Source organism: Lactuca sativa, chromosome 3 (genome assembly GCF_002870075.4).
Source record: "Lactuca sativa cultivar Salinas chromosome 3, Lsat_Salinas_v11, whole genome shotgun sequence".
NCBI lineage: Eukaryota > Viridiplantae > Streptophyta > Magnoliopsida > Asterales > Asteraceae > Lactuca > Lactuca sativa.
The window spans coordinates 189,767,833-189,839,921 of NC_056625.2; the positions used below are offsets into that span (position 1 = coordinate 189,767,833).

Here is a 72,089-nt window from a genome sequence, read left to right on the forward strand (position 1 = left end):
GGTTTCAGTTTCTTGTTATATGACAAGCATCTTAAGTTCTTTATTTATTCTATAAATTTTTTTTGTCATCCAGGAGCGATATTTTTTTGGTCCTGGTCGTTATGAGAGGCCAATGGATTACATAAGGTTTTGCTCCATGCCTTATTAGCGCCATTTTCTCTTTACTTGTACATGTTTTAAACCTAAATTAAGTCCTTACTCTTTGTGCTTAATGTTTACAGATATGTGCTTTACTGGTTGGTGGTCTTTGCTTGCAAGTTTACTCTCACCTACTTCCTTCAGGAAAATTATGATGCATGAGATACAAGTTTTTTCGTGTGTTTATTTTAGCAATTTTTCTACAAGATTGTCATTATATTTTGTTAAGTTAGTAGCCCATTGTTATGTTGTCTATTCTTAACTTTCCAGATTCGACCATTGGTGGAGCCCACCAATATTATCAAGGACCATCCTAGGCTGCAATATTCCTGGCGTGATCTTGTCTCAAAGGGTAAGCCTTGAATCTTCTATACATTTCACTTGGTTTTTGTTTATTTTTAGATCACTTATTGTATCTGATAAGAACTTTGCCACTTCCATTTTGTAGATATGTCAAAGGAGTGCTAATTTTGTGTTTATCCTTTGTCCTTTGCAGATAATAATAATTCTCTTACCTTAGTGAGCATATGGGCCCCTGTAGTGGCTGTGAGTATTTTCATCTCTTTCCAATCATTCTTGCAAATGACTTGTAGAAAAAAAAACGTCATAGCTCGAAATAAAAAAACTTCTCTTTTCCCTCACCAACGATCTCATCTAAACCTTTTATATACAGCTGATCCAAGTGCCTCTTCTGAACCACCTGAAAGATCAAACTTATGGAGGTATTTATCCTCCATTATCAATAAGTTATCTGTTCTTTTGCATGGTTATTGAGTATTGATGATGATTTTTGTCTGATTACTTGTGCTGTAGAGATGTCGGATGAATTTAACATAACATGGCTTCATAGAGGGGATCCCATACTTAATGTTAGTGATTTATCAATTGAATCAAGTATGAACTTAGGTTTGTTGCTTGATCAACTAAGGTATCAAGCTGTGAAGTCACTCAGCAATATGGTGGTTATTATTCTAATCAAGAGGTAATTTTTGTCTTCATCAAGAATTTTTTTTCTGGTAAGTTGATTTGGTTTGTTAGTGGAATTTGATTGAGATTTTATGCATATCATGTGCTTGTTGGGGGTTATTACAGTTTAGAACAAATTTTGTATTATTCATTTCAATGTTATTACAATGATGATCAGGAGCTATTTCCATGTCTTTCTCTGGTACTTTTTAAAATTCACCAACCAATTAAAGTTTAGAACAAATTTTGTTGTATTTATTATAACTAGGCTGAAAATTTAATTGAAACTTTTAAATTTTGAATTAAATTCTAAGACTTTGATAAAGGAGATACAAAGCTAGATATTAAGAGTAGAGGTCTATGTTTGGTTCCTATTTCATGTACTTCTCAAGTTACAATGAAAATAATGGATTAGGTCATTAGACTATTGTTATGTTATTTTGATATAAATTAGTGATTCTTTGAGTATTACCCCATATGTTTTTCCATACAGGATAAGAGTTTACAAGACAAAATCCTTAGGGCAGGAAGTACAACTGATAATACTCTTGGTGTGAGATAATTTTGTGTTACTCTTTTAATATTCTCAATACATCAGTTATGCTATCTGTTAACATCTTGTTCTTTATTATCAAGAGAAATTTGAGGAAGACTGCAGCTTAGGAAGTGGTTGACAAAATGAGGCAGCACAATGGTCTGTTGGTTGAACAGGTGAAATAATAACTTATTTCATGCATATTTTTTTAATGCCATTAAAGTTAAATTGTAGGGATAAATGCAAATCACAGCAATGTAATGGTTTGGTTGGTTTTCTTTTCTGATTTGAACAACTAGACATTCTCCTGCAAATTCAAAAGGAGGATGGCACAGGCAAGGAGATTATTTTGATTCCACTCTCATACATACAATGTGTATGATAGGGCCTTCCTTGAGGCCACCAAAAATACTTTAATTCAAGACAATATAAAACTCTTATTAGTAGATTATTTTGATTCCACTCTCATACATACCATGTGTATTATTAATTAGTTGATATTGATATTATACAACTGACATGATTATTGTGTAGGATTTCCGTGTTGTTTTTGATGAAGAGTTGGGATTGATATTGAAGCTAAGAGACATGATGATTGGTTGGATACATGAAGGGTTTCAGAGCTTCTTTAGACAGCCTAATGATGAGTTACTGAAACAAGAAGGTGCCCCTTTATAGCAATGTAGGATTAGGTTATATAGTTAGGCGAAAACCTCTTAATAACAATGTACAATCAAATCCCTTTAATATCAATGTATTACAATTTTTTGACATGATGTTATTGGATGAAATTGATTGTTTTGGTATATATATATATATTTTTCTATATTTTTGTATTATGCGTAAAAGAGTATCGTAAAGGCACGTCGTATATGCATATTGTAAATGGTTGCTAAAGTTTTTGACACATAAATGCGTGTCATCTTCATTCATGACAGAGGCTATAATAATACACAATGCGTGTCCTAAACGCACGTCGTAAGGTTACGACACGCAAATGTGTGTCGTCTTCATTAATGACATGGCCTTCCTTGATACACATTGTGTGTCGTAAATGAGCGTCGTAAATGCGTGTTGTCTATAGATGACGCTCAAAAGCGTGTCGTCTCTCGTTATGATAGGGCCTTCCTTGACACGCATTTGCGCGTCGTCTGAGCATTTTACGACACACATTGCGCATCGTAAAAAGCTGTTTTTCTAGTAGTGCTACTAGATAGAACTCATACTTTTCATATAACACTTACGTACTTGGTACTTAATGTTTATCTAATATTTGTAAATGGCTTGCAGATATTTACTGAAGAGTAACCAGTTGAGCACAATCAAGTTAGAACTTCACTCTTGGAGTTTAGTTTATTATTTATGCTTAGAACATAAAGTACTTGTAACGTAAAACAATATTTGTTTTGGAAAAATGTATGTTTTAATTTAGCATGTTTAAATTTATGTCTCGGTTTTTTTATTTAAATGTTGGATTATTTACTTAATCATTTTTCATAACAATAATATTCATATTTTGAAATGTTTAACTTCTATTTGTGAGATTAGAAAGGGCGCAACCTTACCCATATAATGCATTCAATCCTCCAGGACCAGACATTCTATTGCGACACTCCAGACCATCGTGCGAGGACTTGGTCGATGCCATTTCTGACCCCCAACAATCCCCCCTCAGAAATTGCTCCCTAAGAGAATAGAACCCTCGCCACTGGCTCTGATACCACTTGTTGAGCATCAGCGCTACCGGTTGATCTAAAACCAATTAGTGTTAGAAAGGGCGCAACCTTACCCATAAAGCGCATTCAGCCCTCCAGGACCAGGCATTCTATTGCGGCACTCCAGGCCATCGTGTGAGGACTTGGTCGACGCCATTTCAGACCCCTAACAATAAGATTTATTAAAGTATATCATGGTTTATTGGATGCATGCTACAATCATAATATAATATGTTTTCTAAACTATAATTATAAAAACATCAAAGACCACTTACAAACCTCAAATCTATGCAATCATTCTTGAAGAATAATCACATATCTCTTGTATGCGCTAGTGGGATAAAGGATATCTAACCACTTAGTGTTATCTTTTGATGGACGAGGTGTTCCCGTGATTTCTATAACCAAGTTATAGGCCGATTACACAAGTTTTTAAAATTGGATAATTTGAACGGAAATCTCTTGTGATAAAGGATACCTAAGCAAGAGAGTTGCGAGGTATAGATATGATCAACCATTTCTAATTAAATTTGTTATTAGCGATCCCATAAATCAAGGAATTATATGGTAAGATATAATTAATAATCGATATCTACCGGGTTGGATTCAGATGAATGGAATAAAGGATACCTAACCACTTATTTGTTTTGTAACTTGGATTCTAGACTTTGATAATTAACGTTTTTTGGATACTAAAAGGGTATTAGTTATTAAAGATTGAATATTGAAAATACTAAATGATTTTTGTTAAAACATTTTGTAGATATAAATAATCCACTCTCATTACCATGAATTTTCATTTTATTTAAAGACTTAATAAAATAATAACATTCAAATAGATACGAATTCAATTAATGGGTTCATGTCTTGAGACGCAATCTCGTGAGAGATGTGAAGTTGTATACACTTAAAGGTCCTACTCCTAAAACAACTTGCTCTGAGCAATAGAACTGAACATGATACCTAGTAAAGGTATCATTGTGATGCTCAAGATGGTTCTAACAACATACTAGAAACAATTACCCATGACTTATAGGAAGTCTTTGATAATTTAGATATATATCTAATGATATAACAGATTAATCAATATTCCAATAAATACGTTGATACTTTGTTGTAATAGTGCAAGGCTAAACTTGTGTGATCTAAGAGGCCCATGTTTTATGGACTGGACACTTTTAAAAGTCAGAAATCCAATAAGGTCCACATAGATGGATCTTTTTTCTTTTGTGGAGAAACTGGGCACTAGACGATGCATTGCTCCTCTTATCTAGAAAGAAAGTCTGGAAGTGAATAGTATATTAGGTATCTACTGGATAGAACTCATACTTTTCATATAACACTCAAGTACTTGGTACTTAAATGTTAATCTAATATTTGTAACTTGATTGCAGATACTTACAGAAGAGTAACTTGCTAAGCACAAACAAGTTGGAACTACACTCTTGAAGTTTAGTTTATTATTTATGCTTAGAACATAAATTACTTATAATATAGAACAATTCTTGTTTTAGAAAAACGTATGTTTTAATTTTAGCATGTCTAAATATATAAGTCTCACTTGTTCTATTTAAATGCTTAATTAGTTACTTAATCATTTTCCTTAATGATAATATTCATATTTTGAAATGATTAACTTCTCTTTATGAGACTAGATCCTTAATAGAATTATAAAGTAAATATCAATATATTAATAAATAAAATTAAGTTCTATATAGAAGCACTTTTGACTAAAACTTGTTTTAAATCAAACTTATCTGTGATATTGTTATATTTATTATCTAAATGAAATACACATATTCCAACTTCAAGAAAGTGGTCTTTGAAGGAAGATAATGTAGTCTATTTAAGATTGTGAATCTTATATATATATATATATATATATATATATATATATATATATATATATATAAGAGATTCCTAATGATATTTTTACTAAAGTGTAGAGAAAATAATTATTAAGGAACTATACACTTTGGTGTATGACTTCCTTTCTAATGAATGTGTAAGACTAAGAACAAGATACAACCCAGTAATACCATCTAAATGCTTTGTGAAAGTAAAGGATGAATTATACTTTACCTAATATAGTTTAATTTCTAATTGGTAGAAATGTCATCCTTTAATATTTTTTGGATAGTACTTCAATCACTATTAATTGTATTTTGAATATAAACACCAACTAATTACATAATTATAGAATACTCTAAAAGGGCATTTAGATTATTTTGTTCAAACCCACCATGAATAAGTTTTCTCATTCCTATGAATGTTTAGTTAGCAGAAAGCATGTGGAAAGCACATGGAACTTGAAGCAGCTCAAGAACCATAGCCTGATGTAACAATTGTTGGCTCTAGTTTCAATAAGGAATTATTGAACTTGAATTACAGTTATTCATAAACACAAACTATTCACATTAATGGTAGAAATCATCTATGACTTGAGAAATGTCCAATCTCTCATTGATGAGTTCTTGTTGGTTTCTGGAAACTTTATCTACCACCAAAATGATATAAAAGACTTAGAGTCATGAACATTGAGATGTAATCCATGTATAGTAATCAAGTATGAGCTTGAATAATCATCCTCTCTATTGCAAGGATAGAAGGAGTAAGAGATTATTCTAGAAAGTATTTATACATGGAAATCTATACATATTTGGCAATACTTGTTATAAAAGGGTTTTCCCATACTCGTGTCATTAACTGTGGTCCTTATCATACTCATGAAATTGACTATGATCAAACTTTTTCACAAGTAGCTATGATTAGATCCACAAGGATTTTATTTATCATAACTACATATTCTTAATATGAGATATGACAAATAGATTTCAGGAAAAACTGCTTTTCTTAATAGACATCTACGAGAAGATATGTATATAGCTTAGCATGGAGGTTTTCTTAATCCATGTTATCCTAACAAAATGTGTGATGCTTGAGATCCACTTGTGGATATAAAGCAAACATCATAAGATTGGAATCATCATTTTAATATATAAATACAAGGTGTACTTTTAAATAAAAATGAAGATGACATTTGTGTTTACTAAGAACTAGCGGGATGATAGTGATATTCCTAATCATGTATGAATGAGATATAATTAATCATTCGAAATTACATTCCGAATATGCATGTTCGTTTCACCATGACTTGAAAAGTGTTTCTAAAATGAAAGACTTAGGAATGACAATATACATTCTTCAAATGTAAAATCTATAGAGATAGATAAAGATGAATGTTAAAAATTTTAAATTGTTTTGCAAGACTTAACAATATCTTGAAAGAGGTCAAGATACAAGATTCCTTTGGAGGATTATTGGCATTGTCACATGACATCATTTTGAGTCTGTCTTAAAAGGACCTAGCACATATGTTTGAGTTAGATGAAATGATTTATATTCTATTTGCTTGGCCAATGAATCCATCATTTACGTCATGTCATGAGACACAAATTGAATATATGGTTAAGTTACTGGATGACTATGAGAACATTCTAAGAGTACTTATGAAGAACTAAAAGAATGTATGAGATAATCAGTTTAGGATAAAATCTTCATGTAAAGAGCTACATAGGATTTTGACTTCTAAACAAACATAGATAATTATGAATTATAATTGGATTATGAATTCATTGTGGAATGAAGAGTAAGTTTAGTTTGAATGAGGTCCAAGCAAAACAAAATAGAACAATCTACTAAATAAGAATACACTACTTTTTAGTAGTTGAAATCAAATATGATTGTATGAACTAGATCATTGAAAAACTAGGTTGAATCCTTTCATTATGTGATAATCTAGAAATCATTTATGAGTAATAGACTGTACTTAATCAAGCTAAGAAACTCTATGTCGCATCAGAGAACCAATCATGTTCTCCAAGATATTTAATTATACTTAGAGTAAAGTCAAATATGGAGATGACAGTATTCGCAAAATTAAGACAAACTAAATTTAGTTAGATCCATTAATAAAGTCATATCTTTTAACTAAGTTTGAATGGTCACACTTCTGCTATAGGACTTCATTATTGTAGAAATGGTATTTGATTTGAATTTAGTATTTGGATATTATAACATTAAGACAACAACTATTAAATTGTTTTGATATATTGGGACATGATCATCACATTAATACTTGTTGTGTTCCATATTAAAATGTTTAATCCATGAATAATCTTATTATTCTAAAAGTTCATTGTCGATTATAACTATAGGATCAATTATAATGTAAGAATAATATGAATTGGATTGGTTGACTCTCACTAGATGAAAGTAGGAAAGTGGTTGTAACCAAGTTTCATAAATACTTGTCAGAGAACTAGTATTGAATGGACTCGCATCAAGATCAACACATAGATCACAGTTATGAGTGATACTCTATTAAAAGGTACTATCTTTGTATCTTTAACACCTGAGATACATAGCGGGACTTAAGTATAGGGAGTATTATGCTTTGATACTGTCGAATTTGGGTCCTTAACTGGGTAGTTATAAAAGCCATTTTGGTGTATGGTATGATCTATGCAAAAGGCTTATGTAGTCAAGATAGGATTTGTTCCTCTTATGTGTTGAGAGTTAGTCATCTAACGTACGTTATCTAAAGTTGAACTTTAAATGTTTGATTGTGATCCAATTCTCATGTTCAATAGGATGTCTGTAACAAAGGGATAACTAAAAAACTTACCTTAATACATCAACTAAAGCTTTGTGCTTTTAGGAATTTGATGCTGATTGATGGCATTATCCGTCATGTGTTATTGGGGGTAGTGACATGTTCCTAGACGTTCACCACTGCCTATATAAATCTATGATGAATCTTGTGCAAGTGGTAAATTGAAAGGCCTTGTATGCCAAAGACTTATTATTGAATGATATTGATAATAATATATGATCTTATTAGGTCACACCTTATAGCAAGTTAGTACCAGTAGATTATTTATTAATATAATTTGATTATTAATAAATATATCAACACTTGTATTTACTTGGAAAATTATTATTTTACAAAAATAATATTTTAGTAATTGGGAATTTATTATTTATGGATATAATGTTTATTGGAGAAATTACAACTTATGAAATATATCACAAACTATGATTATTTATAAGTTATATTTATATCTTACTAAACTAGTTAGAGTATATATATAGCTATATGTTATATATAGAATTAATTTATATATTTGAAAGCCTTTTATATAAAGTTGGTGTATATATATATATATATATATATATATATATATATATATATATATATATATATATATATATATAATGTAGTCATGAACTTATGTGTATGATACTCCATGTATTACTTTTGTCTCCCCATAGAAATAGGGACATGTATGGGCTAGAAATGCTTTTACATTTCTTTATTATATCCCCCATGCATGCTAGACATAGCCATACTCCTTTCACCTTTTGTGTCTCCTATTTATGCTTTCTAGTAAAGATAAAAGTATGGCATTCATGGGAATTGTAACATCCTGAGTCCCAGGTATAGTATTTAATTAAGTTATATTCATTTTTTCAAGGCGACTCAACGAGTTGGAGGCCCCAACTCGCTGAGTAGAGATGGAGATAGCCACATGATTTTTAGAGTCTACTCGATGAGTTGGAGGACCCCAACTCGATGAGTAGGTGCTGAGTGTGAAAACCCTAATTTTCAGGGTTTGTACCCTATTTAAAGGACCTTAAGCCTTCATTTCCACCTCCCTTATCATTTTGACACACTGAGAGAAATCCTAATCCAACTGTATTCATCTTTGTGAGAGAGAGAGAGAGAGGAAGGATAATATTGTATGGTCTAGGGCATTTTTGGAAGAAAATTGAAGAGAAAAAGGGTTGGAACGAGAAGAAGCCCCTGGATCCGGTGTTATCTTAGTGCTAGATACTATTTGGAGGTAAAAATTTATCGCCTTGATCATTTTTTGGTTAGATCTCTTCCCTAGGGAGTTTATGGTCATTTCCATCCTTTGTTTGGGTCCTTATGTTGTTTGGGCTTGCCATGGAGTTGAGACTTAATATCTGGACATGATTAGGTCCCTTGGGCCTAAAGATTCAAGCTTTATCAAGCTATTGGCCAGCTTCCATGTATTAAATCCTCTATAGAGCTTGTTATGGCATTTTGAGCCCTAGATGCCATGCATGGACGTAAAGCTTGCAACTTTACGTGATATTTCAGCCTTGGAAGGCTAGATCTTGAGTATGGGGCCTTAGTTCTGCTTATAAATGTCTGAATGAGAAAATGGACTAGAGGGACTCGACGAGCCAACTCGACGGTCGGTTAGGGTTTTCCCCTATAGTCTGAACACGTGCAAACTCGATGAGTTGATGAGACAACTCAACGAGTTGAGTTGGAGTTTTCCTGATTTTCTGAGAACAGGAGGGACTCGACGAGTCGCATAGGTGGACTCGACGAGTTGGGTCAACACGGACTGTTGACTCGAGTGTTGATTTTTGTTGACTTTTAGGGTTTGTTCATGTTATGGATTATGGAGACCATGGAAGGGTAAAATGGTATTTTCACCCTTTCCAAGAGTTAGTAAAGGGGTTAGCTTAAAATCTTTTGAGTTGTTGTTATAAAGTGTTAATTGGAGATGATTATGACATATGTAGGTGGAGTCGAGACTGATCGTTGAGTACGAGACATACTTTCTTGGCTTACGAGGTGAGTCTTCTCACTATACTTAACTGAGTGGTAATATTGTGTGACCGGATGATCTTATTTGAGTTATTGACCGGAGGGTCTTATTTGAGTTATTGACCGGAGGGTCTTATGTGCTTATACTGAGTTATGTGATATCATGCATTTTGTCTTTGTGATTTATGCTGTACATTATTTTTGTGCTTTATTGAGTTAGGATCGGAGGTTCCAAACCGAGTTGTGAGACCGGAGGGTCTTCATTGAGATACCATACAGGAGGGTCCGACTCGAGCTGTGAGACTGGAGGATCCTCACTGAGACACATGACCGGAGGGTCCTTATTGAGATATAGCCATGAGTGGCTAATTATTTGTGCATGGTATTTTGGGGAACTCACTAAGCTTCGTGCTTGTAGTGTTGTGTGATATATGTTTCAGGTACTTCTCAGGATCGCGGGAAGGCATCGGCTTGATTGTACACACTAGTTTGAGATTATGTTTTTGAGGATTCTGGGATATTACCAAACATTTTATGGTCTTGTGTTTTGAATAATTTATACATTTGGGATTTTGAGATATGAGATTCTATATTTTATGTGATTTAAAAAATGAAAATTTTGCTTGAAAATTTAGAGTGTTGCAGGAATTGGAACTATTTCTCTTGGATCATTTTCTTCTTCATTTTGAGGCTCAAAAACATGATTAAGAAGGCTCCCACTTCTTTCTCTTACAATTGGTGCTAGATAAAAGTCCCTTTGTTGGTTCAGCTTTAAACATATATTTGGTATATATTTCTAAGGCTTATGAAAAACAAATTAAAAGTGTTATACTAGCATATTATGGTGGTTTTATTCTTCCTTTGGTGGATACTTCTAGAGAGCTTAACTTAGAGCTTATTGACACAATTCATCAACGTCCAATATCCCATGAGAACCAAAGTCTTCAAAGGTTTTAACACTTTTCTTCCATGGTTGTTTTAATCTTTCTATGTCTTCCAAAAGATCCTTGGTGGGTAAAATAAGTTTAAGTTTTATTCAAAAATCATAAAGCTTCCGTTGCCGTTTTTACCGTTTTTGAAATAGAATTTTTTGAATAAACACCCAACATATATCTATATAACTTAGCCTGGAGGTTTTCTTAATCCATGCTATGCTGACAAAATGTGTAAATCTTGAAATCACTTTTGGATTTAAAGAAAACATCTCAAAGGTTGGAATCATAATTTTAATATGAATATAGAAGATGTATTTTTATATCAAAATGAAGGGAACATGTGTGTTTACTAAGAACTAGTGGGAGAATAGTGATATTCCTTATCTTGTATGAATGAGACATATTTAATCATGAGAAATTACATTCTAATTATGAAACGACTTTTATCTTGACTCAGAATGTGTTTCTAAGATGAAAGACTTAGGAAGGACAAGACACATTCTTGGAATGTAAAATCTATAGAGATAGACAAAGATGAATGTTAAAAGTTTTATGTCTTTATACATGTTTTTGCAATATCTTGAAAGGGATTAAGACACAATATTCTTTTGGAAGATTCTTGGCATTGTCACATGGCACTATTTTGAGCTAGCCGCAAAAGGACCTAAATCATAGGTTTAAATTAGCTGAACTGATTTAGATTATATTTGCTTGGCAAATGAATCCATCATTTATGTCATATTATGCACAAGACTAGGTATATGATTATCCGATGAGTACACCATAATATACCAAATGAATACATGGTTAAGTTAACGGATGACTATAGGAACATTCTAAGAGTAATTTAGAAGAACTAAGAGAATGTATGTGAGATAATCAATTTAGAAAGGGATCTTTGTGTAAAGAACTACACAAGATGCTGACTTCTAAACAATAAAGATAATTATGAATTATAATTGGATTAGGACTTAATTAAGGAATGATGAGTAAGTTTTCTGGGAATGAGGTCCAAGCAAAACATAAGTACACAATCTATACAAAAGAAGGATACACTACTTTAGAAGTAGAAATCAAATATGATTGGATGAATGAGTTCATTGAAAAACTATCTTGATTTCTTCCATTCAAGGATCACATAGAAATCTTTTTGATTTCGAGACTATACTTAACCAAGCTAAGAGACTCTATGTCATGAAAGAATACCAATCATATTCTCCAATATATTTAATTATACTTAGAGTAAAGTGAAATATAGAGATGGTAGTATTCACAAAACTCACACAACTCACACATAGAAATCTTTTTGACTTCGAGAGTATACATAACCAAGCTAAGAGACTCTATGTCATGAAAGAATATCAATCATATTCTCCAATACATTTAATTATACTTAGAGTAAAGTGAAATATAGAGATGGTAGTATTCACAAAACTCACACAAAATAAATTTAGTCGGGCCCATTAATAAAGCCCTTATTTTGAGCTAAGCATGAATGGTCAAACATTAGCTATAATAAGACTTTATTATTCTAGAAATGGGATTTTAATTTTGATTTAGTATTTGGATATTGGAACAATGTAATAACAAGTATTATATAATGTTTTGATATATTTAAATATGATCATCACATCAATACTTGTTGTGTTCTTTATTAACATGTTTAATCGATGAATAATCTTATTATTGTAAAGTTTCATACTTGATTATAATTTTGGGAGTAATTATAAAGTAGACTAATATGAATTGGATTGGTTGACTCTCACTGTGTTTCAATGACGGGTAAGGCGGTCAAGCTACCTGATGAAAGTAGGAAAGTAGTTATAACCAACTTTCATAGGTACTTGTCAGAGAACTAGTATTGAACTGGCCCGCATCAAGATCACCTCATGGATCATTGTGATGAGTGATACTTGATTAAAAGGTACTATATTTGTATCCTTAACACTTGATACACATAGTGGGTCTTAAATGTAGGGAGTTTTGTGCTTTAACATGGTCAAATGTTGATCCTTATCCAGGTAATTATAAAGGCCATATTCAAGTGGTGTAAACTATGCAAGACTCTTATGTAGTCAAGATGAGATTTGTTCCTCTTATGTGTTGAGAGTTAGACATCTAAGACGCCTTACCAAAAGTTGAACACCAGATGAGATTGATTGCGATCTGTATCTCATTTACCAGATGATGTTTGTGGAAAAGGCATAACTGATAACTTACCTTATACACCAATTGTAGCTTCAATTTATACACCAATTGTAGATTTAAGCTTCTAGGAATTGGATGTTGATAGAATGGCACAAAGTCGTATGTTGTTGGGGGTTGTGAAATGCTGGTAGACGTTCACCACTGTCTATATCAATCTAATATCAGTCTTGTTCAAGTGGGAGATTTAAAGATCTTGTATGCTTAAGAGTGATACTAAAATGATATTTCTAATTAACATATGATAGTAATGGGTCACACTAATAACAACTTGTTACTTATTAGAAATTGATTTTAATAAATATTAAATAAACTCTTATAATTAATTGGAAATTAGTTATTTCTTGGAAATTATAATTTTCATTAGCAAGTAACATAATATATCATATGATATGATTTATTAAGTCATGTACATCTTTTAAACTAGAAAGACTTTTTTTGTTTATCCCAAAAGTTAAGTTTTATATTTTATTAAAGAGTATATAAGATTCATCAAACTTTGACTTTCTTATATAATTTCTCTAACTAGTTAGACTAGTTATGGTCTTTTGCTTACTATAATAAAAAGAATACATGTCATAGAAGGTACGGGAGACAGTTAGGTGTAGGGGAAATAATTTGCTTAAACTGTTAAGGACTTATGGTTAAAGATTATGCTTTATATAAAGGCTTTCATTCTTTCTTTCCTAACACTCCAAAAATGTAAGTTGTATGTGTGTGTGGATTCTCTCTTTTTTTTTTTTTTTATCTTTTCAAGAACACTTTCTTATTTTTTTTCTCTCTTGAAGTTCATATTGGTTATGAACATTAAGCTTAAGAGTTAATAGTGAATGTACTAGCATCTATATCAAGTTGGTTTTATGTTGGTGTCTCAAAGTTTCCACATTCTTATACAACTTCCAAGCCTCCCCTTGAGGACTCAAATACAACAAATGTTGTTTTCTTCATCTTCTTCCTCTTTGATTGTTGTTTTTCTTTCCAAACTTTGCAAGGAGATCAATGGTGGGTATAAACTAGTTTTATGTTTATTCTAATTTTAAAGTCTTCCGTTGCTAAAATATTATGTTCTTGAAATTAATCTTTAAATAAAAACTCAACTATATATATATATATATATATATATATATATATATATATATATATATATATATATATATTAGGATCGGGCGAGGAGTCGAAAAATAGTGAGGACTGCGAGGATAAATCTTGGCGTATATTGGTTTAAATGGGTGGTTGAGATGAATCAAAATTAATAAATAAACAAAAATATCATCCAATGGCATTTTCTATAAATAAATAAAGCTAGGATCATTTTCCAATTAGAGTGCAAATGTTTGGGGGTCAAAATTGTATAAAGAAATGGCGGTTTGTTGCTGGAACGAAATGCATGCACAAAACACGCGTCGCCATCTCCCTGGAGCAGACTTGCGGTGTAACAACCGAGAAAGTTCTGTCACCGATAACCGTTAGGAAAGAGTAAGAAAATAAATGTATTTATTCCATAATATAATAAAATATGTTGTTACATTTAGACTTAAATCGACATATATGATAAAAAATAAGCATCCAAAAACGTGTACCGACTTTTAAAACGATTAATATAGTTAGAAAGTACTTGTTAATGTGATCTCAAAGATATAAAATTTATAAAAATCGGACTCCGATTGGAGGAGTTATAGATTTAGTTAAAAGTAAAAATGAACCGCATAATTAAAATTACTTACGTCAAAATGGTATTATATAAGAGATTGGTTGCGTGTTTGCTTGTGACGTCAAAAAGAGAATCGTAGTACTCCTTAATATTAGAACTTTGAGATAAATAATGCTTAAAACGGGATCTTTATGAGAGAGAAATGATTTTTTTAAAAATCATTTAACCTTACCCCCATTAAGCTTAAAAATAAAAGTCAAAACTAGCGAATGCAACCTATAGGGAAGTTGTAGTACTAGTTTACATCGTTACATAGATATAAAGAGGGCTTACATGGGAGCTTGCACGAAAGATATATGATTTTTCTAAAAATCATTAAGTGCACGTGAGGTGCGCGCTATGCCCGACACGCACCTGAAACCAAATTCGAGTAGATTGTGAGTGACATGGCCAAGTGGGGGAGTGAAACATGGACTATTCTTGATGAAGCCACAATGTTCATGCACAACAAGCAAAGATATTTGCGCTACACGCGCCTCTAAAACTCAACTATAAATAGAGGATAGTGAAGCCTCAGTTTGCACACCCATCACAAGTCTCTCTCACTCTCTATCTCGAAGTGCTGTGATCATGAAGCAGTCGTCGAAATCCCAAGCCCGATTCTACCCAACATCGGCGGTTTCAATAACTCCTGGTGAGTTTCACGGCCCTATTTTACTATTTTAAATGGTTTAGGGAGGGGGGGGGGGATACATGCTTATCAAATGGTTTATCAAATATTTCAAATATTGATAGTTTTATAAAGCATGATATATTAGGATAGTATACCCACATATACACTGCCTATTTCTAAGTTATGATACTATGCCTAAAACTTATGATACCCAATAGAAACATAAATGATTACACCTAGATGTTATGATGGACAAATTTCTAGCGTAACTTAGTACCTAGAAGTAATGTTGGTCAAATATATGGATATGCATTGTACTTAGTTGTTACTTTGCCTGAATATTCTGTTTTTTAAAATAATCATAATTAGGGTATATATGGTTAAAAGATATATATATATATATATATATATATATATATATATATATATATATATATATATATATATATATAAGACAATTATTAGGGAAATAAGTAAATAATTATCATATATATAATAAAAGATATATAATATAATTATGGTAAACAATTTTATTAAAAGGTTAAAGTTTAAAATATTTAAAAACAACTCAGGTTAATGCGTTAGTGAGCTTTATTATTCATCATTTAGCCTTGATTAAATTCGGCTACCTCGACCTATAATCGTTTATCTTGCGAGATCCAGAAAGATATGTATAGATCTATACAGGGTTTAACATCTCCACCTGCGATTGGAAGCTATAATCCTGTTAGGATACAATTCCTTAATTTAAATTATTTTCGACGCATGATGAACCGTCGTGTGGGGAGATTATAGTCTGTAGTGTCCATTATAGGGGCTCATGGTAATACTACCCGAAAATCTTAAGGTAATCAACTACCCAGAGGGACGCCTTCGAGTAGTGAATATTATAATAGATTAGGATTGATAAAAATATCCTAAAACAAATTATAATGAAACAGTTAAAAATCCTAAAACACATGGTAAGTTAGGATCGATAAAATATCTTAAATGAAAGACTTTTAAGAGATAAAAAGATTTTAAATCAAAAACTTTATAAAACCTGTGAACTCACCAACATTATGTTGACATTTTCAAAATACATGTATTCTCAGGGATATAAGTGTGAAAGAAAGACTCGAATGAGTGGGAGTCGTCATGGAAGAATGCTGGAAGTTATTTCTGTTTGTTCTATGTTTAACTATGTTTAAAATATATGTTTGGTTTATCAAAACAATGTAACGTTTATAATATAATAAATAAAATTATATTTTATGTTACATTTTTGTGTATTGTTCAATATATCTCATTGCCGAGATCCAATTATCCCTACGTCACTCAGTCTGGTGTTTCCACTATGTTGGGTGTGACACGCGGACACGTGTCATCGTATGGATTAATGAGTTTTTTTGTTTTTTCAAATATCATTTTTTACAATAACTTTTTTTTCTTTGAAAAATATAATCTGAAAAAAAAAACCAAAGCCCTTAAACTTTAAATATCTACAACATAAGCTCAATCATGAAATTTTGAAAAAAAAATATTTATTTAACTTTGAATTTTATAAAACATCATAGAACAAATTTTCTGCAAATAAGGGTTACTTCTACTCAACATATTAGTGACTTTGAAAAAATAATTTTTTGAATTTTTCATATTTTAATGTTAAGAAATATTTGTTTTTATAAAATATAATGGATTTTTTATCAAAATTCAAAAAAGCAATAATAGGGCTCTTCTTAATTCTATTTTAATAAGTTTGTAAAAAAATTTAAAAATATAGTGTTCAGGATACAAACATTTTGTTTAAATGATTTTAAATTTTTATAAAAATAAGACGTGAAAAATTTCTTTCTCCTAATTAAAAATCATTTTAAAGGTTTGTTAGATATCATAAATTATGAAATTTTGAAAAGATTTTTTTTTTTTTTAAATAAGGTTGTTTAGATACCAAAAGTTATTGTAAAAGATTATAAATATTTTTAAAAAAATATTGAACATAATATGATCTAAAATGAGATAATTCAAAATATTTATGATTCATTAAAAGTTATGATTCAACATTTTTATGATCCTTAATTTGTTATTATGTAAACATATTTTGATTCAAATATTTTATGAAAATTAATTCTATATTTTATGATTTAAAATTAAATGATTCAAAATATATATTAATCCAAATTTTTTTTGAACAAATACTTTTTTTAATTGAATATATTATTGATCCAAAATCATATAATTCAAAAATGATATTATCCAAAATACTATGATTCAAAATAATTTAATTCAAAAATTTTATAATCAAGAAATAATAAGATTCAAAAATAGTATGAATGGATATTATGATCCTTAATATTTTTATTATTTAAGAGTTTTATAATTGTTAAACATTAAAAAATCAAACTCATATTTTGTTTAAAATATCAAAAAAAATGTAAAAAAAGCAACAAATATAAAAAATAAAAATAAGAAAAAATAAAAATAAAAACACGAGTATAAAGAAAACCAAAAAAAACTCTGAAAACCGAGTATATATGTGTTTAAGAAAAAAACTTAATATAAAAATAATAATAATAATAATATTTAAAAATAACGAAAAAAACGGAAAAAAATTAATAAACCCTACTTATATGGTATTCCATGGATATTCGTCGCACGTATTTTAATTATCGATTCCGTATTAATTACCACTGACGTGCGTCACATTCGAAAGCGTTACACCTAAGTAGTCCTCACTATTTTTTGACTCCTTACCGGAACCGGATCCTATAGGGGTGAGCACGGTGTGGTTCGGTATGTTTTTCAGACCAAACTGAACCGCAAACCACATTTGCGGTTATTTAAAGTGAAAAACCAAAATTTGCGATTTTAATACGGTTCGGTTTTGATGAGTTTTTTTTTTTTTTTTTTTTTTTGGGGGGGGGGGGGGGTTTAGCTGCAAATATATATATATATATATATATATATATATATATATATATATATATATATATATATATATATATATATATATATATATATATATATATATATATATATATATATATATATATATATATATATATATATATATATATATATATATATATATAAAACAAAAAATATTGAGGTTTAAATAGTATGATGGAGATGTTACTTCATACATATACGTGGCGTTGATTGGGTGACACGGTAGTTTCGACGTATTTCCCTGTTGGAGGGATTTTGGAATCCATGCTTTGACATGTAAAGATCATTTCTTTGGTATGCTTCTTCATATCTAACAGGTAAACACTGTCTAGATGTCGTATGAGCAAATTTCCATTCCTCATCCAGTGCAGTATCGATCGACCCCAAAGAAAAAACGACATCGGGCCATAAGTTAACACCTTCGTCCAATATCCATCTCCATCCATCCTCCACAGCTCGATTATTTCATAATATCGTCGATTTGTCATATAATTTTCTTCCTCAATGAGAATGGCCACACAGAAGTGGATGCGCCCTCCTAGAACCATGAAACCCAAACAGTTTGTCATTTGGTTACCGAATGAGGGAATTGATATCTCTGTGAACTTTTCCGTCTTCGTGTCAAACCTCATAACTGAATATGAGAAAATAAAGGTTCCTCCTCTATCCACTTGTTTTAAGAAATTGAGTTTTTCATTCAATAGAATATGACTTGGCTGCTCCCAGTAACTTCCACGCGAAGTCCATTTGGAAGCCCTTTGTTGGAAGTCCGCTGTTGACTCAACCATTCTCCATGAGTTGGATTTCAAGGAGTATATATAAATATTGAGATTATGGGTTACACGTAAAAGCCTGTAGTCGTCATCAGAAGAGATATAATACAACCCGAATATACCTTCAGAGATCTTGTAACATTCTTTGTGATAACAACCCTTTTTAGGTTCAGACAACATCTTATAGTCACCTGTCAAAGGATTCCATAAAATAAGATCATAATATTCTCCAGGATTTTGGGGCTGGATTGTGCCTATGCATAATAGTCCATGCAAAGATGTTAAGATCGACATGTTTCCCCTAAATGGTAAAAAAAATGGTAAATTACGGGCCACCATCAAACCATCTTTAGGTGTTTCACAGTCGATGCTATGCATATGTCGTTGGGTGGTAGATACAACCAGATATTTGTGGTGGTTTTGATGATCATCGTTGCTAACCACGTGGTGATGGTACGTGCTGGCAAAAGCTCCCGATTTGAGGTACAAGTACCATTTCTTGCAAACACACATTGCATTGGGTAGAGCTTTGACCGGCAGCCTTGGAAGTATCTGTAAAAATAGTATCTCCCATGGAAGCTTCGTGGTGATGGTATTACGGGGAGTGTGGGGCTCCGCCATGATCTATAATATTGCTTAGTTTTCTCTGTGGGGTGGGGATATAATATATATAGCCATATAGGTATATATAGGGAGAAGGAGAAGAAGTTTTTGTTTACTTGATAATTAATTATGATTTCTACTTTTATAAGCTGAAGCGAGAAGCGAGATTTAGGAACATCTATACAAAAAATGTGGTAAAAAGTGACCAAATCAACGATTTCCGTAAAAACCCCACCGGAAAATAAGGCTGAACCGATCAATTTCAAGAGGTCTTCGGTCAAGGAGAAGAGGCTCTTGTTGCTTAGGATTCAAAGGATTTCCTCAAAATGTGGATGAAAAACACTACAAACCATCGGTGGTATTCTGTCATAAATGGGTAATTATTGTGATAGATTTACGACGGATTGTGACGTATTACCGATGGAACGTTCTTTGACCAGGTTTGACCGTATTTTCCGACCGACACTGACCGTCACTAAATGATTTAATTTATAAGAAAGATTCTAGTTTTTTTGTATACAAAATGCAGAAAAAACTCATTAAATTAATCGGGTAATAATACTAATACTCAACTGCAAAAGTAATACATATTAACATACCAATTGTCTAATATATACATAAAAAATGTCCAATACAATTACAAATGTGTACCTAAGTATTTAAAAAACATAGAACTAAGAAAATACATTTAAAAGATACAATTTAATCAATGATTAAATTCAAAGCAAGGCAGAGGATACGACCAAGAATCTCACAAATCACACACTACCATGCATTAATGTAACATCACTGGCTTCACCATCTTTAAAGTAAGTTTGTGATAAAGTTTGTTATCTGCAAAGGTAGGAAGAAAAGAGGTAGTATCCTTATCTCATATCTACAACCAAATGCACCAAACATAACTAAGGATCAAGATAATAATCAAAAGAGAATGTTCCAGCCTTCCAGGTCCTAACTGAATTCAAAACTAGGCTTAATCCAATTTTGAAAACATTACTCTTCAGTGTTTAGCCTTTATGTTTATAAAAGCTAAAAAGCATGAGATAAAGAAAGAAAAAGGGGAAATAACACAAATACCTTAGGAGGATTGGTCTTTTGAATCCCTAAACTTATTTCATTATTTATGAAGGAACGAAGTAGCAAAGAGCCTGTCTTTTAGTCCACTTCACATGTTTTTCCCGGTTTTATTGACATATTGTCAAAATTTGGGGCCATCTCTACTATTCATTATTTTCCTCTGTGTTAACTGGAGTGTACCTATAATTTTATTATTATTATTATTATTATTATTATTATTATATATACTATTAATCTTTAAAAGGGTTGTGAACAGGAATTTTTTTGCTTTCTCATTTCTATTAGGGATGAGCAAAAGGACCGAACCGGCCCGGCGGTTCTATCGGTCCGGTTCTACCGGTTCCCGGTTCCTACCGGTTCTTGTCGTGTCTTCAAATATTGGAACCGGTCCTTGAAAAATAGCATCATACGGTTCCGGTTTTTGCCGGTTCTACCGGTTCCGGTTATATCGGTTCCGGTTCCTACCGGTTCCCGGTTCCAAAAATCTACAAAAATAACGTCCCGGTCCCGGCCCGACCGGTTCCATCGAGTTCCGGTTCCGGTGCCGGTTCCGGTTCCGGTACCGGTTCCGTCCGGTTCCCCGGTCCATTTGTTCATCCCTAATTTCTACCACTTAAGTTTTCTTCAATTACTCCTTTTGCCACGGGCTGCTTGCTTTAGAGTTACTTTTATTTCTCATTTATGCCCCTTTTTTCCTTGGTTTATGCATTTGCCACCGGATATTTTTTTTATCCTTGGCCGCCTTAATGCCTAAAAGAACCGACTTAAAGTTATTCTAGATGGACTTAAAGTGATTGTAGATAGACATCGGCTTCTTGGTACATCTTGCGTTCTAATTTTGCTTTCTAATTCGCGCTTTTGGATTTCTGTTTGTCGGTATATCACTTTAAGTAGACGTCGGCTTCTTGCTACATCTTGCGTTCTAATTTTGCTTTCTAATTGCCGCTTTTGAATTTCTGTTTGCCGGTATCTTGCGATTATATGTTCTTTTGTTGTTGGGTGTTTTTGTTTTTGTTTTTTTTTTTTAGTTTAGGTATCTATAATTGCTGCTATGTGCTTATTTGATGTCTGGAGTTTTGTCTTGCAAGCGTCCCTTATCTAGACGTTTAGCTGGTATTTTACCTCCTGAGATACCGTCTTTGCCTATTTTGCCTGCTTATGATGATATTGGTGATTGCAATTTTGTTTGTGTTTCGTGTTCTGCTCTGTTCTGGTTTGATGAAAGGGTTAAGTATTTATCACGTCCACAGTGTCCTGCTTATAGCCGTTGTTGTAGGTCTGGCTCTGTAGTCTTGCCGTATTCGCTTGCACCTCCTCAGTTGTTAGCGACTCTTTATGATTTCCCCCCTTTTATAAAAAATATTAGGGGTTATAATAATATCTTCAGTATGACCTTTTTTGGAGGTAAAGTTGATGAGGATGTTAATAAAACGGCTGGTCCTTATGTGTTCAAGGTTTCTGGTCAGGTTTGTCATTGGATAGGTGCCTTTGATATACCTGATGAAAAAGGACCTAGATTTTTATAGCTTTATATTGTAGATACAGAACATGAATTACAAAATAGGTTGTCTGCAGTTGAAAGGAAAGACGCTCAGTCTTTAGATCCAATGATTGTTGAAACTCTTATGGGTGTTTTCAATATTCATAATGAGTATGTAAGGACTTTTAAGACTGCGAAAGACCTTGCTGTTGAAAACAGTTTGGTTGACTATGCGGTTTGTTTGTTTAATAATGTCCCTGACCGTTTATATGGACCTCCAGCTCATGGTACTTTGGGTTGTACTGTTGTTGGTGAAGACGCAATAGGCAGTACATACGACATAGTTATACATTCCAGGAGTGGTGTTCCACGCAGGATTAGCAAACTTCATCCTAGCTATATGGCTTTGCAGTATCCTGTCCTTTTTCCGTATGGTGAAACAGGTTGGTCTCCGCGTTTAAAACTTCATGATGAGAGAAGCAGTAAGGTTAGAAATCTTACTATCAATATGTATTATAGTTATCAGATACATGCAAGGAATGGTGTATGGTCTCTTTTGTTAAATTCTTGTAGACTGTTTCAACAGTATCTGGTGGATACATATGCATGCATTGAATTGTCAAGGCTTGATTTCTGTGAACACAATCAGAGCCAACTCAGATCAGCGTATGTTAGTGGCATTTATGATGCACTTTCACGTGGTGATACTGAAAGTCGTTCTGTTGGTAAGCGTGTTTTTTTGCCTCCATCTTTTGTTGGTGGTCCAAGATACATGTACAGTCACTATCAGGATGCTCTTTCTATCTGCCGGGAATACGGGAATCCACAGTACTTTATAACTTTTACGTGCAATGTTGGATGGCCAGAAATCACACGTTATATGAATTCCCATCATCAAACTGATGTTGGTAGTAGAGCTGATATAATTTCACGGGTATTTCATATGAAAGTCACTGCATTCATTGCATATCTGAAATCTGATAAGACTTTTGGCCCTGTTTCAGCATGTAAGTTCCTTTCTAACTTATGTCTTGCTGATTTATATAACAATTGTGTATTTTTTTATTCTAACATTTATATATATATATATATATATATATATATATATATATATATATATATGTATGTATATATTTTTTTTTGTAGATCTGTATACCATTGAATTTCAAAAGAGAGGGTTGTCTCATTGTCATATACTTATATGGGTTGAAGACTCACATAAGATAAAAGATCCTTCAAAAGTTGATGATTACATTACTGCCGAGTTGCCTGATCCTGTTTCAGAGCCACTGTTATATGAAATTGTTACCAGGTGTATGGTCCACGGACCATGTGGTTTGCTGAATTCTAAGGCGCCCTGTATGAAGGATGGAAACTGCAAGAAAAAATTTCCTAAGTCGTTTGTCTCTACTACGTTTTTTGATAGGGACGGCTACGCTCATTATAAAAGAAATTCAAGTTCACTTCATATGTTGCAGAGTGGTATACAGATAGATAACAGATACATAGTTCCGTATAATAAGAGGTTGTCCATTCGTTTCAACGCACATATTAATGTTGAGTATTGCGGGTGGAATATGATGATTAAGTACCTGTTCAAGTATGTATCAAAGGGAATGGAACGGGTCAGATTTGTTGTTCAGAAAGATACTCAATGTGCTGATACGTCTGTCTATGGACAATGTATAGTTGTTGACGAGATAAAAAATTATATTGATGGGCGTTTTCTCTGTCCCCATGACGCTGCATGGCGGATACTTGATTTTCCTATTCATGAGCGTGATCCCCCTGTTATTATTCTTCCTGTCCATTTGCCGAATATGCAGTCGGTATTCTTTAAAGAAAATACTCAAATCAAAGAGGTAGTCGAAAATCCCACCTTTGGTAGTAGTTTGCTGTTAGGTTGGTTTGAAAAGAATAGATGGGATTCAACCGGTCGCGAACTTACATACGCCTCTTACCCCACGAAATATTGGTGGGATGACAGGGAAAAATGTTGGAAAAGAAGAAGGCGTTCAAACTCCCGTGCACTTGGTAGACTTATATTTGTCCACCCAACTGGTGGAGAGTTGTTTTTCTTGAGGATGTTGCTGTCCCACCAAAAAGGTTGTAAGTCATATGAAGAGCTTCGCACTGTGTCAGATGTAATGTACGATGATTTCCGTAGTGCATGCAATGCATTAGGGTTGATTGGAGATGACAAAGAATGGATGGATGCTTTTGTGCAAGCTTCTGAGTGGGCGACTTCATCTCAGTTGCGGTCTCTTTTCTGTTATCTTCTGCTTTTATGTGATGTTAATGATCCCATGTGTTTGTGGGACATTGGATGGAGAAAAATGAGTGATGACTTAGTTTATAGGATGCGGTCATCAAATCCTACTATTGAGTTGAATATAGATGATAGTCATATATAGCAATTGGTCTTATTTGAATTAGATCACATACTAAGGTCGTCTACTCCACCACGATCTATTTTGGACTTTCATCTACCAAAACTAACAGATAGCAACATCACACTGTTAAAAAATCGTCTCTTCCTAGAAGAAACTTCTTATAATAAGGTAGCTCTTATTTCTACTCATGACCATATGTTGCCACTACTGAATAATGCACAACTGCAGGTGTACAATGACATTCGCTCTGCAGAGGAAACACAACAGCAAGTGCTTATATTTGTTTATGGTCATGGAGGAACCGGCAAAACTTTCTTGTGGAATACATTGCTTGCTTATTTCCGTTCAAGAGGAAAAATAGCACTAGCTGTTGCTGCCTCAGGAATTGCTTCTTTGCTTCTTCCATCAGGAAGGACAGCTCATTCCAGGTTTAATATTCCAATAGACTTTTCAGAAAAAACCGCATGCAATATAAGAAAACACACAATGCTTGCTGAGTTGCTAAAGCAAACTTCTATTATCATATGGGATGAGGCGCCAATGAGTGACAGACGTTGTTTTGAATGTCTAGATCGTTCTTTAAAAGATATACTTGACTGTGAAGCAAAAACTTTTGGTGGTATGTCTATGTTGTTAGGAGGAGACTTCCGACAGACATTGCCAGTGTCCCCCAAATCTACACCGTCTGAGATAGTTTCTCTGACTCTACCCAATTCCTATCTATGGCCCTATTTCAAATTATGTAAACTAAGTGCCAACATGAGACTTAAGGATTCATCTATGTCATCGAAAATAGAGTTAAATGCATCAGATTTTGCGACATGGCTGGTTCAGGTTGGAGATGGTAGGATTGGTAATATGGATACTGTTGATAGGATAAATACTAAATGGATTGAAATCCCTAAGTCACTCCTTATACCTCCATCGGAAAACGGGTTAGATTCCCTTATAAATTTTGTTTATGGAGATATCTTTCAAACCAATGTCTCAACAAGCATGTTATCTGGCAGGGCAATAGTTTGTCCCAAAAACGAAACAATACAACACATAAATGATATTGTTATGCGTAAAATTCCTGGGGTTTCAAAGATTTACGAGAGTGCTGACAGCATTGAATTTAACGGGAAGCAGACTACAGAGGTTAATACATTTTATCCATTGGAATATCTTAATGGACTTACATTTCCAAGCATACCTGCACATTCACTTTTATTAAAAATTAACACACCTATAATGCTAATTCGAAATATAAATCAGAAAGAAGGTTTGTGTAATGGTACACGATTAATGGTCTCACAGTTGTTATCAAATGTGATTGAGGCATCAATTATTACTGGAACCAGCATTGGGAAGAAGGTTTTTCTGCCTCGTATTAGATTTATTCATAAAGCTCCTGATATACCTTTTACATTCATAAGAAAGCAATTTCCTGTTAATGTTTGTTATGGTATGACTATTAACAAAAGTCAAGGTCAGTCTTTAACGAGAATTGGAATATATTTGCCGGAACCTGTTTTCACACACGGCCAGCTTTATGTTGCATTGTCACGTGCCACATCTCCAGAAGCAGTTAAAATACTTATGCATTCTGATGATAAAACGACAAACAACATTACAAAAAATGTTGTTTTCAAAGACTTCTTACAAAAAATAAATAACTCAGAGGTTAAACATATATACAATGTTTCTGTTTTTTTCTTGTATCTGATTCATTTTATTGTACCATATTACGTTAACTTTTTAGATGTAATAAAAAATAATGTTGTATTAACTTTTTTCTTATCTAGTTTTAACCATGTCCCAAACAGTAACAACAGTTTCCAATCTACATTATGGATGTCCAGGAACAGCAATACAGGTCTACAACTATACTTTAGTTTATGCAACATATACATTTTTAGTATGGGGTCTGTATATAGATGCAAGATATGAGTTTCATTCATGTTTGCAGCTTCGAATATTGCGAATGAGGACTCCACAAGTAAGGACTCAGGAAACATGGTTCTTAGCTGTTGATAGAAATGTAAGTTATACCATTATTTTATTTTTCCTTATTCTGTCACAAGTTTATACTAATTTATTCATAATATTTTTATAAGGGTGATGTTGTTCAAATTTTGGGTCAGCGAAAAGACCAAGGATATTTACAATCTGTCCTAATTCCCAGTAAATGTTATACGATTGAAAAATATGCATGCGGAATTCCAGACCGATATCAGAAATGGCTGGATAATGAGGTCTACATAGCTGCTGGAATGGCATCATCAATTACATCTATCCAAGACACACATACAATTCCTGCATGCTGGTTTACTTTCATAACTAAAAAACAAATCGCAAATTACGTGGATCGACATGCAGGTTATCATTTACTTATACAGCATTCACGTTTTTAAAGTAAACACTTACATAAATCGTTAATAACTTTTGTAAACCACTAAATTCCATTTGCAGATTTTATTGGTGTCTTCAGCAAACTTATTAGGTGTACGAAGAAAAACAAAGAACCATATCTATTACTAATATTAAAGAATGAATTGTAAGTAAGGTATTTTTATAATTATTTTCATAAGGTTTTAACACGCTTTATAGATACCAACATTAGAGGCGAGGATATTGCAATAAGCTTATGGAAAGAATGCACGAACATACCTTCAAAGTTTGATGCTGTTGGTTTGGAAAATACTGTTGCTCCCGTTGTTGTTGCGATAACTAGTATAAAGATTTCAACCTATGATGGTATACTTTTTTTTTTTTACTATTCTGATATCATCTATTAACTTGTAACAAATATATTTTTTACATTCATGTTATGTATAATTGGTAATTTAAAGGTTCCCTAAGACATGGAATAAGCAGTGCAAGTCACCTATACATCAATCCACCAATTCCAGAAACACCGCTTCTAACGGACAGGTATTTTAACGCATATAAAAACATTTTAAATATTTCGTTACTGATTAATATAATTTCCCGATTGTACAGTTTTCGTACGTTTAGTGACTCCTCTATATTTTTCGACATCCCAACACCATTAGGAGACATATTACAAAGAGGTCATCCTGAACTCCTGGTATATTTTTTTATTAATGCAATTTAAATTATGTAGATTATGACAACATATCTATTATGCAGAACAAAAGTTTCACTACAAAAGCTGTCATAACTGCGTATGTATTTTCTGATTGTTGGTACCAAGTTCAATGTCCAAATTGCAAGATCCCAGCTTTTAAACAGGGGAAAAGTTGGTTCTGTCCTTCAGATGGTATAATCAATGCACCAACTATAACGTAAGTCTAAATATATAACTTTTATGTTAACAAATATTTAACCAAATCATAGATTTTATACCTACATTTACTATGCAAAACCCCAGGTTCAAGCTTAGTGCAACACTTGCAGACGAAAATAATTCTATAGTTGCTTTGCTCTCCGATAACGCAGCACAAGACTTATTCGGTTCTACAGCTGATAAACTTATACCAGACGATGACATAAACTGTAGAGGACAACTACCTGCAATTGCCACTACTGTACAAGGAATAGCCAAAAAAATGAAACTTCGTATCACAAACACATCGACAGATACGAACATTCGCTTTATGATTACAGATATCGAAAAAAGTAACCCACAGGAAACAGCATACCCAACAACACCAGCACCACATCATCGATCTCCATCAAAAGACAACGAGAAAGACTGTTCTTCAGTTCCTCAACACAGTAGAGCAAACGTCAGAAGGTCATTACCATTTGAAAGCCAAGGTAAATATTTCTCTATTATCTGCATACACTACAAAGTAACCTCTTACATTTTTGTTAACAAATACGTATATAATTATATGTGGAAATTTACTATTGCAGACACATCAAATACAAAGCGTAAAAGTGCACGCAAGATAGAATGATCCATCTCCCCTCCGACGTTGATAATGATGACATTATCAGTTTTGCATAATATGTATAAACTAAAGTCCAGAAAACATGTTTTTTAGTCTCAGACTTTGTGGTATTTGGCTTTTTATGATAGTAAATATAAGTAACATATGTTCATTAATCTATCACCTATCGTCGTATATTAACTTTAATTTAAATAAGAAAGATGACAAATTTTCAAATAAAATTTACGATTTCGTTTATTAAAATATTAAAAATGGAATATCTTTACAGAGGATGATTATTTGCTTTACTTTTTACATCGGCCTTCTTTCCCTATGTTTTAATTTAATACAACCTTTAAGCGTAACAAATATATTGACCTTCAACATAGTATAACTCCTGACTTAAAAAGTTCAACGATCCTAACCTTTTTGATATTAAAAACAAATATAATTTTTATCACAACCCCTCTGCTATCAAAACATCACAGTCTTTCATAATTTCTATTTAACCTTCCATATGTCATGATTACCTGCAAAGTCTATGACTACCACATAGACATCAACACACCATTAAACACATCTGCACACAGCTAAGAATTAAACTCCTCCCTATCTATAATTCACTGTTATCTTGGAAATATATCATACTTTTAAAACATTATATAAATCGTTATTTTTATTAAAAACAAAAATAGTCATTATCTGTCCACTATTGACCCTTATCCACGATTTAAATAAATCATATATATAATTTTTACACACGAAAATCATACCTGGCCACGTTGTTTAACAAACAACTTGACAACGCATGCTGCATACTAAGCCATGCTATAGCTACGAAAAATTATCATACATCCAACTCTAATACTATCACTCAATCCACCACACACATACATTGTCTCTTCTATAAATAAATGCCATAACCACGACATTAAAAACAATATACTCAGAATGAATAACAGCGATTACAACAAAGGTTTGACCATCATGATCGGATTTCCTTAGGGAAATCGGTGATATACTTGAAGCAATCCAATCTCGACTAGAAGAGAGTTTCTGCATCGACGAAAATATCGTATTATACATAGCGAATCACCCCGACGATGTAGATGTTCAAACACTGCATAACATCTTTGAGAAAGCAAAAACAGAAGATCAGTCCATACAGGACAACGTCTCCTTCATGTTGGGAACAATCCACAAAAGAATTGGCAAGTACAAACGTGGCATGAAAGACACACCCTCCGACTGAAGACCCGATTTCCTAGTATTAAAATATTAGACGTGTTATGTATATACAACAATGTAAACAGGAAGTGTAACCGTTACAATGTTCATAAATAAAATAACTTTATCTATTAACGATTTCGTAGACTTCAAATATTACATGTGTTATGTATATACGACAATGTAAACAAGAAGTGTAACCGTTACAACATATTATTTATAAATAAAATAACTTCATCTATTAAAATACGTCTAAATATTAAAACAACCAAAGTCAATTAAATTTCGAAGGCCTAACCTCCAAGTACACTTGCACATATGAAAAACACGTAATTAATTAGGAGATTACTCATCACACATTTTCTGCAACACGTGTCAGCTAATATTACAAATTTTCTTAAAAGCACTCTATAAATTACATAATGTACCTCAAACACAAACACACTTTATAGAAAACTACCCAAAGATCAACACCATAGTCCGTCACAAAACTCAAATGATGAAGACCATTCGTACACTGAAGCGCAACATCAAAACAACAAGGAAACCTAGCAAAAACACTAACACAAACCCCACACTTTCTAAACTACGCAGTCTCTGCACAAATTTTGGACAATGAAGATGTTTTTAACACAAAAGCAAACACCGTAGTTGTCGCATTAGAGGAAGAAATCAACGAAGGCATCGCAACATTAAACAAATTTTCAGATAATCTTCCAGTGAAGTAGGCATTTACTTCGACTTTTTTTTTCGTATAACACGTGTAATGTTTTAATAATGTAACTTTACATTATTGTGCTTCAATAAAAAAAATCTTTTTACACCTTTAATGAACGTTTTCATACATTGTTATATATTATACTAACAAAATGAAATATACAGAAAAAGTAAATCCTCTAGAATCTCAAACGCCACCAATACGTTCCATCATATATCATTACTCCTCCAGAAATAACACCTGCATTAAACACACAACAACCAACTTAAATGCAGACTTGTATATTTAAGAAGCATCATCACTCTTCAACACTCTATATTCCAGAAATAAAATCTCACAAAATATGAAACCACAACAAATGGAGCACATACTGAGGAACGTCATTGATCACTATGAGACTGAGAAAGTATCAATAAAAAAACTCACAAGAGGAATGTTGGGAGCATCAAAAATACAAAAACGAGCTTATAACGGGGATGGACTGCAAACCATGCTACGATAACTACCTGGCAATGAGGGCCATGCAAGATATGGAGAAGAAATACGAGGAGCTAATCAACAAAATCAAAGAAGATATAAAAAAACTTACAAACATCCATATATCTAATAATTATCAATATAATCTATCTTTTTCGGTACTATATTTATAAGTTGTAAGTCAAAAAAAGTCCTGAATTAGCGCCAATAGGAGCAGTTGATTCCATCTAATTATTATTAAGATTGTAAAAAATTATAACAGTTCTTTTATTTGATTGGTCATTCTCACCGCTCACCGCCTCTCCCAGGAGCTTCTACATCCACTTTCTTCCTTTCCCAGACTGATTCTCAATGCTTTTATCGGGTCTCTCTCTCTCTCACACACTCTCTCTCTCTAGCTTTGTTACCGGTGCAGAAGAACCCGACAGAGCATCATATGTGATTCAATCGGCGTTGAGGTTGCTTCTGGCTCCTTTTTTTAGATGACGACCGGTTATATTCTAAAGCTAATCGATTGTTTTTCTTGCAACGTGTTTCTTTTTCGCTCTCTAAACTTCACTTTCTATCTCGATTTCTATGATTTCTAGCCCTAATTTCAATCCCTAAATTTTGCAGATGCTTTCCTTCGTTGTCGGCACCCATAAGGAATTTTGAACATTCAAAACCTTCACGACGAAGAACAATCGAAATCATCTCCAGTTCACTCGCTTAGATACGTGTCTACCTTCTGTATTCCAAAGCGATACGTGTCCGATGCTTCGTTTTTCCACCGACACTCTATCCATTTTTTCTTATCTGCTCTGTATTCCAAGGTTGGAGAGTCCTTCGACTTCTCTGGAAGAGAGTCCTTCGTTTTTCAATTTACTGGCTCCGCCCGATTCCTCCTGTTGGTGAAGAACGCCTCCGAAATAAGTAAGATCTTTCGATTCCCCTTTACTGATTTGAGGATGAGTACTCTAATTCTATGTTTCGATTAAATCTCTGCCTTCAGTTAAAGCATCGCTCTATCTTCCTCACCGCCATCTGTGGTCAAAGGCTTGAAATTTTGGTATGCCGAGAGAATGATTTAGTTTATTTTTTCAGCGAATTAATTTGTGATGAGAGTTTTTGTGTTTTAGCCTTGATTGTTCACCCAATTTGATTGTGAGTTTGTTGAAATATTACCGTAGAACATGATGGATGGAGTTTGTTTATATATAGGAGGTACTTCACAGTGGAAAAAAGCTCACGACTTGCTTTTTGGAGGTCTCAAACATATATTTCTTCCACCACTCCCATTGATTTTGCTCCAGGTATGTAACACTTTCCCTGCTAAAGAGTTCCTCCATTTGTTCCTCCACCGCTTCTATTGTTTTCTATCTTCCTTCCTAATTTCACCATCTTCTTTCTACTGTATGTTGCAGGTGTGACCCTTCTTCTCTTATTCTGTGTGTTGTCAATAGGTAATGTTTACAACTGCATATCAATATTTCCTTTGTACGATAATCATGTATTTCTCTTCACTATTGGCGCAGGTCAATATTCCCTTCCAGTTGTTAATGCCAATTGATTAGTCGAAGACCAAAGCCAAGTGTTAACTTCGCCATCTACAACTTATTCAAGTTAACTGAGTAATGGAAATTCAACCTGCACTTTCCAGTAGAAAGCTTCTCAGGTAAAACCCAACCACTCTTTTTCTTTTTAAGTTGTATAATTTAGGCTTTAAATTGGTCGTTTGCTTCCTTTTAGAAGTAGTTTCGTTTTGGTTATTCATGTTTCTTGGTTATTTGATTTTAATTTTTTAGTATGCTGCTGGTAATTTCTATCAATTTAGATTAGGTTTGGGTTTAATTCAATAGTCCACTTCTTTATCTGATTAATAAAAATTGCATTTTCGGTTGGTTTTAGATACATATAAAACATGATTCTTTAGATATAACTTTTTGTGGGCTAACATAAATATTAAGACTTCAACAAAGGTAATTATAAATTTCTTCAATTAAAGTAGCGAATTCATTATAGAATAAACGAAAATACATCTGTTTAACTTGCATTTTTTTTTATCTGATCATTTATGTGTATCTTCTGCTCAATATAAAGCTAAAGTATCTGCAACTCGATTGGCATATTTTGGTGGAGACTATTTGCGTGGTGTTGTTGGGTTATAATCTATCACTAGGAATACTTTTGAAGATCTGCTACTCATAAATAGGGTAAGTCTCTTCTTTTTCAATCATAAAATTAAACATCACAAGTATTTACAATTATAATCATATTCCAATATTTAACAAAACGAATGTCCAAAACCTAAACAAAGTATAAGAGGTCTGCATCATTAAGAGGTTTGTCCCAATAACTGGCTGAATGATGCAATCATGTTGGTAAGATTGTTGAACAGATCTGCTAATTAGAAAACTTACCATTTTACCCTTCTATTAAAAACAACTTTGAAATGAAAACTAAGTACTCAAAATCTACAATTGTCAAACTAACATTTGTATATTATTTTTGTGTTCTTTTAAAGGTAGGTTATAGTATTTTTACCATTACTAACATCTACATTTTGATTAACTGAACTAATAAATCTTTGGCAGTAGGGAAGGTGAAAGCAATGGCAGATCTGCATCAAAGGAGAGCATCTGCATCAAAGGAGAGCAGAAATGGCAAATTATTCTTATCCTTTTATTGCTTTATCAGGTTAGTATAAGACCTGCAATATGTTTCTTTCATATTCTTCACTAAAATCTCAGAAGCACCATTTACCTCATTAAATAAAAGAGATGGCAGGTGCATTTTACTTATTTGTCTTATTAACGTTTTCTTCTATTTTATCTCTCCAATGCTTCTTCTTTCAACCACTCAATCTCTATGGAGGCTCGACACAATCATTTAGGTCATCGGTACTTCTTCCCCACTTCGTCGCTTCGAAAGAAATGGGAGAGAGTGAGATCGGTACAACAGCCCCAAGGGGTAGGTGTGCTTGGGTCGTTTCTTTGAGTTGACAGAGGTGTTTGGATTGTTGTTCAAATCAATAGGGACAGTGGAGGAAAAAGAAAGAGGCTGGGCAGGTTCATGAATGGGGTCTTCTGGGTTATCCAGGTCAGATTTCTCATCGCTTTTCCCATTTTGCCCTTGTGGAAAGAACTTTTTTTTTGAAACTAAAGGGTATATATGTCATTGGGCAGCAAGTATACATGTATTTCCGAGGCAGTTGGCAGGCTGTTGAGTTATGTCACACCCCCGAACCAGACGGCGGAAACGTCCGAGGGCTGTTGTGACTCAATTGAATACCATTACATTAAATATACATGAAACATAACATCATTCATCACCATGCATTGAGATAGTATAACTGGTAGAGTTTACATTTAGTACATTGTTTTAAACATTACATCCCCAAAAATAAATTGTTCGATAATAGTTAAACAAACAGCAAGTCATCACTGAGTACATTTTTCCCTCGGTTTACCTGTTACCTGAGAATACAAGTATTTTGAAAAACGTCAACATATGAAATGTTGGTGAGTTCATAAGCAATGTTTGAAAAATAATGTTTTGTATTGTTTTGCAAACCACCAGAAAATCCGATATTTTCTGAGAAAAGTATCGTAAAAAAAAAGTGTGAAGATCCGTAAGTATGCTTGTTTATTTCTATAAGTGTAAAAAGAATTTGTTATACTTGGTGTGCATCTCATAGTTGTATGTATTGAATAACCCTAGGAAAACCCGATGTTTTCCTAACACTTTGAATTCCGTATAGTTGTTGTACCATCGCGGTATGTGAAGTCATTGATTCCAGGTGACATTGGATTAAATGTGCATTGTGAATTGTTATAAACACGCGTTAACACAAACGACTAGTTTACAACTATACTAACGATCCTTTAGGCGTCGTCCGTACTATTCACTTAATCTAACCACCCTGACTTCTCGTAGCCCCACAACCGAGGAGAAAAGAGGGCACGAAGACCTTAATAATCCCCTTTGTCGTTCAAGGCTATAGTGAATGCGAAGGGCCTTTGGCCCGACCCGCATTTTTGAGAATTCTCGACTTTACTAGCAGTACTAAAGGACCCTTGGGGCCTAATAGTATAAAAGCCATTGAAAGTCCTTTTACACGGTGTTGGGTCATGTAAGACCCAACAACTTGTAAGGAAGTTGTCTTCGGGCCTAAAGATCAGGTCATTGGGCTAGCTAGGCCCAACAAGCAAGATTTGACACTTTTGGGCTCAAAGATGGTGTATCGACGTCTGTGTATTCCCACGTATGTATTGATTTCTCTAATTTTCCGAGTGTGTATTGAATTGTCGTCGTGTTAGTAGTTTTGGATTCGTTATTGATTCGAGACCGAATCAATTCGTTTGACAATGATTTTTGGTGTTGGTTGTGTATTATGCTTTGTCGGTAGTCGCAGTACCAATATTTTATCACAACGGATTTATTGTTTAAAACATTGAAGTTTTTCTGTTTACAGCCCCTTTCTTTTGTAAGTTTACATTTTTAACCCTTTGAATAAAATAATTTCCGATTTAGTCCTTAAACCATTTTTCTTGACATTATAGTATCAAAACATGTTGGAAATGATATTTTCTAGCTCATATTCATTTGAAAACAGTTTTAGTCCCTCAAAATGTAGTTTTCTTGGCTGAAACCTCATTTTTTCGCAACTTTTACACTTTTGGCCCAAAATAGAAATTTTTTGCATCTTTGGTCCTTTTTAATTATGAAAAGCATTTTTAACCCTTGAAATGGACTTGGAGCACTAGTAGTCCCCTGTTTTACAGAAAAATACAGTTTCAGCCCCTCAAATTTGAAAATCTCGCATATTGGGCTTTATTGGGCCGAAAAATCCATTTTTGGCCCATTATGCTTAATATTTTACATTTTAATCCCTCAAAAGAATATATTTCCAGAAAATACATTATTGAAACTGTTTTGACATATTTCAACCATCAGAATTTGTATCTTGTCATTTTGGGCCCTTTAACTTTATATTTTTAACATTTTGAGTCCAAAAATGAGTTTTTAGCCCAAAGAAGTTAATATTAAACAACTTGGTTATTTTTCTAGATATGATTTGTATGTAGTAATATAATTTATGCTAGTATCCTATAACCCAAAGTAAACCTCGGTTTTAAGGGCTTTTTGACTAGATCCAACATCATAATCACACAAAAACACAAATATAAACATAGAAATCACACAAGGCATACATATACTCATAGATCTACACATTTGCTTGTATTCTCCCCCCACAAAACTTATAAAACCAAAAAATAGGGGGTATGAAGCTCACCTTGAGTTGTAGTTTCGGTTTTGGAGAGAGAAAAGAAGAAAATTTCGATCCTAGCAAGTCTCCTTGGTAGATCTCGAGTTTAGTGACTTCTAAGGTGCATGATCAAACATAACATCATTCATCACCATGCATTGAGATAGTACAACTGGTAGAGTTTACATTTAGTACATTGTTTTAAACATTACATCCCCAAAAATAAATTGTTCGATAATAGTTAAACAAACAGCAAGTCATCACTGAGTACATTTTTCCCTCGGTTTACCTGTTACCTGAGAATACAAGTATTTTGAAAAACGTCAACATATGAAATGTTGGTGAGTTCATAAGCAATGTTTGAAAAATAATGTTTTGTATTGTTTTGCAAACCACCAGAAAATCCGATATTTTCTGAGAAAAGTATCGTAAAAAAAAAGTGTGAAGATCCGTAAGTATGCTTGTTTATTTCTATAAGTGTAAAAAGAATTTGTTATACTTGGTGTGCATCTCATAGTTGTATGTATTGAATAACCCTAGGAAAACCCGATGTTTTCCTAACACTTTGAATTCCGTATAGTTGTTGTACCATCGCGGTATGTGAAGTCATTGATTCCAGGTGACATTGGATTAAATGTGCATTGTGAATTGTTATAAACACGCGTTAACACAAACGACTAGTTTACAACTATACTAACGATCCTTTAGGCGTCGTCCGTACTATTCACTTAATCTAACCACCCTGACTTCTCGTAGCCCCACAACCGAGGAGAAAAGAGGGCACGAAGACCTTAATAATCCCCTTTGTCGTTCAAGGCTATAGTGAATGCGAAGGGCCTTTGGCCCGACCCGCATTTTTGAGAATTCTCGACTTTACTAGCAGTACTAAAGGACCCTTGGGGCCTAATAGTATAAAAGCCATTGAAAGTCCTTTTACACGGTGTTGGGTCATGTAAGACCCAACAACTTGTAAGGAAGTTGTCTTCGGGCCTAAAGATCAGGTCATTGGGCTAGCTAGGCCCAACAAGCAAGATTTGACACTTTTGGGCTCAAAGATGGTGTATCGACGTCTGTGTATTCCCACGTATGTATTGATTTCTCTAATTTTCCGAGTGTGTATTGAATTGTCGTCGTGTTAGTAGTTTTGGATTCGTTATTGATTCGAGACCGAATCAATTCGTTTGACAATGATTTTTGGTGTTGGTTGTGTATTATGCTTTGTCGGTAGTCGCAGTACCAATATTTTATCACAACGGATTTATTGTTTAAAACATTGAAGTTTTTCTGTTTACAGCCCCTTTCTTTTGTAAGTTTACATTTTTAACCCTTTGAATAAAATAATTTCCGATTTAGTCCTTAAACCATTTTTCTTGACATTATAGTATCAAAACTTTTTGGAAATGATATTTTCCAGCTAATATTCATTTGAAAACAGTTTTAGTCCCTCAAAATGTAGTTTTCTTGGCTGAAACCTCATTTTTTCGCAACTTTTATACTTTTGGCCCAAAATAGAAAATTTTTGCATCTTTGGTCCTTTTTAATTATGAAAAGCATTTTTAACCCTTGAAATGGACTTGGAGCACTAGTAGTCCCCTGTTTTACAGAAAAATACAGTTTCAGCCCCTCAAATTTGAAAATCTCGCATATTGGGCTTTATTGGGCCGAAAAATCCATTTTTGGCCCATTATGCTTAATATTTTACATTTTAATCCCTCAAAAGAATATATTTCCAGAAAATACATTATTGAAACTGTTTTGACATATTTCAACCATCAGAATTTGTGTCTTGTCATTTTGGGCCCTTTAACTTTATATTTTTAACATTTTGAGTCCAAAAATGAGTTTTTAGCCCAAAGAAGTTAATATTAAACAACTTGGTTATTTTTCTAGAAATGATTTGTATGTAGTAATATAATTTATGCTAGTATCCTATAACCCAAAGTAAATCTCGGTTTTAAGGGCTTTTTGACTAGATCCAACATCATAATCACACAAAAACACAAATATAAACATAGAAATCACACAAGGCATACATATACTCATAGATCTACACATTTGCTTGTATTTTCCCCCCACAAAACTTATAAAACCGAAAAATAGGGGGTATGAAGCTCACCTTGAGTTGTAGTTTCGGTTTTGGAGAGAGAAAAGAAGAAAATTTCGATCCTAGCAAGTCTCCTTGGTAGATCTCGAGTTTAGTGACTTCTAAGGTGCATGATCACAAGTTGGAATAGATTTAGAAGAGATTTTTGATGAAATGAAGTAGCTAGATCATGGATTAGTCATCAACTTACCTTAGATGATGTGTTTGTAGGAAAAACCTCCTTGAAAAGCTCTTGATTCTCGAAATTTTTGAAGAAGGAGGGAGGAGATGTTCTTCAAGACTTAGAGAGAATGGAATGAATTTTTGTGAGTGTGTGTGTGTTGTGTTCGGCCGAGAGTGAGAAGGAGGGAAAGAGAGAGATCTTGAAGTGATGTATGCATGGAAACATGGGATAAGATGCATGGAAGACCCTTGAATAATTGTGAGGTGACACTTCTCAAGTCAACTCTTTACTCCTTGGATTTGGGCTTTGGGCCGAGATTTGGAAAGAAAAAGGAGATTATTGGGCTTTAATGCCCTTAAGCCCATTTTAGAGTTAGGTTGAATGATTGTTGGTCCTATAAGATATGAGTGTGATTTTTTTATGCTTTATTAGGCTAGATTAGGTTAATCATGGTCCATAATAGTTCATATAATTGATTTATTTCATTCTAGGCCCAATATGGCCCAAAATGTTGAAATAAATGAAAGTGGGTCCAATTAGAGCCCATTTAAAGGTTCTAAGCCCAAGATAGTCAAATTGGAAGCTTATTGGCCCATTTGGCCCAATAAGGAAGTCCTAGTCCAAAATGGACCTAAACAAGAACTTCTAGGGTTTCCAATTACTTGTTGACTATTTGAAATGCTTGTATGGTGTACTTGCTTGAAATTTTTGTTGCCATGAAGTAAGCATCTTACATGATCTTAAGTTTTTGATTCAACATTTTACTTGAGTGTTGTGATTACAAGGCACAAAATTTCTAGTTGTGACATCATCCCCCCGTTAGAGGGAATTTCGTCCCGAAATTCTGTTTGAAAGCTAGATTTGAGAATGCTAGAATAGGTGAGGGTACTTTTGCTTCATTTGGTCTTCGCGTTCCCACGTGAATTCTGGTCCACGCTTTGCATTCCACCATACTTTCACGATCGGGATGCGACTTTGCTTAGTACGCTTCACCTCCCTATCCATGATTTCAATCGACTCTTCAACGGACAGGAGATTCTCGTTGATTTCGATCTCGTCAAGAGGAATGACGAGTGTTTCATCTGATAGACAGTTCTTTAGATTAGAGACATGGAACACGGGGTGTACACTGTTTAGCTCTGCGGGTAGTTGCAGTTTGTATGCCACTGGACCTATTCGGGAGATGATTTCGAAAGGTCCAATGTATCGTGGGTTTAGTTTTCCCTGCTTCCCAAAACGAATAACTCCTTTCTAGGGTGAGACTTTTAACAGTACTCGATCCCCGACCTGAAATTCTAAGGGCTTTTGCCGTTTATCGGCGTAGCTCTTTTGTCGGTCGTGCGATGCTTGTAATCGAGCTCTGATTTGAATGATCTTTTCCGTGGTTTCACGAATGATCTCCAGTCCTGTTAGCGCCTTGTCCGACATGAGTGCTCTTGCTAGCTGGGTGTCGCCTACTTCAGCCCAACATAACGGTGATCTACACTTACGCCCGTATGATAACTCTTATTATACGAGAATTTGACTAAAGGTAAATGGGTATCCCAAGACTTCCTAAAGTCTATTACACATGCGCGAAGCATGTCTTCGAGCATTTGAATGGTTCGTTCACTTTGACCATCCGTTTGTGGATGATAAGCGGTGCTCATGTCGAGATGAGTTCCTAGTTCTTTCTGGAGCGATTGCCAAAAACGTGAAGTGAACCTACTGTCTCTATCCGAGATAATAGACACTGGCACTTCGTGGAGTCTCACGATTTCGCAAATGTATAAACGTGTCAATCTCTCCATCTTGTAGGATTCTTTTATTGGTAGGAAATGGGCAGATTTCGTCAGTCGGTCGACTATTACCCATATGGTGTCTAGTCCATCCGACGTCTTAGGTAGCTTGGTCACGAAATCCATAGAAATCCCTTCCCATTTCCACTTAGGGATTACTGGTTGCTGCAATAACCCTGAGGGCTTCTGGTACTCCACCTTTACCTTGGCACACGTAAGGCACTTACTAACATAGGTGGCGATTTCCGCCTTCATGTTAGGCCACCAATAATGTTGTTTAATATCCAAATACATCTTGTCTGAGCCGGGATGGATGGAGTATCGCGTCTTGTGAGCTTCCTTCATGACTATCTCCCTAAATCCTCCGAGTTTAGGGACCCAAATACGGTTCATGAAATAGTATACTCTATTCTCCTTTGCCTCTAGGTTCTTCTCAATTCCGCGTAATGCTTCGCTTCCTCTATTTTCCGTCTTCATGGCCTCTGACTGGGCTACCCCAATCTGAGTGGTTAGGTGAGATTGAATGGTTATTGAGAGAGTTTTCGTACGGCGATTAGAGTACTCCTTCCGGCTCAATGCGTCAGCTACCACGTTGGCCTTGCCTGGGTGGTACTTGATTTCACACTCGTAATCGTTTAATAATTCAACCCATCTTCGTTGCCTCATGTTCAACTCCTTCTGGTTCAAGATGTGCTGAAGACTTTTGTGGTCCGTGAAGATGGTGCATTTTGTACCATAAAGGTAATGCCTCCAAATCTTCAGAGCAAAGACCACTGCTCCTAATTCCAGATCATGGGTTGTATAATTCACTTCGTGCGTCTTTAATTGGCGGGATGCGTAAGCTATCACCCTTCCACGCTGCATGAGAACGCAACCTAAGCCCTGATTTGACGCGTCACAGTAGACTACAAAATCTTCCGTTCCTTCCGGTAGAGATAGTACCGGGGCGCTACAGAGGGCTTGCTTTAAGGTTCGAAACGCAATCTCTTGTTTGTCCGTCCATTTGAATGACACGCCTTTTTGTGTAAGTGAGGTAAGTGGCTTGGCGATCTTAGAGAAGTTTTGAATGAACCTCCTGTAGTAGCCTGCTAGGCCTAAGAATTGACGAATTTCTGTGGGCGTTGTCGGGATTGCCCATCCTTCGACAGCCTTGACCTTGGAAGGATCCACATGAATTCCTTCCTGACTAACAACATGACCTAAGAAGTTCACACTACGGAGCCAAAACTCACACTTAGAGAGTTTTGCGTATAGCTTTTCTGTTCGTAGGGTTTCTAGGATTCGTCGGAGATGTTGGCCATGCTCTTCTTTGTTTCGGGAATAGACTAGGATGCCTTCAATGAAGACGATAACAAAATTGTCGAGGAATGGTCGACAGATTCGATTCATCAGATCCATAAATGCAGCAGGGGCATTTGTTAGACCGAAGGGCATTACGACGAATTCATAATGTCCGTAACAAGTTCGGAAAGCGGTTTTAGGAATATCTTCTTCCCGGACTTTGAGTTGATGGTATCCAGACCGTAGATCTATCTTAGAAAAGTAACTAGCTCCTTGGAGCTGGTCAAATAGATCGTCGATTCGCGGGAGTGGGTAGCGATTTTTGACAGTGAGTTTATTTAACTCTCTGTAATCGATGCACATTCTAAAAGATCCGTCCTTCTTTTTGACAAATAGGACCGGAGCTCCCCATGGCGAGTAACTAGGTCGGATGAATCCCTTGTCCAGAAGTTCACTGAGTTGACTAGACAATTCTTGCATTTCAGCAGGAGCTAGCCGGTAGGGTGATTTGGCGAGAGGGGTTGCTCTTGGAACGAGGTCGATTCGGAACTCAACTTCTCTCTCTGGGGGTACTCCCGGAAGATCTTTAGGAAATACGTCTGGAAATTCACGTGCTACTAGAATATCTTGAATGTTAGTCTCTTCCTTGGTTTTATCCACTATGTGAGTCAGAAATGCCAGATCCTTCTTTCGCAGATGCTTTCGTGCCTGGATGCACGAGATGAGGCGAAGGTTCGTGCCGGGTTTGTCTCCATAAATAACTAGGGTTTCGTGATTGGGAAGGCGAAGACGAACGGCCTTCTCGTGACACATAATTTCAGCATGGTAGAGGCTTAACCAGTCCATACCGATAATCACATCGAAACTCCTAATAGATACAGGCATTAAGTCTATTCGGAAGACGTGTTGGTTCAGGGTTAGGGTGCATCCGATGTAGATTTCCCCCGTGGATTCGGTTTTCCCATTGGCCATTTCCACCGTAAAGGTTTCATTGAGCTTCTGGGGTCGTTATTCTAGGTAGTGTTTAAACTTATTGCTTACAAAGCTTCGCTCAACTCCGGTATCAAATAAGATGCATGCATAAGTGTGGTTTAGGAGAAACGTACCGGTAACCACAGCGGGATCCTGAATTGCCTCTCCCTGTCCCATGGCCAGCACTCTTCTCGTTCCTCCATTTCTGGGATTGTTATTGTTAGGGAAATTGCGACGAAAGTGCCCAGTTCTTCCACACCCATAGCAGGTGTGGCTAGGCCCGACGTTGTTGCCAACAACATTGATGTTGTTGTTGTTGCGGTTGTTGTTGTTGTTGCTTCCCCGTTGTTGGTTCTGAGGAGGGTAGGCCCTGCAGTACCTTGCAGGGTGTCCTTTCCGATTACAACTGGTACAATGTACCTCCTTGCATTCTCCATTGTGATGGAATCCACATTTGTGACATGTGGGAAGATTACCGGAATAAGGTCTAGGGGCATTTGGAACAGCTGAGGTTGGAGCATGTGGTGTAGCTGTAACTTGCACGGTGGCAGCATTAACCATCACTGTTCGTTGCTTCTTTGAAGCCTCGGAGCCTTGATGCCCCTTTCTTTTGCTGTTCTTCCCCTTCTTGATATCACCTTCCTTCCTGGCCTCAGTCTCCACTGACTTGTCACCCTTTTTGTTGTTATGATCATACAGCTTCTTTGCCAATCTCTTAGCACTGTCGAAAGTTTCGGGATTTGCAGCTATCACGTTTCCTTGGATCGGATAGGTTAGTCCCCAGATGAATCGCTCGATCTTCTTTCCTTCCGAAGTGATCATACCCGGGCATAACAGAGATAGTTTAGTAAATCTTGATATGTAGGCATCGATGTCCGCGTTCCGCACAGTGAGGTTCCACAGCTCTTGTTCCATTTTCTGAATCTCACCTCGTGGGCAGTATTCAGCCATCAGCATTTCTTTCGTTTCTGCCCACGGCATGGAGTTGGCTACAGGGAGTGTCATGGCTTCCACGTGTCCGTTCCACTAGGTGAGTGCTTGGTCAAAAAAAGTGCATGCTGCGAACTTCACCTTCATTCCCTCAGGACAGTCACATATCTCGAAGACCGATTCTATCTTCTCGATCCATCGCTTCAAAGAGATCACTCCTCCAATGCCGTTAAAAGTTCGTGGTTTGGCGTTTGTGAAGTCCTTGTAGGTACATGTTTTCGTGGGTCCTTGATTCATTCCGTTGTTTGAACTCCTGGCCCCTTGCCCGTTGGCTCCTCCATTGTTCCCTTGATGAATTTGCGCCATTGCAGTAGTGACCGCAGCAGATACAGCTGCCTGGAATGCGGCTGAGTCAACTTCGGGTGGGGTTGGTCCAGGGTTTCCATGAGTAGGTCGGTGAGGCATCTTTCTATCATGAAATGGAGAGATGTTGAGTGTATGTGGTTTCTAACTTGTGAAAGGGGTGAGGGTTTGTTGGACCTAATACACACTGATGTATGCGGGTCATTCAAAACCGCCACAAGGGATGCTAATCAGTATTATGTGACTTTTATTGATGATCTTAGTAGATATGGTTATGTCTACTTAATCAAACATAAGTCAGAAACCTTTGAAAGGTTTAAGGAATGCAAACAGGAAGTAGAAAATCAATTGGGCAGGAACATTAAGATGCTTCGATCTGATCGAGGTGGTGAGTATCTTAGTACCGAGTTCCTTGACTATCTTAAGGAGTGTGGGATTGTCTCACAATTGACTTCTCCCAGGACACCACAGCTAAATGGTGTAGCTGAGAGGCGTAATCGAACCTTGTTAGTCATGGTTCTCTCTATGATGAGTTGAGCTTCGCTACCAATCTCTTTTTGGGGGTATGCCTTAGAGACTGCCGCCCATATCCTTAATCTAGTCCCTACAAAGAAGGTTACCAAAACACCTCATGAGATGTGGACTGGGAAGGTTCCTAATTTAGACCACATCAAGATTTGGGGTTGCGAGGCTTTCGTGAGGCGTGAGACTCATGATAAGCTCGAACCCCGAAGTGAAAGGTGTATTTTCATCGGCTACCCACAGAAATCCTTCGGTTACCTCTTCTACAGACCCATTGAGAATGTGGTCTTTGTAGTAAGAAGAGGGGTCTTTCGTGAGAGAGAGTTTATGAACCAAGGAGACAGTGGGAGGCAAATTGCTCTTGAAGAAATTCAAGAATCAATTGGTGAAGGAATCTCAGACACTAGCAATCAACCTGAGGAGGAAACTCCTATTGAGCCAGCTGACGAGTCTGTACCTCCGAGGCGTTCCACACGGGTTAGGAACACACCTGCGTTTTATTATGGCTTTCATATTACTACGGAAGGTGATACATTTATCAGCGATAGTACACTGGTAAATTTGGCTGAACCTAGCAGTGTTAAGGAAGCCATGGCAGGCCCGGAGTCTGCTAAATGGAAGGAGGCTATGGATAGCGAGATACAGTCCATGTGTGACAATCAAGTTTGGAACTTGTTTGACAATATACCAGGCCGTAAAACAGTCGGGTGCAAATGGATCTTCAAGAAGAAGACCAGCATGGAAGGAAAAGTGCATACTTATAAGGCTTGACTGGTTGCGAAGGGTTTTACTCAGACTCAGGGTATTGATTATGATGAAACCTTCTCAACGGTAGCAAAGATTAAGTCTATTAGGGTTATGCTAGCCATTCCTGCATTTCATGGTTATGAAATATGGCAAATGGATGTCAAAACCGCTTTTCTTAATGGAAAGTTGGCTAAGGATGTGTACATGAATCAGCCAGAGGGTTTTGTCAGTGCAGAGTGCCCTAATAGAGTATGCAAGCTTGAGAAATCCATTTATGGATTAAAACAAGAATCTCGTAGCTGGAATCTTTGTTTCGATGAGAAGGTCAAAGAGTTTGGCTTCTCGAGAAGTGAAGATGAGTCTTGCGTGTATGTCAGAGCTAGTGGGAGTATAGTTAGCTTCTTGGTACTGTATGTAGATGACATACTACTTATAGGAAATGACATCCCAACCTTGCAGGAGGTTAAGTCCTGGCTTGGGAAGTGCTTTTCTATGAAGGACCTAGGGGAAGCTGCCTATATCCTAGGGATAAGGATATTAAGAGAAAGGAGTAAAAGACTAATTGGACTTAGTCATAGTACCTACTTGGATAAGGTGTTGAAAAGGTTCAACATGCAGAATTCCAAGAAAGGAGATTTACCGATCCAAAGCAATGCCAAACTGAGTAAGACTCAGAGTCCGAGTACAGAGGCCAAGATAGTAGAGATGAGTCGATTACCGTATGCTTCCGCTGTGGGCTCGATCATGTATGCTATGACTTGTACCCGCCCTGATGTAAAGAACATTCTCAAGTACCTGCGGAGGACTAAGGATTGGATCCTTACCCTTGGTGGGAGTGATGACTTGAGAGTATTAGGGTATAGTGATGCTAGTTTTCAGACTGATAGGGATAACTTTCGCTCTCAGTCGGGCTAGGTCCTTACCTTAAGTGGAGGGGCAATCTATTGGAAGAGTTCCAAGCAGGAGACGGTGGCTGATTCGACTTGTGAATCAGAGTATATAGCAGTGAGTGAAGCAGCGAAGGAGGCGATATGGCTGAAGAACATCATCGGGGACCTTGGAGTTGTACCGGCTATTAAGGAGCCTATGGAGATTTTCTGTTACAATAATAGTGCGGTTGCCTTAGCCAAGGAACCAAGAGATCTTGGCAGATCCTGACACATTGACAGAAAATATCACTTCATAAGACAAAAGATTGAAGAAGGACTCCTCGTGGCAAAGAGGGTATCGTCAGACGAGAACCTTGCAGATCCCCTTACGAAAGGACTGACGAGGGTTAAGCATTTGCAGCATGCGAGGCGCATCGGGCTGAGGGATAATATTAGTTTTACAGATTAGATAGCCTTTTCTGAAACTTGTAAAATGTAATCGACGTTTGATGATGAATAAAATTGGTGATTTATTTATGAGTAAAGTGTTACTATCATTGTCAATTATTTAATATTGTTTCAGTTTTGCATGTTTTGACTTTCAGAATAATTAATTTATTCAAACCTCCACAATCGGTCATACGTCGGAAGTAGGCACGAATCAAGATTGTCGTGAATTGGGTTTGTAGATGGCTAAAAGTGTTTAGACATGGCAATGGTTGCTACAACGTTCATGAGTGCTCATAAGTTATGACTATTGGAATAAACTCACGCTCGCTTGTATCACTTCATGGAATTTATCTCAAGTTATCGTGAGACGATAATATCATATAAGTCTTCAAACCTACAGATATGAGTTGTTACCTATGAGTTGGTTGTGCATTGATTTCACGTAAACGCATCAGTAACTTGATGTTATAAAATGTGCCTTTGTGTACAATTCAACAAGTAGTAGAACAAGCATATGAGTCGAAGTTTATATGTTCCTTCTAGAAATAGAAGCGATATCTAGGCCCCTCGATGATTTTGTGTTGACCCATGTACCGGGCCCGGTCAGAACTAAATTGATGTGTTCAGTTAAGTTCTTTGTCAAACAAATCGAAATCAAGAAACAACTGCCAGACAATAAATAAGACATTGTTCCATGTATTTGTCCGGCTGATATCATGAGAACAGAGGACTATGTGAGCACTTATCTGAAATGGCGCTTCATAGTTCAACAGAGTTTTCGAGAGCTACGATTGTCGGTTGGTTCCTGAAGTAATATAGGCAAATACATTTATTTGAGTTATCCAAGTGGGAGTCTGTTGGATAAGGTGTCTAACTCCATAACTTATTTGGTATATACTTGACCCGACCCGGCATGGTCCATTTGGGTTGCACTTCACCCAAACTATTTATGGATAATTTTATGAGAATTGTATACCTATGATTTATTAATATATTATAAGTTATAATATATTAATATAAATTCATGTTATTTAATTAGTTTTAATCTTGAATTAATTATGAATTAATTTAATGATTAAAGGAAGACTAATTAAATCATGGACTAGTATATTTATATGGTGTGGGCTAGTACTCATTTGTTAATGGGCTAAGCTTATATGGAAGTCCATGGATGATCCATGGAGCTTTTAACCCATGGATCCTTGGAAGAGGAAAAGACATGGGTTATTAGGGTTTCTCCAAAACCATGCACACTATATAAACAAGCTTATGTTGCATGAAAAACACCCTAGAGTGTGTGTGTAATAGTGGTGGCCGAATTCTAAGAGTGGGTATACTCTCTTATAGTTTTCCAAGTTTGTGGTGATTTGTGATTTCCATTTGAGGCATTCACATTATTGGTTCTTGTCTCTCAAACTTCAAGGAATCAACAATCAACAAAAGGTATGTAATTTATCTAGATCTTTTATGTTTAAAAGTACCCCATGCCATGCTAGATAGGTTATAAACCTTGGAAAACTAATATTTTGCATGTACTTTAGACAAACATAGATCCAAGGTTTATTAGGGTTGTATGTACACTTAGGAAGTGTTAGAATGCTCAAAATCCAACACTCACGACAACTAAAAACACACGGGGTCAACTACGCCACTCATGACCTAAAGCTTAGAGCAGTAGTGTTCGCTCGGAATATTTGGAGGCACTACCTATACGGAACTAAGTGCACCATCTTCACGGAGCACAAGAGCCTTCAACACATATTCGACCAGAAAGAGCTAAATATGAGAAAACGACGTTGGGTCGAACTACTCAACGACTATGAATGTGATATTCGTTATCATCCGGGAAAAACCAATGTTGTGGCGGATACCCTAAGTTGAAAGGAGTACTCCGGTCGAAGAGTGAATGCGCTAACCTTGAAAATCCATTCATACTTGTCAAGACAAATCAAGGAAGCCCAACTGGAAGCCTTGAAACCCGAAAATGTATTAGGTCAAACACTTAGGGGATGGACAAGAACTTCGAAATCAAACGTGACGAATTTCATTATCTCATGAATCGAATCTGGACACCAAATTTTGGTGGGTTTAGAGAGGTGCTTATGAACGAAGCGCACACGACTCGGTACTCTGTACACCCAGGTTCAAATAAGATGTATTTGGATCTCAAACAACTCTATTGGTGGCCAAACATGAAGGCATAGATTGCTACCGACTTTGCAAGTGCTTGAGTTGTGACAAAATCAAGGTAGTGTTGGATTGGATGTCTAAGCCCATAACTATTATTGGTATGTACTTGACCTGAGAGTAGCATGGTCCATTTGGGTTGCATATCATCAGGACAATTTGTTAGGATGGACTTTTGAGAGAAGGTTATTTATGGTGTATTAATATATTATAAGTTATAATATATTAATATGAAATCATATGTTTTAATTAGTATTGATCAAGAATTAATTTGGAATTAATTTAGTGATCAAAGGAGACTAATTAAATCTATGGTGACTAATTATGATAATTAGGTATATTTATATGTGTTGGGCTTATGATCCATGTTGGACCAAGTTTATGTATGGATACTTAAAGAGTTGGGCCACATGAACCATGGATCATAAAACCCATGGGTATGGATTTGGGTTATACCCATGACTCTTGAAATACCACACATATAAATACATGCATCTTAACCTAAAAAACGTCTACAAGCTCGTTCTTGGAGTTCATGGGTGTTTTTGGGTGCATGGAATTCTCTCTCAAGTTCCTCCTTTGTCCATGATGTGTTGTGATTTCATTTGAGGCTTACACACTATTGGGGCTAAGCTCTTTAAGGCCAAATTCATCAAGTTCTACAAGCTACACAACGAGGTAAAATTCTAACTAGTATTTTATGTAGTTTATATCATTTGTATGCTAGTTGTAGGCTTACAGCTTTGGAAACAATTTGCATGTATAATTAGTGAAAACATATATCCAAAGCTTCTAGGGTTGTATGTGCACCATAGGATGTTGTAGTATACAAAACCCAATAGGTAGAACATCAAAAACCCTCAGGTCTACTCCAGCAACGAGAGTTACCTGAGTAGAAGTGGGATCAGATTACCATGGATTTTATAACCAAACTACCCAAGACGAAAGGTGGTCAAGATACCATTTGGGTGATCGTCGATAGGTTAACCAACTCTGCCCACTTCTTACCAATCAAGGAGACCGATAAGATGGAGAAACTGACGAGAATTTATAGTCGTGAAATCGTGCGACTTCATGGAGTGCCAATATCTACTATATCAAACTAAGATAGCAGATTTACATCATGATTATGGCAATCACTATAGAAGTCCTTGGGAACTAGGCTGGATATGACTACATCCTATCACCCACAAACTGACAGACAGAGTGAGAGGACTATAAAAACCCTAGAAGGCATGTTGCGAGCTTGTGTAATAGACTTCGGTAAAGCATGGGACATCCACTTACCGTTATTTGAATTCTCGTATAACAACAGGTATCACACTAGCATCAAGACTGCTCCATTTGAAGCCCTTTACGGCCACAAGTGCAGATCACCTCTGTGCTGGACGGAAGTGGGTGACACGCAGTTGGCAAGAGGTCTAGTCCCTGATAGCACTCTCACCAGCCCGGAAATCATTAGAGAAACGACTAAGAAGATCGTTCAAATTCATGAACGACTAAAAGCCTTACGAGATAGGCAAAAGAGTTACACCTAAAAGAGACGAAAAGGCATGATACGCTTTGGGAAGCATGGAAAACTAAACCCGGAAGTGGGTGACATGCAGTTGGTGACCATGTTCTACTAAAGGTCTCACCCTCGAAAGGCATGATACGCTTTGGGAAGCATGGAAAACTAAACCCAAGGTACATTGGACCCTTCAAAATTACTGCAAGGATTGGTCCAGTAGCTTATACACTCCAAATAACGATCGAACTTAATAACGTACATCCAGTGTTTCACGTGTCTAATCTAAAAAAGTGTCTATCCGATGAAACTCTCGTAATTCCACTCGAAGAGATCGAATTAAACAAAAACGTTAACTTTATGGAAGAACCAAACAAAATGATGGATAGGGAAATCAAACGAACAAAGAAAAGTCGCATACCAATAGTGAAGGTTTGCTGGAATGCTAAGTGGGGACCTGAATTCACTTGGGAGCGCGAAGACCAGATACAACAAAAGTACTCGAATCTTTTCCTTAGTCCATAAACACTTACTTTGTAATTAATTTTGGGACGAAATTCCCTCTAACGGGGGGATGATGTAACAACCCGATGTTTCAAGTCAATGTAATGACTTCCAGTCAGACCCTATAACCTACTTTTAAGTTAATAAGATAGCTTCGAAATGAAATGTTAAAAATTCTCAATTTGAATGTACCAAGTGGTAGATATCGTAGCAAGGTTTTCAGAAATATAATGAACACTAAAATCCGAGTTATAACGAAGAAGTTATGACCAAACAAAGATACGCGACAAATACTATAAAACACTGTTAAAAGAAAAACGCGAAGTTTCAATAAAATACTTTTTAGTCTTAGGTATCTAAATGAAAGTCGTAGATTATGTTGAACCGTGAACGTGCATAAAAAGAACGTCCAAATCTGACTTTGTATGAGGAAGATATGATTTTTCTAAGTTTCGGAATAGTAGTAGACAGCTAAAAACTCGAAATAAAGATCGAGAGGTTTTTAGCCAGCGCAACCTAAACGAAAATCGAAGGTCTCGATAATAGTAGTACAACGGTGAAAAGTCTGAAGAAAACAGGCGTCTGATAAAGAAGTACAACGGTGAAAAGTCTGAAGAAAACGTCCGTAGATCCGATCTAGTCAAATTAGAGATAATAGGGGTCGAAAACGACTTTTCGAAAAAAAATATTATTTAGAATAAATAATCTTAACCAAGTTGTAGAATATGTCTCAACGGTTCTATACATATAAAGAACGCCAAAACCCGAGTTATAACGAAGAAGTTATGGCCCGTCGAAGTTTTACGGCAAAACCGGCATGACACTGGGAGACGTAAATAGTGAATTTACGATAGAGTGATTTTTAGCCTTATTGATCTAAACAAAAGTTGTAGTATATGTTAAACCGAGAACATCCATAAAAAAGAACGCCCAAATCTAACTTCGTATGAGGAAGTTATGAATTTTCTAAGATTTAGCATAGTAGTGCATGACCCAAAACTCGAATTTTAGTTCGAGCGGTTTTTGGCTTACACAACCTAAATGAGAGTTGAATATCTCATTAATAGGAAATCAGTGGTAAAAAGACAGATGAAAACGGAGTCCGTATGAAGGAGTTACAAATTCTTCGTGGTCATTTAACAGTCTAATCTCATCCCACTGTTAAATTTAAGATTGGTCGAGAATTAGCCGATGCAGTCTAAATGAAAGTTGTAGACCTTGTTTTTACCTACGCGTGGAAAAAAGAACGTCAAAAACGGAGCTCGTATGCCAAAGTTACAGGGTTTAGAAGTCGGCAGGGTGCTGCTGCAAAATGGGTGACGTGGCTGATTATGGGCCAAGGCTTTCTCCCCAAGGCAAGCCACCAGAAGGTGACATGTGGCATGGACTCGACGAGTAGGAGGGCCTACTCGACGAGTAGAGCTATTTTCCAGCCTATAAATAGAGGTGTCGGGTTCCCTCATTCTTCACACCATTCCAACCTCTTCTCTCTCTCTCTCTCTCTCTCTCTCTCTCTCTCTTTCTAGAACCTCTCTCTAGCCCCTAAACTCCCCAAAAAGCCTAGGGAACCTCCCTAGCACCCGAAGGAAGCCCCGAGGCTCCCGGAGTCCCGAGAAAGGAGCCTTTTGGCTCAGAAACACTGCTCCAGCGAAGCCCGATTTTTGCGAAAAAACCGCTCTAAGTGAGCTATGCCTACCCTATCTTTAATATAGCTTATGTTTTAATATAATAACGTTATTAGGAACTTATAATAAGTATTTGGGCTATTATTATGTCACACCCCAAAACCAAGAACGGCGGAAACGTTCTAGGGCGGAGGACGTCATGTATAGTATCACAACACAGTAAATGTAAATAAGCAAACAACATCATCCATTGCATTAAATATATAATTTTAATACAAGTGTGTTCTGTACAGTTATAGACACCAAAAATAATGAAACACAAAATAATATGAGATGAGTCTTGAATGCACTCCATCTTCTCAAAAGCTGGCCTCGGTACCTGTCTACTGATGACCTGAGAATACAAGTTATTTTGAAAGAGTTTATCAACATTAAGCTGGTGAGTTCATAAGTATTTTAGTGTCGATGTTTCTTGTAAAAACGTTTGAACCTGTCTCAATGTATAAGTTTGTAAAAATGTAAGCAAATGTTTGAAAGTGTTTGTAAAAGTTTGAATCTCTTAGAAAATCCTATATTTTCTATAAAAGTAACCTTCTACCAAGGCTAAACTGTTTTGTAAACTTGTCTGTTGTAAAAGTGTGTAAGTACCCAAGTATAACTATCATTTGTTAAAAATATAGTTTGTACACTAATGCTTAAGTGAGATCATCACTAAAATATGTAATGGGTAAATCATTGTAGTACTGTAGCTTTGTATAATAAGACTACTGTTGTACTAAATACTACTACCTTAAACCGGATTTATATTAAGGCATAATGTGATAAATTGCACCATGCTATCGACTGGTAACAACGACATAATGAATGGTCGTAATAAAAGAAATGACGTTTGGCATCCGCAGACCTGCAGGTCTGGCTGTAGCTAGCAGCGAGGTGTAGGATAGTCAATCCAGTATAGATCTATACGCAAACTCACGCTCTCCCTCCAAGAGAATTCTGGCTACAACTCGGGCCATGACATTTAAGGCATGCCCGATACAGTGGATCACAATTATTACGTATTTGTGTATATGTATTGTTTCTCGTATATCTGTATATGTATTGTTTCTCGTATCTCTGTATATGTATTGTTTCTAGTATATCTGTATATGTATTGTTTCTAGTATATCTGTATATGTATTGTTTCTAGTATATCTGTATATGTATTGTTTCTCGTATCTCTGTATATGTATTGTTTCTAGTATATTTGTATATGTATTGATCCTGCGTTACCCCGATGGTAACCAGCTAATGATGTACTGATGAGTATGAATATAGAAGTACTTTTATGTCTATACATGTATATATGATATATAAGTAGTATGGAAATGACCTTCGGATGGTCACCCGAAATCCCACCAGACCACATCCAAATCGAGGAAAAGGAAATAGGGCGGATGGCATTCCTAAGCCTTTTGAACATTATTTATATATCTATACATATATGGGCATGCAATTGTATATATAAAGAAAAAATAAGTTTTCATAAAACATTTGAAGCATAAATATGATTTCAAGAGGAGATCGACTTGATGTCGATCTATAAAACAATGTAAAGGCATAAGTAAAATAAAACAGTTCAAGTATAAGAAGCATTTGTTTAAATCACAGTCTATAAGTAAGTTTGGGTAGTAAAACAGTTTGTAAAACATTTCAAAGTGAAGTAGTTGAAAAACAGTTTGAACAGTTGTGAAAAACGTTGTTTTCCTAGTTATTAATCACATGTGATTAAACACAATCACATGTGATTGAAGTAATAACTTATAAGTATTTGACTTGTATTCCCCCCCCCCCATAAAGTGTTATAAAACATTTAAAATCATTTCAAAGGTTGATTCAAGGGGTATGAACTCACTTGTGGTGAGTCGTCTGTATTGCAGTGTCGGCTGCCGTGCTAGGTGGCAAACGGAGACTGGTTTACACGCACGAGCCTAGTTATCATATAATAAGAATATATATAACTAATTAGACATATAATAACTTAAATAAATAAGTTAAGACACTTAGAAAACATCTAAACACTTTTATGAGTGTTTAAGGTTCAAATGTTTGCACCTAAGTTGCTACGGGACAAGGCAAAAGGGTTTGAAACATCAAAGGGCCTTGTATAGGAGTTCACCATCCAACAAACCCCACACCTTGGAGTTTACGGCCGTAAACTCATAGGTTTATGGCCGTGAACTCCTCAAATGGTGTTTTTGGGTGTTTTGTGGTGTTACCTTGCATGTAGAACACTTCTATCTTTATTGGAATAATGCATGAAGTAGTTTAAGGCTTTAGAACACTCCATATGGGAGTTTACGGCCTAAGGTCCTTCACCTTAGAGTTTACGGCCGTAAACTCTAGGAATTTAATTGATTTGAGGCACTTAAACATCAAGAATGGCATCCATGATTTTATCTAAGGCTAATGGGGACAAGAGGCACACTTTGGTGCCTTCACTTGGAGTTTACGGCCCAAGTCATGTTCCTTGGCCGTAAACTCCTTTCAAGGAGTGATTTCTATGTGTTCAACTCTCCATTCTAGTCCCAAAGGTGCAAGGTAAATTGTCTAAAGGCTTAAAGGTAGCTTGGAATGATTTTTGTCCCACAAAAAGGGGTTTACGGCCCAAGAAGGGTTCTTGGCCGTAAACTCCTACTAACTTGTGATTTTTATGAGCTTTTGGTGTTCTAAACAAGCACATGTACTAGTAGTTAAAGTCCTTAAGCATTTGGGGAAAGTTTTAGGGCATTTAAGCCCTTGAAAAGGGGTTTACGGCCCAAGGGAGTTCCTTGGCCGTAAACTCCTAGAAACTTATGTATTTGATGTCTTTTGATGCCTAAAATAAGCACAAGCCATTTAGGGTAAAGGTCCTTAAGCATTAGGGGGAGTTTTAGGGCACTAATTGCCCTTAAAAAGGGGTTTACGGCCCAAGGTAGTTCCTTGGCCGTAAACTCCTAGAACTTGTGTTTCTTGGATGCTTTTTGGCCTATTAAGATCATATCCTAACTCCTAAACAAGTTGTCTAACAAGGAATCGGGACTAGGAAGCCATAACGTTCCATTTTGGAGTTTACTCCCCAAGAACGATCTTGGGCGGTAAACTCCCGGATCTTGAAATCTAAACATGCAATTTGTGTTAATAAACACCTAACAAGTATTGAATCACATATTGAAAAGTAGACTCACAATCTGGGATGAAAACCCGAAGATCCGTCAGAGAGAATATGGCTTTTCTCTATTTGGAATTGTGAATAATGAATTAATTTAATTCAGAAAACTATTTATAGTCCTGGAATATTTTGGCAGAAAATATTTTCATTCCTGATGTTGGACTGTAACAGTATGAAACTTGAAATGCCCAAGTTTCACAAAACCAGGAGTATCCACTCTCCTGATATCATCTAAAACATAAACCCTAATGTACACAAACTTGTTCGGACAAGCTTGAAAGTCACAGAAACTGAACTAGCTTCTTTTGAATAGATGAGGTTCGTACAATGGAAATTTCGGGTTGTCACATATTATGAGTTATATAAGAGTGTTGCTTAATGCTTATATAATAGTAATAATAGTTAGACTATTAATTAGTCGCGGTTAACGTTAGACTAAACTCTAGTGGTAATGATACTAGGTTTTGTCTGAGGGAAATTGTTTTAACAGTAACGAAGTGTTTTCCGAGTACCGAGTCATCACCTTATCAGGTGAGTGCATAGTTACTTTCATCTTACACATAGATATGAAGTATTTTATATAAATTACGTGCTATATGTGACAACCCGATATTTCGAGACAATGTAATGTAAAACCAATCAAATTTAGGTCAAAATATAACTTTCCTAAAATCTTATTTGGGTTAAATAAAGTAGTAGGAATCATATCAAGGTTTTCGTACATATAAAGAACCCTAAAATCCGAGTTATAACGAAGAAGTTATGACCAACCGAAGATTCTCGGCAAAACCGGCAACACCGATTAAACGAAAAACGTGAAGTTTCAATACAATATTTTTTAGCCTTAAGTATCTAAATGAAAGTTATAGATAACCCCAAACCGTGAGCATACATAAAAAGAACGTCCAAATCTGACTTCGTATGAGGAAGTTATGATTTTTCCAAGATTCGGGTATAGCAGTAGACAGTTAAAAACTCGAAATAGAGCTCGAGATATTTTTGATCAAAACAACCTAAATGAGAATCTAAGGTCTCAACATTAGTAGCGCAACGATGAAAAGTCTGACGAAAACGGTCATCGGATAAAGAAGTTATGGATTTTTAATGAAATTATCGCGTCCCGGCCCGTTAAAAATAAATAATTAAAAATAAAATCAGAATTTGGCGATGAAGTCTAAACGAGAGTTGTACATCATGTTTTTAGCTACGCGTGCATATAAAGAACGTCGAAAACAGAGCTCGTATGCGAAAGTTACGGATTTTACAAGTTCGGGGTCCAAAATCCGAGGCTGTCAGGCCCCCACGACGTGGCACAGCTTGGCCGCGACACGACAAGTGACTGAGGGCGTCCAATCAACGGAAGGGGATAAGGCTTGCTCCCCACGACGTGGCCAACCTTAGCCACGACGTGGCACACCAGAAATGCCCCTATAAATAGAACTCTTGGGGTGCCGGGTTCAGGTGCTCCATTCTTCCATCTCTCGTGCTGAAACTCTGCGGTTAAGCTCCTGAAGCCCTCCCGAAGCCCCGGTTTTCACCTTCAAGTCCCGAAGGAAGGTTTTGTGTTCCCGAGATTCCCGAGAATCCCGAGATTCCCGCGCTTTCAACTCTTCCTGTCAAAGTTCTGCTCGATTCTTTTCTAGAATATTTCAAATCAACCACTTCATACCCCTTAACTAATGTTTTAAACTCTTTTTAAATGTTTTATGGGGGGGGGGGGATACAAGTAGAATCATGCTACTTATTATGTCAATCACGTGTGATTAGTAAGTAGGATTATATTACTTATTCCATCAATCACATGTGATTAATATACATCATTCAAATGATTGGGCCACTCATTAGCCGTTTTACCAAACAGTTTCCTTCAAATGACTTTTTATAAACATTTCATATGTTTTAAACTCCTTTTTACACTGTACAGCTTACTCCGTACATTACCTTTCAAACTTATTTACAACTGTGTTTCAAACAAATGTTTCCTTGTACTTAAACTGTTTTATTAAACTTATGCCTTCAAATTGTTTTATAGATTGACATCAAGTCGATCTTTTCTTAAAATAATACTTATATTTCAAATGGCTTACAAAACTTATTTATGCTTTTATATTATAAATTGCATGCCTCTATATGTATAGTTATATAAGAAATGTTTAAAAGACTTAGGAAGGCTATCCACCCTATTTCCTTTTCGCGCCTTGAGATGTGGTCTGGTGGGATATCGGGTATTCGTCCGAAAGTCGTTTAAATATTAGTTATATATCATGTGTACATATATAGTCATAAAAGGTCCTTCCAGTTTAACATATGCCCTTGGGTAGCGATGGTATACATCCATGTCCATACTTACCAGATAGATTACTAGTAAACTACCATATGGGTAGTTTAGGAGGATACTAGAATAATTACTAGAATGCGATATCATACAATGAGTTAGTTCATTCATGAGTCAATACTTTCTAGAACTTTTCAGTACATTACATATACAACTATACTAGGACGAGAACATATACAACTATACTAGGACGAGAACATATACAGCTATACTAGAATGACTACATTACTATACTTGCTAGATAGAGAGAACACACATTATAGCTAGCACACGTAGAACATTACAGTACACTACTGTACTATTACATGATCACACTTACAAGAGTACAATTACATGATCACACTTACATGAGTACACTTACATATACATAGAATAGACGTCACTAGGGGCTATAGCTCGGAACCAGTTCAGGATCTAACTATACTGATGAATCACACCGCAATTGTGATAGTTATATCGAGTATACATGATCATTAGTAATGTGGATGCTCACGGCTTGCATTCATGCAGGGGTCATGGGTAGGTCCCAAAATCCCTTTGATAGGGGAGCGTATAGTCTGGGATCTAGACATCACATTATACCTTATCCCTCAAATAAGGCAGTTGAGTATCGATGTAGTTATTTATATCAAATACTACAGTACTTGGAAGTATTACCCTAGATTTAAGGTAATAGGTACGGTTGTAGTTCGGCACTACACCATAGTACTATGTTGAATTTTCCATTACATATTTTTAGTGATAACCTCACTTAAACATTAATGTACACACTATATTTTTGGATAATGATAGTTATATTTTGGAAAATACATCCTCTTAGAAGAGACACACACACACAGAACAGTTAGGTCTTGGTAGAAGACACCTTCATATACTAGAAGGAATCATAGGGATTCTAGGATTTTTCAAACACTTACAATTCATATACACTTTCAAATTCTTACAATACATAGACTTACAAATTCTTACATACAAATTAAGACACTAAATACTTATGATCTCACCAGCTTCAATGCTGATACTCGCTTTCAAAATTATTTGTATCCTCAGGTCATCATAGACAGGTACCGATGCAAGGAGAAAGGAAGATGGAGCTTGTTCAAGACTTATCTTTCATTTTGATTTATGCTTTAGTGTTTATCAAAATTTGACAGAATACAATTGTATAATAATTATTTTATTAATGCATTGGATGATGTTGTTGCTTGTTTACCACTTTACATTGTTGTTGATATTATACATGACGTCCTCCGCCCCAGAATGTTTCCGCCGTTCTCGGTTTTGGGGTGTGACACTATATGTGCATATTATCTGAATACTTGTTGTCTATGCTGGATGAAACGTTTTATACATGTTTTAAATTATCTAAACTGTATATGTATTTTATATCTACAAAATGTGTTGGGTAAAACATGGGTAGATTAGAGGTGAGATAAATGATGAACGATGAAAGATGAGATAAATGATGAGCGATGAAAGATGAGATGAACGATGAGCGATGATATATGAGTGATAAAATATGGTACGAAGCGATGAGCCAAAGCGATGAGCCAAAAAGATGCGCCAAAGCGATGAGCCTAATCGATGAGCCAAACGATGACCCAAGCGATGGCCCCATCATCTAGCAGAGTATGGATGTCAACCACGGACAATTCTAGACAGTCTAGTGGCACACTAGCAGGCTCACAGCTTGTAGGTGTTGTGAACGATGTGTTCACTTGGTGTACTCTAAAAACCCATAGACACGTATTACGAGTGGACTCTCGAAAATGATACTGTTAATAAATGAGATAAGCCCTGGCGACTATGTAGACTTAGTTCCAATTCCTTAGGATACTCCTTAGGAATGAATGATCAAGGAATAGATGACTCTTAGGGTAGACGCTGAAGAGTAAAGAATATATAATGGGGATGGGTAATTGGGTTGATTGTTTGATGTTTAAACATAATAATTATATTATTGTGGGTTGAAAACCCTATGTACTCACCAGGTTTCCCAACCTGACCCACTCCAGGTTATTTGTATCACAGGTGTCGATATGAAGTTACATTACATTGAGAGATTTAAAAGAGATGTAGATCACTAGTGTAAATGAATGTAAGTTCTATTTATGCTTATGTTTCTGTATTGACGATGACATCCCAAATGTTTTAAAAGTGAATAAAAATACATTTCTTTAAAAATGATTTGATAAAGTATTTATCATATTTTACTGGGAACAAATTCCGCAACATTTTTATTGAAAGAAGAACTCTGATTTTTATAAAGCATAAACAAAATCGGTCTTTTCTGGCCGTGAAAATGGGGATGTCACACGCATGCCATGAGAAAATCGGACCAAACTCACGATGTGAGAGTCGAAATTGAGGCTATATATAGAAATCAAATCCTTCCTACTTTGGTTGTTGAATTCCATCCTTTCTCCTACTTCTACGCACCGTTAAGCCCCTCTAAACTACCCCGAAGCCCCGGTAACACCTCCAACACACGACACAAGTCTCCAAGTCCCGAAATTTCCGAGAAACTTGCTTCTTTCCAGTCGAAGTGTTACCCGAGTTAAACATCGTCTTCTTCAAACCGTCACTTTTACCAAGTGAGTCCATACCCCTATCACTCTACTTTTAAATGCTTTTTAAACACTTTGGGGGGGGGGGGGGAATACAAGTAAACACACGACTAAAATCGGGTGAAAACATTAATCTTTTGCTATACTTTTCATGTTGTTGTTATAACTATCATAGGAAAATGTTTGCATGCAAAACATCTTACAATACCACTTTACCCTCTCGGGATAAAATATGTTTACATATAACAAAATATGTTTTTATTTATATGTTTGTATAACATATCATAACAAGGGTAACCATTCCACTCTAACTTTGTTCGTTTCAAAAATACGTGACTAAGTTGAGAATATGTGAGACATTCGTCTTCCCATACCTATCAAGGTATACAAGAAAGCCCTATTTTATAACCAGAATCTCCTCCTAGATAATGTGATAAGCGTGTATAGATCTATACGAGACTGATGATCTTGCGCCTTGATTGTTAGCTACAGTCCAAGAGGTGACAATTATCATATCATTTCGACGCCTGAAGAACGTCGAGACAGAAAAATTTATCTTAGTATGGTTATGAAAACTCACAGGATAGACAACTATTATTGTATTCATTTTTACGGGGAAAAGTAATATTACAATTACTTTTACGTATGATTTCAAGCTTCACATAGTTTCATTCATGGATAAAACTATATTACAATTACTTATGTTAGTGAGGGGGGGGGGGTCAGGAAACTCCCGAGCAGAGGTCGACTTCTCCATTTTGTTCATTTTAGGCCGTAGGATTTAAATGTGTAACCAAACTTCTGGTTGGTTGCAAGGTTTACCTTAGGATGCATGACACTTGGATGTCAGACTATGTGGGGGAGCCCATGGCATTCCAGGGCAAGATCATGGTTGGTTGGGAATGTTGTAAGAATGCGATGGGACCGTAGTATTCATCAGGTTGAGATAGACTATTAATGGGGATGGTAATGAGCATGGAAGAGGAATCAGTTCGTACCTTGGGCACGTCGTTCAGGGTTGTCAATGAATATTCTTTTTTTGGGTTGAGGACCATTATGGTCCGAGTTGGGTCGGACCGTATAGCTCAAGAGGAGTAGGACACATGGGCGAGGCCCATATGATTATGGTAGATTAGGCGGGTCCTGGTAGAGACTATTGGGTCTATGTATCAGATCTTGAGTTGCAGGGTCATGTGGAGGATTAGTGTGTGATGCGGAGGGGTTTTAGGCTAGGTAGCATTGCTTTTTGGATTCTTGGGGAATCTGTTGGTTGGACCAAGTGCGAAACTTGTAGTCTCAGAAATGGTTTAGGGGTAATTATTTATCGGTCAGGTGAGGGTTCATCAGGAATCGGAAAATTATGGTGTGGAATGCAAGTATAGATTCGTGAATCTTGGGTTATGAGTGAAGTATTGAATTGATTTTAGGTAAGATCTCGAGTCGAACATCAATTGTAGGGTTCGAGGGCAATAAATGAGTTTAGTTTTGATAGAAATTGAGTTGTTGTGTTGTGTCTTGGGTTGGTTCTATCTTTATGAGGACCTCAGCGTGTTTAGAATCAGGAGAAGGTAGGTCGTGGGAGACCGGGTATGTTATGAGACTACTGTTGGTCTCGCGACATTCTTTTAGCAGTAGGTTTGGTGTCCATGTGATTTGGGGAATCATCACTAGATAAGGTTGCTCTCGGAAGTCGTGTGGGGCTACTATGTGTTTGTATGTCTTTTGGCTTGATAATCGGGTAGGAATTCGATGATTTAGTTAGATGGCAGACAAGTTAGGACCAGGGAGGTCTCAGCTGCCGTTGAGAAGTAGATAGGTGGCACTAAGATGAGTCGGAATGGTTTCAGTTTTTTGTGCTTCGTGTGAGGAGTCGCTTGTACTTTAGGATATATATTAAGTAGCTCGCGGTTGGATTAAATAATCTTAGAGTGGTTGATTGGAACCTATTGCACAACTCTCGTATGAGTCTAACCGTTGCAGGGATGAATCATTTACTCAAAGAATTACCTCAGCCTTCTGTCAAGCGTAAATATTCTGCAAATGTACTTGATCATTGGTTTCTTGTTCCTATGGAAGCATCAAGATAATTGGGTTTGTGATAATTTTTTAGTGTGGTATTCATGAGTTCATGTATGATAGTGGTTCAGTGTGGGCGGTTTGTCGGGAACTTAGATCAATTTGAGGTTTCAAGTTTCGGGAAAGACGAGGGTGGTATTCTGAAAGGGGTTTAAGGTTCGTTCCTTTCTAGGCTTGGTAAGTTCTTGTAGAGTTGGTAGCGGTTACCTTGGGAAGGCTGTACTATTCCTGGGTTGTGATGGTATTGACCAGACTGTTGAATGTGCTGGGAAAGGCAAGGACAAATTTTGAGGGCGAAATCTAATTTAAGCGGGGGAGAGTTCTAACATCATGTTCTCATTATACCCGTTTTGAATTGATGATCACAGGACTAGGTATTAATAGGCTTAGGACCCTCAAGAGGTTGGGTTCTGGACTTAGTTGGAGTGGTTAAGGTATTTCGGGTAGTTCGGGTATTCGATGTGCGTTTTGGAAACAAAGGGGCATTTTGGCAATTTTCCAGATCTGGTTTTTATGAAAAGAGAATGTTAGTTTAGTATATCTTAGGGTGAGTATGAATTGGTATCAGTATTGAGCGTCTCGGTCCCTTTATTTGGACATAAGGATCGTCAGAATCAGAGTGGTATCGAGAGAGCTATGACCTTCGGAGGAATTAGGGTTTGGGGAAAATCCTAGTATGCGAGGCGTACCAGGGAGGTACGCAGGGTGTACTGGTACGAATCTGGTTACACAAGGCGTAGCATTGAGAACGCACAACATAGAAGAAAAGTTGGGTCGGGGTGCAAGTCCTCGTACGCTGGGCGTACGAGGTGGTACGCGAGGCGTACGAGGGCAGCTTGAAAACCCTAATCTTAGGGTTGTACCCTATATAAGCATAATGTTAGCCACCTTCTTCATTTCCTAAGTCAACCTCCACCCTCTAAAGCCCTAGAATTCACTCTTAAGTCTTTATAGTGGCATCTTGATCTTACGATGTCCATTTTTGGTGTATTTGGTCCATTTTTATGAAGATGGAGCTTGGTGAAAGGATGGAGATCAAGGAAGAGGTTATGGATCTGGATTATATGACTCATTTCCAACTTGTTGGAAGTATATAGCTTTGAACTTGATCATTGATGTCTTAGATCTACCATTTATGAGTTTTGGTTCATTTTGGTCCCAAATATGAGATCTAGTGGTCTTCATTTCATTCCAGCAGGTTTGGGTTGCCACTCTTAGTGTTTCTGAGGTTCAAGGTCCATAAAGTTGGCACCTTTAGAGTTTAAATCCATCCAAGCATGAGCTAGAACCATTTCCATGGTAGTAGATTGTTATATTTTAAGTTTGGGTTCATTTGGGGCATGCAAAGTCATCAAGTCGGTTACTTTATGAGTCTAGACACTATTTGGGACTCAGATCTATAGTTTGGACTTATGGGCTAAGCATTGAGTGCTTAATGGCAAAAGTGGGATTAAGAGGGGAGTACGCTAGTCGTACAAGCCAGTACGCACAACATACAAGCCATTAGGCGAGTACGCCCATCGTACTCAGTCATATGGGACTTCACAAACGTGGGCCTCAGGTTGGGCCATTTCTTGGACTAAGTTGTTATGGGTCTTCGTGGACATCTAGAAAACAAGTTTTTGGACCAAGGAAATTATTGGGCTTTAGCATAAGATCCATTGGAGAGGTTTGAGCCCAATTCGGAAAATTAGGCCATGAGTGGACCAGATTTGGGCTTTGAATGGTCATGGGAAAATGGGCCATCGAAATGCCAAGTGTTTTGGACTACAAAGATGGTTGGACCTTAAGTTAACGCCATGTAGAGGTTTGGCCCAATTTAGAAATTGGGCCATTGATTAGTTGATTGGCCTTTTGGGCCTTTTAGATTGCAGTTAGGGCCACAATTTTGGTGAAGGCTAGGTTAGGGGTAAAATGGTCTTTTTACCCCAGGTTTGAAGTTATGATTATGGTTTAGAACCTAATTGTTAATTGGGTATTATTTTTTTATTGGTAGTTCAGGATCTGTCAGCCAGCAGCCAAGGGTTTTCTGTATGTTTCAGGAGTACGAGGTGAGTCTCCTCACCATATCCACGGGTCAAAGGCACCAATGCCGGCCCATTATATGTGTATGTGGTATTCTAGTTGTCTTTGTGATTTGTGGTATGCTAGCTGTCTTTGTGATACTTGCATGGAAGACCTCGGGGGGTTCTTGAGGCAATTGGATATCAGACCGTGCAGGCTTCCCATGGAATTCCAGGCTAAGACTAGATAGGGGTTCCTATGGCACTGGAATAAGACAGTGGAGGATTTCCATGGCATCCTTATATATATATATATATATATATATATATATATATATATATATATATATATATATATATATATATATATATATATATATATATATATATTTGTATGCATGATTTAAGTGGACTTATGTGGTTTCATGTGTGGTATGTTTTGGGGAACTCACTAAGCTTTGTGCTTACAGTTTTCATTTTATGTTTCAGGTACTCCGGTTTTCAAGTGGAAGGGCTCGTGATGATTGTAGGGCGCACACCGCATGTTTCCGTTTTCAGTGAAATACTCTTATTTTTCAATGTTTTGTTAAAAGTTAATTACTCTGGGTTTATTGGGAATTCATGTATTAACAATGTATTAATCTAAAAGCAAAAAAAATTATGTGTTGATTTTGAGGGCGTTACAATATAAAGTAAAGTAGCTAGATAAACCAAACTTTTCACTTTTAATGAAAATAAACAAAAAATTGGAACTTGTCCTTACAGCGCAAAAAATGAAAACTATGTTTCTAGACAATTTCTAAAAAGTACTAGAAATCTATTAAGTTATCCTAACTCCTAAGTAGTAGCTCCAAATTCCGATAATCGGACCATGTGACAAAAGTCCATTTCCCACGATCATACTTAGCTCACTCTTCTTAAGCTTCATTCTTTCTCTTAGATCCTACTATTCCATCAATATGTGATCATCACATCATGTATTAAGATTCTATGAATACGAACCTACAAAACAATGGAGTTAGATAATGGATGTACCTGAAGTAGAGTCATACAGATTGACTTTAGCATCTCTAAGATCTTTTAGGTACTTTGGGTAATTTCACAACCAATGTCCTTTCAATTGGCAGTAGAAACAAAGGGACTCTTTCGGATCAACATGTGGAACTATCCCAGAACTAGCATTTCTCTTTACCATACAATCAAAAGGTTTGACCTTGGACGACCCCTTTCCATTGGGAAGAGAAATGTTTTCTAGACCCCCATTTTCACCATCGTCAATGTCCATGGAAACCTTGGAATTAGACCCTTCAAGCACCTGTACTTCAGATGTGCTCTTAAGCATTTCTGCTTCAACAACTATCAACATTTTGGTCAGATCAATAAGGTTCTATTCAATATTCTTCATACAAAATTTCTCAACGAATTGATCATATGACTTTGGAAGCAAAAGAAGAACCAAATAATGACTTTGTCCCTTAGGAAAATGACACCCATTCTATCTAGCTTGTCAATGTATGATTTCATTTTCAGAACCAGCGCACACACGAAACTTCCATCTTGATGTCTACATTCAAGTAGAGCTTGAGTAGTTTCGTATCTTTCAACTTGAGGAAAATGTGACGTTGGGAGAGTCATTTGAGGAGGAGGTGGAAGAGTTGAAGAAGCAAAATGTCCAGTTCCACAATTTCCCGAAGAAGGGAAAACAATTTCACCTTGATTAGAATGCAGAAGATTATCTTCAGAAGGAATAGGAAAACCATTTCTAAAAGAATGAGGAAGACCAGTATTTTCTTGATTTGGCATCTATAATTGGGAGAAAAGAGAATTCAATATAGTTGATTTTAATCATTAATTATTAACCCAAACTCAAATTAAGGCTAGGATCCATGTTTTTGATTCGAACTTTGAAGATGGATGTAGTAATCAAATTCAAATCTATTTTAGGTAGGTAAGGCTATTACCAATTTCAATATTATGAAACTCATAGATCTTTTGAGAATCATTGAATCTTATAAATGTCATGTTTAATCTCAGATTCTGCTCTCACTTTTGTGACTAGGATGCCGATGATCACAAACAAGATATGAATAACCATGTAAACCCACTTGGCAACCTCGAGGTCTTTAATCTTCTTAAATTGATGTGCTGGTTAACCACATACGCTCCATCAACAAGATAATTTTCGAGATGCTCCATCATATCTCTTTATAGTCCATATTAGTGTGTCGTTTAATCACGCACGCTCCACTAATGACATTTAAAGCATGATGTGCATTTTTCATGGATTAACATATTTTTCACATTTTTCCTAAAATAACTAGAGTGAGATTTATAAATAATGCTTCACTACTTTAATAACATTACACTTTTAATGAGGTTATGTCCTATCGGATGCGTTCTGCTAACGGCCCTCCACCAAGCAAGGGAGTAGCGGGTGAGAGTAGATACCCATTCAACGACAATTTTATAGCTCGTTTCCTTGTACCCCCTTATATTATAGCTTCGTGAATGAGACATACTACCGATTCGACTGACTGATTCTTAGACATATAGTAATTAACTTTTAATGATATATGTAAGGTGTATTTTAAGACATTTAATTTAATTAAATTTAAAACAATTATGATTTAGTCTTTATCTTTTAATTAACTTCAAATTAAATTAATCTAAATCATTTACGATTTAATCTTTATCTTATAATTAACTTTTAATTAAATTAATTCAAATCATAAGGGATTATATAATTATTTTCTATTAAACAATTAATTAAGTAATTCAAATTTAATCATAATCCAAAACCCTTCCAATTTTCGAAAATAAGGGTTTTAGGGTTATCCAATTTTAATTATTCAAATTTAAAGGCTATTAAAATAAATAATTAAGGAAGCTAGGAAACCCTAGGCTTTTTGAAATTTAGGGTGGATGGTAGGGTTTCAAGAACCCTAGCCTTATGTGAAAGTTCAAGCCTTTAGGGTTTAATTTCTATAAACCCTGATATTGATCTATTTACTATTAAGCACAATCAATTAGAAAACTATGGCTCTAATACCACTGATATGTTTTGTAGGTTATAATTAAAGCATGAAGAGAAATAACTTAACCCTTAAGTTCACATGCAGCCTACTTTAGATTTATGTTCTCTCTATTGATAGTTATAAACCATGAACATCAAGAACCCTAAGGTAGCCCTACTATACTCGAAATTTACAAGGGATTAGGATATATGTACCTTTTGATTATTATTGTAAATAATAAAATCAAATCCTTTCTTTTGAATTGGAAAGGAAGTAACAAAAATTTGATGCCTCTAATGTTTTGTACCCAAACCTTAACAGTTAGAAGACTTGAGAGGAGAGAGGAAAGTGGAATTTTCGGCTCTAGTACTCTTAGAAGGAGGGGCGAAAATATAAGACCCTTAAGGGGGTATTTATAGGTGATTAAGGTAACCTAAGGTAACCCTAATTGAATATTATAAGAATATCTCAAATAAGGCAGGTTTCCTTTTACACTTTGCTTACCCTCCAAGGCTTTCTAGAAGCCCTAGAGAGCTCCCACAAAACCGTCCTTTCTAGGGAGTTTTTAGAAGCTTTCATTTGCTCAACTTTTGAACATTGTCACCTTTAGCCCCTGCACTTTTAATTAATTCAATTAATCCCAATTAATTTCATATTAATTAATAATTAAATATTACTATTTCTAATTAATATATTAATCTCATAATATTTTAACAAATCACTTATTGCTATTTATTAATCTTATAAAAAATCAATAAATCAACCTCTCTCTCAATAAATCATTCTAGTCAATTGCTAGTTTTGAGGGCAACCTAAAAAGGACTTTGTTTCTATTTGCAAGTTTATACCAATTTAGTTAAAAGCATAAACACTTGAATCCAACAAAAATATATTTGGTGATTTCTTTGCCAAAAGAAATACCAAACATATTTTACAAAACGAAAGGTTATCTAACACTTAAATAAATCTTTCTAAACATGTATAAGATGGATTTGATACAAGTCATGGGTTTTGATAACTAAAAACGATAATTTTTACAAAAACAATTTTTTGTGGTAAACGAAAGACTTTAAAATTACAAGTTTATTGTTAGATCATTTCAACAAAACCACCAATAGGATCCAAATACATGAAATAGAAAACTAATAACAACCATAGATGTTTAAGAGATAACCTTTAAAGCCATTGATCCCACTTGGAATTGGAGAGTTGATGAAGATAGCGAAAACTAAAGAATAGAATTTCTCTACAATGTACCTACCATCAATAGTAAGGCACTTGGAATGTTGGTTCCTATATTGTATTGGAAGTACTTCTTAAGCTTTAAGTGCTTATCACAAATAAGCACCAAAGGAAAAGCACTTCAAAGCACCAATTCTTCAATACACTTCAAAAGACAAGAAGAAGAGGGAGGAGGAAAAGAGTGTCGACCATAAGGAAGAAAAAGAAGAAGCAACCATTCAAAAGAAATCCTTATGCATCCTTTTATACCCACAAATAACATCTAAGGACTATACCCCATTATTTAATATAAAGTAATGGTCTTGTAAGAGCATGGTGTTGTAAGAGACAAAAGCAGCAAGCAACATCTTTGCCCATTGCTCATCATTTTCGGCCTAAAGTTATTAAAAAGAGAGATAAAGTGTGATTAGTTTCTATAACGAAATAAAGCAAACTAACTAGTAAGTATAAAGTTAATCAAACTGTCCGAAACTTTGTACATGACTTATTAAATCATATTATATTATATAATCACTTGTTTTTATTTCTTTAGTTATTATATTCACAAAATAATTATCTCCTAATTAAATACAAGAGTTTTTTTATTTATTAATAACCATACTAATAATAATTACTCAAAATGTGCCAATTTGGTAAAGGTGTGACCCTATAGGATCATATGTTTTTAGTGATATCTTTCAATAATGATTACTGAGCATATAGATCTAATACATATGAAGTTAGTGCTTTAAAAATTATTGCCAGCTATTTCTGATCACCTCGAATAAACTGGCAGCACCATGCATTAGGGCACGTTGACTAACCCAAATTGCATACAATCAATATTATAAAGCATTCTATGGAGCCCATGTTTGTTTTCATTTTTCGTATTCAATAGCTAGATGTAACTAATTGTAAGCTTGTGTAAATAATGACCATGATAGAGCATAATCACAACTTTAGCAGGCTTGTATAAACATTCACGTGTTGTTTGTTCTAACAACAGTTGTATATTTTGGAATTGCAGAGAAACCTTCCTAACCTCTTGCATCAATCCTCTGTTGAAAATATGGAAATCAACTTTTATATCATCAACAATGCATAGAAATTATTCTTTCCTCATTCGGAACCAACGTTAGAATATTTCAACATATATTGCATCATTGTTAAAGTAGCCATCCACAAGTTGGTTGTGTCCGACTTTACTATTTTTCCATAAAGAAGGATTTCTAATTTTTGAATGCGAACGTTTGGCTTCATTTTCTTATAGGTAAGTTTGTGTTGTTCACATAACCTCCCCAATAAATGTCGCTTCCCACAACGCAAACGTATCGGACGAAGTCGATGACGATGAAGACACTTTCCAATTATAATTCATAAATATATAGGAATGTTTGGTGTTTATTTTGTGGTTTAAAATGTGAACGATAAATGTTCATTTATAACAGATTTTTTTTAAGAGCCATTAAAAAACGGCCAAGCAACGTTGAAAACAAAGGGTGCGGTGTAGCTTTCTTGTGTGGTGGCCTTACCGCACCTCCAAGTATTGGAAGGTGTCGTGTTCATCTCACGACCGCAATGACACGTCACATATCATAGTGTGCGGTGATAGCCAATCTGATATGAGAAGAACAATAATATGATCATTATTTTATATACGTTATTACTTTCATGGACGGAGCCACATGAGAGCCATGATGGCCCCAGACCCACCCTCAAATTCTCAAAAAAAATTGCTTTTATATTGTTAATTATTTTGAATATACAATTTTTTGCAAATATCAGTATAAAATTTCTTTAGCTCAAGTGGAGGTGTTCTTTGCCTTCAATAAGATACCTATGTTCGAATCTACTTGTGGTCAAATTTTTAAACATAAAGCATTTAATTCCCCTTCTTTATGTCATATCTCCAACTTACAAATTTACCCATTTATTTATAGTTTTATTTTCACAATTTAACCCATCTTTTAATTCTTTAACAAATCAACTTAATAAATTATATATTATGCCCCTTAAATTTAATAAAATTTTATTTTTCTTATTTTAATTAATTTAATTACTTTTTAAGTTTTCCAACTCATTTCTTTAAAGTAATTGTGTTTATAAAATAAAAAATTTATTTAGAGGGACCCAATTTTAGTTTTAGCATAGGGTTTTCAAATTCAACGGTCTCTCTCTCTCTCTCTCTCTCTCTCTCTCTATATATATATATATATATATATATATATATATATATATATATATATATATATATATATATATATATATATATATATATGCGCACACTCACTTTTTTTAACAAATTTACGAGGAACACCCTAAAATTTTTTTTTGGCTTTGCCCCTGATTACTTTACACCAACATTATTACTATGGATGATTTTCTATTTATATTATTCAAAATTACATAATAATAGAAGCATACTCAACGTGCCCAACTACCAAACCAATTCCATCCAAAAACCACGCAAAATTTCTACTACGTACTCAGAAAGGAAATCAGAAAGGAAAGTTTACACAAGGGTCCAATTATTGAGTAGCACCGTATAATGCATTAATAGTAATCGTTGGTTGATTAATCAATCCGAGGGGTGACATCAACGAATTCTGGAGCAATTATGCCGGAAATTTTTAGCTGTGCTATTTGATCTCCCGCTTTAAGTTCAATATGTGAACCCGAGTAATTGTGCATAGTAACGGTAACAGGAGCATCTGTGCAGGGACCAATAAACCCTTCCGGAACTGAAAGGGAAAACTGCAATAAAGTCCCTACATATTGGCCTCTTAATCGATTTAGTCATTATATATTTTTTTTATTCAATTAAGTCCCAAATACCAGTAATTTTATTCAATTTAACCCTTTGACCCGGTCAACAGGTCATCCAACTTTCAAAAATTACATTTTTGGCCTAGATTTTAAAATTTATTACAAAGTTGGTCCAAAATTTACACTTTTGGCCCAGATTTTAAATTTTTTTACAAATTTGGTCCAAAATTTACCCTTTTTGCCCAAATTTTAGAATTTTATTATGAATTCATCCTAACTTTAGTTTTTTTTACAACTTTTTTTTTTCAAAAAATTGTTTTAATATGTTTTTTCTTTATAAACTCATATTTATACAAAAAAACATATTTTCACATAAAAATCTTATTTTTTTCTACATAAAACTTTTTTTAAAACGTTTTTTGTATATAAAATATCTAGTTATAAAAATAGGTTTGGACTATTTGTATGATATCTCTTAAAAAATCAATTAAGAAACTAAAAGTAACCCTAAATTATAAAAACAGGTTTGGATTATTTGTTCTTTAATCACATTTATATGAAAGTTTAAACTAGTTACATTATATATGAAAGTTTAAAATATATATAATATAATAATATTATATTTTATTCGTAAGAATTTTTTTAA

At 35.5% G+C, this 72,089-nt stretch overlaps 2 protein-coding genes and 1 long non-coding RNA gene across 22 annotated transcripts; 2 read left to right on the plus strand and 1 right to left on the minus strand.

Annotated features, from left to right (window-relative positions):
* Window positions 1-18,580: 18,580 nt before the first annotated feature.
* On the minus strand, window positions 18,581-19,853 carry LOC111877432 (uncharacterized). Its single transcript, XM_052769872.1, has 2 exons — window positions 19,288-19,853; window positions 18,581-19,164 (listed from the first exon to the last, which is right to left on the minus strand). Exons 1-2 carry the CDS (start codon window positions 19,784-19,786, stop codon window positions 18,581-18,583), a joined length of 1,083 nt encoding a protein of 360 aa, XP_052625832.1. The 5' UTR covers window positions 19,787-19,853.
* A 1,694-nt stretch (window positions 19,854-21,547) lies between these two features.
* Window positions 21,548-28,779, plus strand: LOC111890051 (uncharacterized). 13 transcript variants are annotated; one of them, XM_023886209.3, is made up of 12 exons: window positions 24,738-24,886; window positions 24,947-26,383; window positions 26,506-26,576; window positions 26,670-26,741; window positions 26,818-27,079; window positions 27,173-27,257; window positions 27,324-27,457; window positions 27,553-27,634; window positions 27,704-27,791; window positions 27,854-28,008; window positions 28,095-28,483; window positions 28,583-28,779. In XM_023886209.3, the coding sequence occupies exons 3-12, from the start codon at window positions 26,514-26,516 to the stop codon at window positions 28,624-28,626; spliced, it is 1,374 nt and encodes a 457-aa protein (XP_023741977.1). In that variant the 5' UTR covers window positions 24,738-24,886; window positions 24,947-26,383; window positions 26,506-26,513; the 3' UTR covers window positions 28,627-28,779. The 13 variants fall into 13 exon arrangements, 7 of the variants coding, with proteins under 7 accessions (XP_052625415.1, XP_023741977.1, XP_023741978.1 ...); XM_023886210.3 differs by having other exon boundaries at window positions 24,947-25,858; XM_023886213.3 differs by having other exon boundaries at window positions 24,947-25,858; window positions 26,527-26,576.
* A 2,531-nt stretch (window positions 28,780-31,310) lies between these two features.
* Window positions 31,311-34,430, plus strand: LOC111890043 (uncharacterized). Of its 8 annotated transcripts, none has more exons than XR_002849714.3 (10): window positions 31,312-31,479; window positions 31,637-31,933; window positions 32,013-32,069; window positions 32,222-32,313; window positions 32,425-32,463; window positions 32,536-32,675; window positions 33,101-33,213; window positions 33,595-33,697; window positions 33,875-34,099; window positions 34,186-34,430. It is a non-coding gene; the product is annotated as an uncharacterized LOC111890043 (long non-coding RNA). The 8 variants fall into 8 exon arrangements; XR_002849713.3 differs by having other exon boundaries at window positions 31,313-31,479; window positions 33,598-33,697; XR_002849715.3 differs by having other exon boundaries at window positions 31,311-31,479; window positions 32,191-32,313; window positions 33,595-34,099.
* Window positions 34,431-72,089: the final 37,659 nt, after the last annotated feature.

Coding starts and splice junctions, on each gene's coding strand:
- LOC111877432 (XM_052769872.1), bottom strand. CDS start 19,786: ATGGCGGAGCCCCACACTCCCCGTAATACCATCACCACGAAGCTTCCA. Junction 19,165..19,287: donor ATGTTACAAGATCTCTGAAG/GTATATTCGGGT, acceptor TTGAGTCAACAG/CGGACTTCCAACAAAGGGCT.
- LOC111890051 (XM_052769455.1), top strand. CDS start 22,453: ATGATTGTTGAAACTCTTATGGGTGTTTTCAATATTCATAATGAGTAT. Junction 23,333..23,471: donor TTTTGGCCCTGTTTCAGCAT/GTAAGTTCCTTT, acceptor TTTTTTTTGTAG/ATCTGTATACCATTGAATTT.